At 43.8% G+C, this 60,948-nt stretch overlaps 1 protein-coding gene across 1 annotated transcript; it reads right to left on the bottom strand.

Annotated features, from left to right (window-relative positions):
• Positions 1-27,700: 27,700 nt before the first annotated feature.
• LOC132574362 (cytochrome P450 2J5-like) lies at positions 27,701-59,866 on the bottom strand. The gene is made up of 9 exons (XM_060242724.1): positions 59,699-59,866; positions 53,324-53,486; positions 51,726-51,875; positions 44,703-44,863; positions 41,284-41,460; positions 36,224-36,365; positions 34,134-34,321; positions 28,051-28,192; positions 27,701-27,885 (listed from the first exon to the last, which is right to left on the bottom strand). Exons 1-9 carry the CDS (start codon positions 59,864-59,866, stop codon positions 27,701-27,703), a joined length of 1,476 nt encoding a protein of 491 aa, XP_060098707.1.
• Between the last annotated feature and the right edge of the window lie 1,082 nt (positions 59,867-60,948).

The raw sequence follows: 60,948 nt of genomic DNA on the forward strand, positions 1-60,948 counted from the left end.
CTTGGGTTAGCCATGGCGGCGGTGGCAGGCGCTTCCGTCTCCCTTGAATGCGTACCTTCCTCATCTCCGGCCAGGTCAGCGAAGTCCTGCTTGGGGAGTTACCTGGCTAGAATCCCATCCTCATCGCCACTGTAATGTACTGAGTGATGAGACGTGTTGAAGGCAACATTCTTTATTAGCGAGTACATCACAAGGCAAGGCAAGGCAATGCAGGCCGGGTCCCGATTATATACATACCCTGGAACAACCCTCAGTCTGGCCAGGTCCAATCCTGGCCAGTTAAACTTCCCGCCACAGATCTTGATTGGCGGAGTGTATTTGCAGAGCTACATCCAGGGACCAGTGGACTTTTTAGTTTAGTTTAGTTTATTTACGATTTGTATCCCACCCTTCCCACCAGGTGGCTCAGGGCGGCTCACAACACATGAAATCCGACATAACAATATTAAGTTTCGGCATTTACACAATTAAAAACATTTAAAATATATAAAAACATTAAAACAAAGCAGAAGTCTAATAGAGCTACACTTAGTTTCCTATGCTGGTTAGTTATAGGCCAGCCAGAAGAGGGTTGTCTTACAGGCCCTGCGGAACTGAACAAGGTCCCGAAGGCCCTCACCTCTTCTGGCAGCTGGTTCCACCAGGAAGGGGCCATTACAGAGAAAGCCCTATCCCTGGTAGATTGTAGGCGGGCTTCCTTTGGCCTGGGGATAACGAGAAGATTTTGGGTTCCCGATCTCAGCACTCTCTGGGGAACATGTGGGGAGAGACGGTCCTTCAGGTAGGCAGGTCCTAGGCCATATAGGTCTTTAAAGGTGATAACCAGCACCTTGTACCGGACTCGGTATATTATTGGCAGCCAGTGCAGAACCCGGAGCCCTGGCCGAATGTGCTCCCATCTTGGGAGCCCCAATAACAACCGGGCCGTGGCATTCTGCTCTAACTGCAACTTCCAGGTTCAGCACAAGGGCAGCCCCATGTAGAGGGCATTGCAGTAGTCCAACCTCGAGGTGACCGTGGCATGGATCACTGATGCTAGATCATCATGCTCCAGGAAGGGGGCCAACTGCCTTGCCCGCCTAAGATGAAAAAAAGCGAACTTGGCAGTGGCTGCTATTTGAGCCTCCATCTTTAAGGAAGGCTCCAATAGTACCCCCAGGCTCTTGACCCTGTCTGCCGCTATCAACGGCACACCGCCAAAAACTGGCAGGGGGATTTCCCCCCCGGACCCCGATGACCCAAGCAGAGGACCTCTGTCTTCGCTGGATTTAGCCTCAGCCCGCTCAGTCTGAGCCACTCAGTCATGGCCTGTAACTCCCGGTCCAGATTTTCTGGGGCGCAGGCCGTCCATCCGTCCATAAGCAGATAGAGCTGGGAGTCATCAGCATACTGGTGACAACCCAGCCTGTACCTTCAGGCAATCTGGGCAAGGGGACGCATATAGATGTTAAATAACATCGGGGAGAGAACCGCCCCTTGGGGCACTCCGCAGTCAAGCGTGTGCCTCCGGGATAGTTCCCCCCCAATCGCGACCCTTTGTCCCTGACCTTCAAGGAAAGAGGAAAGCCATTGTAAGGCCAACCCCTGAATCCCCGCATTGGCGAGGCGGCAGGACAGCAGCCGATGGTCGACCGTATCGAACGCGGCCGATAGGTCCAACAACATCAGTACCGCCGAGCCGCTCCGATCCAGATGCCGTTGAAGGTCATCTACCAGGGCAACCAACACCGTCTCCGTCCCATGGCCCGGGCGAAAGCCGGACTGCAGGGGGTCGAGGACTTCCACTGGTCACCTCTGTAACGTCTGCTGTGTTGTAATTTCGGGACTGAAATGCAAGACACAACAGAAGTACTGCAATTGGAGATGAATTACATGCATAGTTTTTGGATACTGTTAAAAAAAAAATAAGGAAAAGCTCTCAGAATATTTACGTAGACTGAATTGCTACTGGAGGACAATAGTAGAGAAGGGAGAGAATTTGCAGGACAAGAGTGATTTGCCCTGATATAACAATTAATCCATGGATGCTGGGATGAAGTTCTTATTATACAACTCCATTTAGAGGATTATTTAAGAAAGAGAGATAAAGCCTCTATTGCTTATTCAAAGATACTGTACAAAATTCATCTTGTGAAGGAAGAAAATGAAGCTAAAACATGTAGAAAAGCAAAATAGTTGGGCAAATCAGCCTCTAAGGCATATAGTAGTTTCTGCCAATCAGTGGAGCCTAAGATAACTGAGGAAAATAGTGTGGAAGAGAAAAAAGTGATGCTTGCCTTTAGAGGGTATTTCTCAAACAAGTGTACAGTCAAATAAAGGATGCGAAAATGGAAGGAGTTTCTTTATTCCATCACTCCACTTAGGTTCCAATGAAGAAACAATTCAATGAATGGTATTTTTTCTATCGGGTGTTCTCAAGTTGAGTGCACTTCCCCATCCAATCCAGAATTAGTGCAAACAAAACTACGTTCCAGAAATAGGAGGAAAAGAGGTGTCAAACAGGCTAAGGCTCAAAAGAGGATTGTAGCCAGTATGTCAACTGTGCTGGGTGTGGACCAGATATTTAAAGAATTAAAAGATCCCTGTTATTACCCTATTTATGTAGAAGGGGTGCCGTGTGAATGTCATATTGACACAGGAACTCAAATTACCTGTATAACATAAGAATTTAATTCCCGACACCTGACACACATATTGCTGCAGCCCTTGCAAAATGTATTCCAGGTCACAGGAACAGGTAGACAGATGGTTCTTTATCAAAGATTTCAGGTTTTCACGGCTGGTAACATCATTAGGGTTTGTAGACTCTTTTGGGATCAAGTGCCATGTTCTACTGGAGAAAGTTTTCCTTCCAGACGTTTCGTTCTCAGCTGCGGAGAACATCCTCAGTGGCGTTGCAGCCGGAGCAGGCGCTCAGACTTTCTTGGCTGCTGTGCATCGCTGTCAAGTCACTTCTAGCATGAGACTACAATCACCAGCACAATTTTAACAGAAAGGAAGAAGGCATTTTGATCCACCAATCTTGGTACCCAGCTCTGCAAAACACCCTACAGACTATAAATTGCAGAAAGTCTCAGAACAACCAGCAAATTCCACAGAACAATCAGCACAGTCAACAACCATCTGCCTTATCTTCAAACCCCTTCCAACCTTCCCAGAAATTAACACAGAACAATGGTCACATTCAACACCCAGTTTCCTTATCACTACCCTTCCAGGAAGCCCCACCAAACAATGGGCACATCCACAAAACAATTGCCCTTTCATCACACCCCCTCCAGCCTACAAATAGCACCTCTCCTGCAGCCCTGGCCCCACTCAATGCATAGCAGCCAAGAAGGTCTGAGCGCCTGCTCCGGCTGCAACGCCACTGAGGATGTTCTCCGCAGCTGAGAACGAAACGTCTGGAAGGAAAACTTTCTCCAGTAGAACACAGCACTTGATCCCGAAAGAGTCTACAAACCCTAAAGATGGTTCTTAGGATATGTGTGTGTGTCTGTAAAATTTGATAAACAGCACTGTAGAAGTGACCAGACACCAAGTTCTTAGTCTGGTCAGTCCTAACCAAGAGCCTAAAGCAGCTGTACCAGTAACTGTAGGGCTCAATCTTTTAAGATGGTTAGTAGAAGACTGTCATAATGTGAGAAAGTTGTATTGTCCCTAAGAAGTTGAAAGTAGCTGCTGAGTGGGCAACAGCTTATTGAATTTAATGCCACAAACAACAGAGAGAGCTGATAAGGTAGCTGAAAACAAACAAATTATTATGAAGCCAAGAAAAACAAAAAAAGTGAAAGGGTGGATGAAAGTTACTCCCAAGGAGGAAGAAATTGAAGTAATGGTGACCAATCCAAATTATATAGCGCTCTACCTGCAGGGTTGGTGGTAAAATCAGTTTGCTTAAGTGACCTCAGCTTCCTGCAAATGTTATCAGTTTTCATCTCAGTAACAAGAGTTCTTCCTGCATAATTTTGCCTCAGAAATTTATACAAAGGAGAAGTGTCAGACCAGTGACTGATGCTTTGAAAGCGAGAGATTGTGGATTCTGGAGCAGAACCATAGGAACATTACTCATCACCAATATATATATAGGATTTAAGAAGATTAAAACATGCTTTCACGTTAGCTGCTCAAGAGGCTTCTAAGGGACAAGGAGCAAAAAAAATAAATAAAAAATAGGATGCTCAAGTGATGATGTTACAGATTTCAGAAGGGGATCGGGTCTTGGCATGGAACCTAAACTTAAGAGGCAAACACAAATTATCTGAGTGATGGAACCTCAAGTACATATTGTGGTGAAACAGATACCGAATGACTTCCCTGTATAAGTAGTAAAGCCTGAATCTGGAAATGGTCCTGAGCGGAATCTTCACAGAGACATGTTGTGTCCGCGTGCCTTCCTTTCTGCATGCTCCGATGAGAGTCTGGACTGCAGCATAATTTCTTGTGATGGGTTCCTTAATTGAAGTAACAATGCTGGCCCTGACCTGGATAGCCCAGGCAAGTCCGATCTCGTCAGATATTGGAAGCTAAGCAGGGCTGACCCTGGCAAGTATTTGGATGGAGACCTCCAGAGTATACCAACAAGACATTATTGTCCTGAGTCAGGAGGCAGAGTCAGGAGGCAGAGGTGGGCTATCAAGCCACTTATCTGAATGTCCTCTGTGCCCCAGGAGGAGTTGCTAGAGGCTGCTATGAATTCCAGGAACATGCACACACACACACACAAACACAAAAAGAAAAGAGAAGTAATTATGCTGCACTTCACAGCACAGCACACTCGTCTCCCAATCCAGAAGCTGAAGAATATTTACCTGAGTCGTTTGATTCATCAAACCCAATGCCTAGTGACTATCAAACTATAAGTGGAACAGGTGATTGGGTACAGAGCAATTTAGACTAAGATTACCCTGCAGATTTGTATGAGAGTGTTGTTGATGAAGATGATGGACAAACAGGAAGTGCAACTAAATGCCCACTAAGTTTTTCAACACCTTTGCTTAGGAGAATTAGCAGGGTGAGAAAGATTCCTAGAAGGTTCAAAGACTTTGTTACTAAATTATAAATCTGGGCGATAACATTTTAGTAGGGGAGAATGTAACCCTGTGTCCACTAGGGAGATAAAGAGTTGAAGTGTTCCTTAAAAGGGAAAAAAGTTACAATTTTCCCTGAGGGACTGACGGACCTGAAACTACAGAGAGAAGCTCTCTCACCTCAGAAGCACGTCCTTTCTATGAAACTCAGAGCTTTTTTTGAGCAGGAACACAGTTCCAGCTGGCTTGGTATCAGGGGCTGTGGCCTAATATGCAAATGAGTTCCGGTTGGGGATTTTCTACCAAAAAAAGCCCTGATGCAACTACATATTAATATTTTAGAGATGCCATGAACTTCTGTAAAGAACAGAGGACATCTCTACACAGATACAGGCACAGCTGCAAGTTGGTGCACCTTCAGAGGACTGGCTAGACACAAGTCAGAAAGACTGAAGCCCTGGTCTGCTCAGCTACAACAGGCCTGGATTGTTACATGTTAGTTGTTGTTGTGTATTCTTAATTATTGTTCCAAATATAGGGTTGTCAAATCCCTCCACCACTGTAACAGGGGACTCCTCTCTCACACACTTCACGTGCATGGCATGCAATGTTCCCTCTAATCTGCAGAAGGCTCTATTGCAGAAGTAGCAAAAATTCAACTTTGTAAGCTACTGGCATAAAGTTGTGAGTAGGGTTGCCGAGACCAATTCAAGAAATATCTGGGGACTTTGGGGGTGGAGCCAGGAGACTTTGGGGATGGAGTCAGGAACAAGGTTGTGGCAAGCATGATTGAACTCCAAAGGGAGTTCTGGCCATCACATTTAAAGGGACTACACACCTTTTGCATCCCTTCACTGGAAATAATGGATAGAGGCACCTTCTTTGAGGGCTCATAGAATTGGACCCCCGTCCTAATCCTTTTGAAACTTGGAGGGTGTTTTGAGGAGAGGCACCAGATGCTGTGCTGAAAATTTGGTATCTCTACTTCAAAAAACAGCCTCCCCAGAGCCCCACACAGATCAATTCTCCATTATACCCTATTGGAATCGGTCTCCACAGTGCTCAGCAGACATTTCACTCCCCCCACCCCGCTTTCTGATCACCATAAAGTGGGGGGAGGGCCTCCAAACCGGGAGATCCCCTGCCCCCACCTGGGGATTAGGCAAACCAAAAACCACAGTGTACTGATTGATAAGAAAACAACAAAACACTGTGTAAATTACACACTTCAAATAAATGCTTTACATTCTTTACTCATGCATCACTTATTATGGCTAGCATCAAATGCTCTTAACCCAATACTGAAACTGAAAGAGTCCACAATCTTCAAACAAAGGCTCTATTGCAAATAGGATTCAAACTGGATGCTGCAAACAATAGGTACCAATAGGCTTCCCAACCCTCCCGCCCTGGCGGGGGACCCCAGGATTTCCACCCTCTTCCTCCGCTCCCCCCAAAAATGGAAGCGGGGGGAGAGGGGGGAAACAGCGCCGAGCCGCCGGATTCTGGAGCCGGTGAGGCCGCCGCGCTGCTGCTGCCCCCTCCCCGCCCACCGCAGTTTCTCCTCCGAGATGGGCCCAGGCTGAGCCCATCTCAGAGGAGCAGCCAAGAGGCGGCAGCAGCGCAGGGGAGGGCAAAGCAGGCCAGGAGCATGGCAAGCCGCGAATCCGGGCCCTTCTAGGACTCAGACTTGCGGCTCGCCACGCTCCCGGCTCGCCTCCACCCCCCCTCCGCTTCCATCCCAGAGGCAGAGCGGGCGAGGCCGCCGCGCCGCTGCCGCCTCTACTCTGCTCGCCGTGGCTGCTCCTCCAAGATGGGCTCCTCCAAGATGGGCTCAGAGGAGCAGCCACGGCAAGCGGAGCAGAGGCAGCAGCTGCGGGGCGGCTCGCCACGCTCCCCGGCGCCGTTTCCCCCCTCCCCCCTAGCTCCACCCCAGTGTCTCCTGGCTCCACACCCAAAGTCCCCAGATATTTCTGGGGTTGGATTTGGCAACCCTAGGTACCAAATCCTGCTGTCTTTATATCCCTCTTGCTGGTGGAAGCAGATGGTACTGTATATCCTTGAATCAATCCTGAGGTAGCAGTCCTCTATTCAACAGGTGTGGCTACACGAATTCCAGGTTTAATTTATGTTTCATTTGCCACTTCCACTGGCTGCATATTCTTGAATCAGGAACTTAATATACATAGTCTGAAATTTATGAATAAAGAAGGCTTCTTTCTGTAACAAAATTTTAGAAATTTTCAAAATTAAATCAATGTCCTTTAAGAGCATAGACTACTGCGCACTGAGTATGCGTAGCCTGAGGGCACGCTTCTTGGAATATAGGTCTCAGCCCAGGTTCACCTGGGTGTCCAAGAAGCTCCGATTGTCCAGCACTGTACAGATTTAAAGCATTCTTTTGAGTGTAATCTTGTTGGGCATGTCATGCTGGGGACACTCTAGGATCCATAGGAAAGCTCTATGGTACCATAGAGTTGTATCATGAATCTTAGAGCATCCCCATCACAATGTGCCCAATATGATAACATAACTTCTGGGTGACGTCATCGCACAGGGCTTGTCTTGTAATGATGGGGCTCTTTGGGGGTGAAGATCCCCTCAGCAGCCTGCTCCATGCTGGTGGGTTGGGGTCCTCTAAACTGGGGGATCTCCTGTCCCCGGCAGCAGCTTGGCAGCCCTATCTTTTGAAGTTGGTTTATTGTAATTTTCATAAATGCAAGTGTCACAAGGTGAGATCCCACTGTCATAGACATGAACTCCCTCAGTTTTTTACTTAAAAATATTTATTTGATATTGCTCTTGGAATTAAATAGGTTATGCACTCAGTTGTAATGTATTGTTTTAATAGTTTTAAACTGATGTATGCTTTTTATGGGAACTTGCATAAACTGTTAGCCAAATGCCCTCAAATGAGGTATGGGAGAATTAGAGAGGTGGGCAAAGATGTCAGAATATACAGGGTTGATAACCTGTGTATACAGGAGTCAGTCTACCTAGGAGCCCTCTTAAAATAACAAGAAAATTGGTAAACTAAAAATGGGTTTTTATTAGAAAAAAAATTCAAGCACACAAGAAAACAAATCAACAATAATTACACAGTGCTAGGAAAAATAGGTGAGGAAATTGGATAGGGAAACATATAATAGAAAACATACAGGGTTATAATTTATCTCTCAACAATGCAGAAGGACAATTCTCTAACAATGATAAGGGGAGGGGGAGCAAGAGATGACCAGCATCACTCACAAATAGTAGGTCCAATACAGGTCAAGATACTGGGGGTGGCTCTAACAGCAGAGATACACTGAACTGGCCAAAAAATGGCCTTCTTATAGCCAGATTTGTATTCTGAGGTAGTGTCATGTGGTAACTGACATCAGCCTGTAGATGGCTCCCAGGATTTTTACAAAAGTATTAATGGGTGATTATGGTTTTGCTGAGTGCAAACAATCCTTAAAACAAATAAGATTGAGTGGAAAATCTAGATCCAAATTGTTCCCTATTGTGACTTCCGGGGGAGGAAAATGCCAAGCTGAGCTGCTTCTCAAAACAGGAGCAGGCTGGAACTTCTGTTCGGGGTAGTGGAAGGCAAATTAATGCCTATTGCCTACTTTTCTCAGTTAGAGATTAGTCCAAGATATGCACAGAAAACTGAGGAGATTTACCTTGGCTAAAAGGGAGTCCTGGGGGGGGGGGCTCCTTTGAGGCTTTGAGGGGTCTCTGGAGAAGAGTTGCATTTTCATCATCTGCAGAAGTTCACAGAGTCATTTATTTGACATAAGCTTGACAGAATCCTAACCTTCTTGGACATTGCTAAACATCTAAAGCTACACAAGACCGGTGTGGATCTGGATAATTGACAGAAAAGATACAGATTACTATCTTTCATTCCGGGACTATTTACAGTTAAACAGAATAAATTCAGAAGGTGGGAAATGGAAATCTAGAAAGCTTGGAAGAAGAAGGGAGGAAGAGGTGAAATTTGGACTTTGTAAATTTAAAGGACAGTGCTAAAAAGTGGAAAGGAATTTATTGTTTGGTCTACTTGTGGTTTTGAAAAAAGAGCACCATCATCACAGATCTGCAGCATATACAATCAACACAGGAAGTACATCAAGTATCGTGAGATCTCTTTACCAGTGAAAACAAGATTTGGTGGCAAGTAAAGCAGGAAGTAACAGATGAAAAGCCTACTCTAGGACTATAATACCATAGAGAAACATTGGCGGCCATTGCAAGGAGGTTAAAATTAAAATAATATTTTTAAAGTGTTTGGGACATTAAAAATAGTTGGAAATAATTGAGGTGATGATAAGAAGATAAATACTATTGGACATTGTTTATAATGAACTTTAGAAACATTTAAAAGAAAAAAGAACTTTTTTTAGAGAGAAGCAAAAACTTGCGACTGCCATTTTGAAGGATTTAAAAAATTTAAAAATTAATATCTCGGTCTGGGAAGCTCTGAGGATGGTGAAATTATGCTTGTTGTAAAAAGCAAGCTCTAATCTTTTGAACTCGATAGTCAAATTTGAAATTGGTGAGATAAAATTTTCGGTGTTTTTAAATGTCAGAACACAAGCAAACCCATGCAAGGGCTGCTTCATTGGAGAAAATGCAGGATCAATTAGAGGCAATGGAGGCCAGAATGATGAAAGACATGAAAGAGATGATAACTGCATCTAAAAAAGAAATTATAGAATAAATTTAAAAGATATGGAAGATTTCAGAAATGTGACAGAACAAACATCTAAGAAAGTGCAGGAGGTAGAAGGGAGAATGAAAGTACATGACTCCACCTTGTTGAAAATACAAGAAAAAGTGACAATCCATGACTGCAAATTGATGGAGACTCAGATATGTCTGAGAGGAGTACCTGAAAAGGAAGATGGCAACTTGAAAGAATATAAAATAAAAATAATTGCAGAATTTTTAGAGGAAGATCCTGAAGAGACTAAAAATATGGATGATTATATGTACAGGGTGAACTGAATTTAAGAAAGTTGCAGAGACTTTTCTGTTGGGATTACAAATGAAAAAATTTCCAAAAGAAGATAGAACTATAATTTGGTACTTGCTTTCAGCTGCTAGGACATTATATGCGCAGTTGTGGAAGCAAGAAAAAATACCAGAGAAATGGGATTGGATTGTAAAAGTTAGGACATGGAGTGAAATGGACAAATTAACGAGAATCTTAAGAGACTATGATTTAGAAATTTTTAAGATGGAGTGGAAAAAGTTCAGAAGATATGTAGAAAAAGAGTGGAAAATAAAAGGACATTGGACAATTTTTGATAATGATTAAGTTTAAAAAAAAGAATATTAATTTTTGTTTTTATTAGTTAAGGGTACCTTTAAATATTAGTATTTTACGTAACTAACACTGGTGGGGGTCAAGTAACGGGGGGAGGGGTGGGTAGAAAGTAATATATGGGATAGATAAAAGAATTTATTAATGATGCAAGAAATATAATTTGTTACCATATGTTACCAAATCAAATTGTTTTAACCACCAAATTGTTCCCTATTGTGACACCTTGACTAATACAATGGAGAAGGTCTACGTGACAGGATGAAGTAGTTGACAGGCAATCATCTTCGCCGATGTTTTATGGTGTAAGTTGCTTGTAAGAATCTTTTGTTGGGTGTGAAGACATTGCAGCAATTCTATTGTTGACCACTAGCTTCTTCATTTACATCTCCAAAGCATGCCAAGTCTCTGGAATGCAGTATGTGGTGTGCACAACTCCTCTGGATGGCGGTTTGGAGCAAGGGTTGCCTTTTTGGGACACCTCAGGAACATGGCTTCTGTCTGGACTGCTTCTGGCTCTGTCTTCTGGATGACAGGAGTGCAGTTGCTGTCTGCTGGGCTGGGCAGCTCAGTCTGGAGTCCTCTTTGCTGGGCAATCACAAACAGTCTTAGTAACAGATTAACAGGTGGTACAACCTGGCTGGAAACACTGCTGCATAGTCCATACAGGATAAATGTCCATATTGGGGTTGGAACAGAGACCAAATTGTTATAGTTCAGTAAGACTGAATGTCCATAGTGCAGTAGGCATATGAGTTCTAAATTACTAGTGTTCCTTGTAACTGAAAGTCCATGCAAGCCTGGTGACAGAACCAGAGAACTATGGTCCATGATGGTGGGAGAGGGGATCCAGGGCTAACAAAACCATCCAGAGAGCCTCAATGAAGGTTAACAGGTTGTACAGAAACTGGAAAATTAGAAATAACAAACTACATAAAAGGGTTAAATATCAAAGACCGGTGTAATCTAATCTCAGCTAATCTCATGTAATACTGAGCTAGTTCTATGGAATACATTCTGTGAAATGCCTCAAGGATACACAGTTTATCCTAAAGTTGTTTCTACATGTAAAAGGCTACAAATGGAGACACCAGAAGTTCCTGTAACCGGATAAATAATTTATTCGGCATAATTCTTTCTTTCTTTCTTTCTTTCTTTCTTTCTTTCTTTCTTTCTTTCTTTCTTTCTTTCTTTCTTTCTTTCTTTCTTTCTTTCTTTCTTTCTTTCTTTCTTTCTTTCTTTCTTTCTTTCTTTCTTTCTTTCTTTCTTTCTTTCTTTCTTTCTTTCTTTCTTTCTTTCTTTCTGTTTTGCAAAAACCTGTCTCCTATTAAACCTTATATGCCCCAAGTGCACACATGTTCCCTCACTGTGCAAATATAAACAGCTGGATGTTAGAAGAAACACTGTCTAAATCTCCCCCACATCTTTTGAATTATTTCTTACCTGGCTGTATGTGAACTTCATAAGTGCAAATGAGGTTTTATGTCACAAGAGTTTATACCCCACCAAGACAATTTCTGAGGGTAGCTGTGTTGGTCTGCAGGGGAACAGTTAGTTTTGAATCCAGTAGCACCTCAAAGACCAACATGAATATCAGGGTATAAACTATCGAGAGTCAAAGGTACTTTAATCTGACATTAGACAGAGTGGAGATATGAGGCTTTTTATCCCAGTCAGCAGGTGGGAGGGAGTGTTGTAAAGAATGCTTGCAATCGATGCAAAAGCACTATGTATACTGTAATCAGCTTGATCAGGGCAGAAGGGAAATGCTGTTTTTGTTTTTGTTTAAAGAAAATTAGCATCTGAGGTCCCTATTCAGCTGTGAGCGGTGTCAGAACTTGAAGAACTTCAAACGAAACTCATTACTTTGTTTCAAAAGTATAAGACGTTTATTGAGAACTATGTTCAGGGAAAGCACAAGTTGACTCTGATAACGGTTTCAGCTATCGATACATTCTTTATGCAGTTGTAACAGAAACAATAAAACCATTTCTCACACTCTGGGAGACAGTTGTCTGTTCCCAGGGTCCCTTATCTCCAAGGAGGAGGAAGGAGCCCTGCTGTGATGCTCTGGCAGGCTAGCTTCAAAGGACACCTGCAGATGTTTTCCAGAGGCTATCTGTCACCCTTCAGTGGTTACAGTTTGTTTGAAATGCAAAGCATTTGGTTAGTAGGCCTGACTACAAGGACATAGGATTAGTAGGCAGTTACAATATGGAGTCGGTTAGGCTAATATCACCAAGCTCAGCATACATAACAGATACAAGTTCTGACAAGCGGATCCATTCTTTTGAGCTTGTGAATGACTTCAAATTCAGCAATCTCATGTTGTAATCTCCCCTTGAAGTTTATTTATTCGTTTATTCTTCGCATTTATATCCCGCCCTCCCCGCCGAAGCAGGCTCAGGGTGGCTAACAACAATTAAACACCAAACAATAAAAACACTGAGCAAACAATTAAAATTAACAATTGCCGATTAAACATTTAAAACAATTTAAAATAATTAAAACAATTTTTGGTGCTAGAGTTGGTACAATACATTCAGCGATGTTGAGCATCTACTTATACTGTAGTTTGGCTAAAGGCCAGTTTAGGCTTGTTTGAGGACAGCCATTCTCAGGCCACAATGGAATGGCCTGGAAAATTAAAATATTCTCCCACAATTGTTTGAGTTCTGTGTTTTTTTTAATGTTGGATTTATTCTTTCGTGTAGGGACTGACCTCTTTATCTGATGTAGGGAGTGGAAGATGTTATTGACATCTGATGGCATATATAGCATTGGAAGGTGAATAAGTGAATGACACTGAGATGGTATACATGTCAGTGCAGGGTAAAGAAAAAGAGACAGGTAGGTGGGGCTGAGAGAGCTTTCCAAGGACTGCTCCTGAGAGAACAGCTCCAAGGCAGTTATTACTGGCCCAAGGTCACTCCAGCAGCTGCATGGGAAGGAGTGGGGAATCAAACCTGGTTCTCCCAGATAAGAGTCCATGCAATTAACCACTACACCAGACAACTGAAGAAGAAAGATATCATGGCTTTTGATTAATCAATTTTGACGGATTCTTTATTTCTACCTGAAGTGAAATCTTTCTACTGAAAAAAAAGGTTGTGTGGCCAGAATTAATGTTATAGTGTTGACATGACAGCATCCTCCCCAGCCTTTTTTTCTCCCACTGCTGCACTTCCTTGGCTTGCTACACCTGCTAACGTCATTCAGTTCTCATCTATTTGTAATCTCCTTTACTACTCTGTATGCTTATTAGCTGCTATTCATAGCTTTTACCAATCACTTTCATCCAGTCATAGCTATTTACTGCTCAGTGACTTATGCATCTTGACTCTAATTGCCTGTTTCTGGCAACACCTTCTCCATCCTCTGCCTATATGCAGGTCTCTTTTTCTGAAAAAAAGAGGTGCCACAACTCTCAAGAAAGAAGTGAAGGAGAAACACACAGGTGCCCCTCGTGAACTTTTAAATATTTTCTGAGAATTTTGTTTCCACAAAGAGGTTCCACAACTGCATTCCACTGCATTTCCCCGGAAAACCCCCCTTGCTTTATATGTAATGGTTGGTGACTTATTTTTCAGTGTATCTGAAGAAGTGTGCATGCTAGGCTTCCCAATCCCCAGGTCCCAGAGGGGGATCCCCTGGTTTTACAGGCTTCCCCCCTCCCCCAGCCAGCTGGCCGGCGGGGGAAGCCCCGCCCCCGGAGCCATCACGCACCTCCATGAACGATTCCCATAGGGAATGATGGGGAATTGAACCACGGGTATCGGGGGCTCTGGGGGGGCTGTTTTTTGAGATAGAGGCACCAAATTTTCAGTATAGCATCTAGTGCCTCTCCCCAAAATACCTACCAAGTTTCAAAAAGATTGGACCAGGGGGTCCAATTCTATGAGCCACAAAAGAAGGTGCCCCTATCCTTCATTATTTCCTATGGAAGGAATGCATTTAAAAAATTGTGCAGTCCCTTTAAATGTGATGGCCAGAACTCCCTTGAAGTTCAATTATGCTTGTCACATCCTTGCTCTTGGCTCTGTCCCAATGTCTCCTGGCTCCACCCCCAAAGTCCCCAGATATTTCTTAAATTGGACTTGGCAACCCTAGTGCAAGCACTTGGAAGCTTATACCCAGAATAAAACTTCAGTGGTCCTAAAAGTGTCACTATACTCAAACATTGTTCTGCTGCACTAAACTGTTAAAGATCCCCAGCAGTTTTCTGTTTAAAGCATAACAAACTTAACAAATTCCAAATCCAGTTTAAGCAGAAGCTTCTTTTTCTCCCTGCAACTGCTGCTCTTCCAGCTTTCCTGCTTCCTTAAGCTCTACTGTTATAATAATAAAGTGATAATATATGCAGCATGCGGAAAGGTTTGAAATTTTTTCTTCCTGAATTTTGTTGGTGTTCTTCCTGACAAGATACTTGTTCTTTTTTGCATTAAGACTTTGCTTACTAATCTTGTGCCTTATACATCTTGAGAATGTACATCGTGGCTTCTTGAGAATGTACATCGTGGCCTACCTGTGAGAGATTTCCTGAGGGAATTGCTATGACTGTTGTGTGGTCAGCCAGGGATAATCTTTCTCTCTCTCTCTGTTTGCACCGGACTAAGGATTTAAATTCTTGCCATAGCTGGGCTGTTCTCTGCACTTCCTCACTGAATATAGGTATTATATTGTACTCCCATTTCTGTAAGCTCCATCCCAATTTGTCACTGACGTTTACACCTTCCCTTTTTCTTTTATCCTCTCCTTTTTATACAGGGCTGCCTTTAATTTAGCCAGTGGGGGCAGCTGTCATAGTTAGTCCTTTTGTATGCTATTGATCTGCTAATTTTTCTTTTAGTGTCCCCCCTCCCTGTTTTATTTTTAATTTTCTATTATATTAATTGGGCCTGGTGGCAGGAACAGGATTCTCAGGTATGAGTGATGGTAGGATTGCCAGATCCAGGTTGCAAAACTCCTAAAGATTTGAGGGTGGAGCCTGGGGAGCACAGGGACCTCAGCAGGGTTCAGTGTCATAGAGTCCACCTGTCCTTTTCTTCCAGGGGAACTAATCTCTGTAGTCTGTAGATGAGTTGTAATTCTAGGGGAACCCCAGGTCTCACCTTGAGGCTGGATGGGTCCACTTTAGCTCATACGACATTCTCATGTTCTTTCTTCTTCCACTTTTTATCTGTGTTTCCTTTTGTTGTTTTCTGCTTCCTCTCTATCTCTCTTCTCCCCTTTCCTCCAAAGTTCAGTGGCAGCAGATAAGAACCTGGCACTCTCCTAAATGAAGTTGTTGGAATGTATTTCTGCTTCTTGATGTTTACAGGTGGATCTGTTACAGGGCTCATTTTAAACCACATCTTAGCTAACCATCATATCAAGGAATGTCAAAGGTCTTGTGAGGCTCAATAAATTCAAGCAAATACTATGTAACTTGAAAAGACAAATAGCCATGATCCATGAGACTCAAATACCTCAAGGAGAACAAGAGTGACTCACTATGAGATGGCTGGGAGAAGCCTACAATTAAAGGAATTCCACAAAGGTTAAGGGAATTGCATAATTCATAAGAATCTCCACAAGCAAGCACTTGTCTCCAGATCAAGGGAAATATCTTTTGCTTTGGGTTAAACAAGAACTGTTCAGATTTGTGCTGTGCCTAGGCAACTTCTATGGGCATACTGTAGGACTTTCCCACATCCCCCCCTCCCGCCGCGTCGGCTTTGGCTCCATACTGCTTTGGTTTATCCTTAATTTCCATACACATTTTGTGCTTTTGGTTTTTACTTCTTTTTTATTATTATTATTCCTTAATTTTTTTTCTGGTTCTTTTGAAAATGGTTTTACATCAGTTTTCTTCTGGAAGCCGATTTTGTCAGCTTTTTCCTTCTGTATAATGTTTCTGTTAGTTTTCTTTGTCCTGCCCATTCCCACCTACCTCCATCCCAGTTTTCAATGGTTCTCCTTCTCCTCCTCTTGTATCTCCAGCACCTGGCATTGTAACTCCTGTTTGCTTTTGCAATTTCTTTGGGTGTGATGTACCATCTAAAGAACATTTTGTACCAATTCTCCCTTAGTGTTTGGGAGTCAGTGAACTTGATTTCTTTTGTCCATAGATTTTCCCACTGACTCATAGTAATATTCTCTCCAAAGTTCTTCATCCATTTGATCATGCAATCCTTCACTTGTTCTGTTTCTGACCAATTCCCCACTAGGCTTGTTCCAGCATCAGAGCTGTCCCCCCCCCCCCCAATGCTTCCGTTGGATTTCGCATAAGCTGCCCCAGGGCTGTGACTTGCTCCGCCTTTTTCCTGTGGCAAGCAAGATCCTCTGAAAACTGGTTTCTGCTTGCTGTGGGAAAGAGGCGAGGCAAGTTGCAGCCCTGGGGCAGCTTGTGTGAAATCCGACAGAAGTGTTGGGGAAGAAAGAGCTCCGATGCTGGAACAAGCCTAGTGGGGAATTGGTCTCTGTGTTATATTGAAATTGGTTTTACTGTCATGCTGTTTTATTGTTATGTTGATTTTATTGTGATTTTACTATTCATGTTGTACTCCGCCCTGAGCCCCTATGGGGAACGGGAAGAATATAAATAAACAGATGATGATGATGATGATGATGATGATGATGATGATGATAATATTGTAATAGCATTTTGTCATGGATTTCTATTCCACCAAGCTCAGGAAGAACAGGAATCCATTTTTAGGGACAATACAAAACAAAGATAGTCTAAGCCCTCTCTTCAGGCTAAAACAGTAGCTGCCAATAGCTACAGAGTAAAGGCACAAACCTCTGAGCCTTTCAGGGAATTATTCCAGGAAGTCAACCCAGTGCTGACTAGGGATGTGCAAAAAAAAAAAAAAAAAAAAAAAATTTGGATTGACACGGATTCGGAAGTATACGGGGGGGAGGGGGGGAATTCGGAATCCCCGTATACTCCTGAATACCACATTCGGAATAGCCGCATATACGGTAGATGCGCGGCTATTACCGAATATACGGCCCTATTATACCCTAAGGGCCATTGAAATCAATGGCAAATAGGGTATATTTGAAGCCACATGGAGGGGAGGGGGTTTGAGATAGAGCCCCCAAATTTGCAGGGGACCTGCAGGGGACTCTCTCCTCCAACCCCCCCCCCCAAGTCCCAAAAAGATTGGGCCAGGGGATCCCATTCCAGGGGCACCCAAAGAGGGTGCCCCTATTCCATCATTATACCCTATGGGCCATTGAAATCAATGGCAACATAGGGCATAATTAGAGGCTACTGGGGGGCAGGGGGTTTGAGGGAGAGCCCCCAAATTTTCAGGGGACCTGCAGGGGACTCTCCCCTCCAACCCCCCCAAGTCCCAAAAAGATTGGGCCAGGGGGTCCCTGTCTTTGGGCTTCCCAAAAGGCCCATTGCTAACAATGATGGGGAAAGCCCAATTAGCCACTTCCTCACTGTAATTGTTGTGGGAAAAGTGGCTCTGGGGAGCAGGGGGTTTTGAGGAGAGCCCCCCAAACTGCTGTGCAGCTTCAGGGCACTGTTCCACACAAAAACCCCTGCTCGCCCAAAAAAAAATTGGACCAGGGGGTCCAATTCCTGGGGCACTCAAAGCCAAACCTAACCACATCAGAGAATCTCTATAGGACCCAAATGCACTACATCCCTCTATCTACTCTATGAACCCTGCAGGCCTGGAAGCAATATAAACCCAGTTGCCAACGTCACTGCCACACAAAACACAATCTGCTCAAGGTCTGCTCTGCAGACCTGGCTGCAGCAAACCCAGATGCCAGTTCTCCAGCCCTGCCCCAAACAACACGGGGAGAGCTGGCCAACCACAACAAACCTGCTGGTTCTGGGTCTCTCACCCAGGTGCAAGCTTCCCTGCCACAGAACACACAATCTACAGGTGCCAGCTCTCCAGCCCTGCCCCAAACAACACGGGGAGAGCTGGCCAACCACAACAAGCCTGCTGGTTCTGGGTCTCTCACCCAGGTGCCAGCTTCCCTGCCACAGAACACACAATCTACTCTATAAAAACAAGAAAGTGACCCAGCCCACACACACCCTCGCCAACCCCCACACCAACCAGAGGTAATTTTAAAAAACCAAAACAAAACCAGCAGAATCACAAAAGGCCAAGTGTTAAAAAAGTGGCCTTTTCACCAACAAGAAAGCTCAGGCCAAATAAGTCAACAACACCCCCACCCCCACCCTCAAACCAAGAAAAGGGACAACAGGAGAAAAGGCCAAGCAACTCAAGTGTTAAAAAATGGCCTTTTCAACAATAAGAAAGCTCAGGCCAAATCAGTCAACAACACCCCCCTCCAAAACCAGAACCAGGAAAAGGGGGACAAAAGTGGCCTTTTAAACACTGAAAATTAGGCCAAACAGCACCCCCCCCCCAATAACCTGAAGAGAAAAGTAACACAGCAGCAACACAACACAGCAGCAACAAATCAAACACTGAAACAGTAAAAAACTCAACTTTTAACAATACAGGAACTCCCCCCCCCCCCAAAAAAAAAAAACCCCTTCACCCTAACCCCAAGAAATCCAAGCCACCCAAATCAGGAGAAGTAAAAGGACACTGCATTTTAAAAAGTCCTCTCACTAAATTAAGATATGGGCAAATTAGCAAACCCCCCCCACCCCAGGCCCCCACCCCCAGCAGAACCTAACCCCAACCCCAAATAGGCTACCCTACCCACCCAGTACTCACCCACCCAAATCTGGACAAGTAAAGGGACTCTAGTCCTTTTACCAACAAAAACTAAAACAAGAACCCCAAAACTGTCTTACCTTGTCTTCTCTGAGTCCAGGGAAGTAAGGCTGAGTGAGAGAGCAGCAGGCAGCAGCAGCTGAAGCCAAGGGCCAGCCACCAGCAGCAGCAGCACAATCTCTCTCACACACACCAAGCCACACACCAACACAGCAATGGAGGAGTCCAGCAGGAAGACTCCTTAAAAAGGTTCTCTGGCCCTACAGAGAACAATTTCAAAAAATAGCACTGCTCTCTGATTGGCCAGACAACAGTGCTTACTTGGATACCCAAGTAAGCAAAAGATCAAAATAACAACAATGTAGCTGATGGCTGGGCCATCAGCTACACAACAGCCCTGCAAAGCATGCATTTGCAATGCATTTTGCAAATGCATGCTTTGGATTGGCTGCTGGTGCTCCTCTTCCCCCTTCCCCCCCTCCCTGATCCCAGGGAGGCTATGGGAGAGGCGGGAAGAGGCCACTAAAGGCGGGAAAGTACTAGGCAAGCAGCTCCTTTGAGGCTGCAGAAGCTACTTTCCCGCCTTTTGCTTTGACAGCTTTGACAGCCGTATACTTCCGAATAGCTGTTCGGAAGCATACGGCGAGCCGTATTCGGCTGCCGCATAATAGGCGGCAATGGGAATCGGCTACAGCCGATTCCGTATACAGCTGAATCAGTGTTGATTCGGCTGTATATTCAGTTCGGCCTAACCGAATGCGCATCCCTAGTGCTGACCCTGCCACTAGGCAAATTAGGCATTGTGGGGGGCACCAAATTGGTGGTAGGGAGGCAGAGGGCATGTGAGGAGAAACCCAAGAAGATTGGAGCATGTGTTTGCCTTGCCTTGCACAAGCCCAGGGAGATCAGATAGTCTGTTACCTTGCAAGAAGCCCAGAAGGTTGGGGGAAAAAACTTGCGTGCACCTTGACTCTGTTTGTCTGTCTTTGGGGTGGGGAGCAGAAAAGACTCTCTCTTGCCTTACAAAAACCCAGAGAGATTGGACAGTCTGCTGCCTTGCAAAAGCCAGGGGATTGAAAACACTCGCACCTTACTCTGCTCGTCTCTGTCTTTGGGATGGGGAGAAGGGGAAACTCTCTTTTGCCTTGCAAAAGCCCAAGGAGATTATCTCTAGAAGGTGTGTGTGTGCCTTTAAATCTCACTGACTAGAGCTGTGTGGGCCGGGGCGAGCAGGCAGTGTCATGGCTCTGTGAAGGATGTGTGAGAAAGGAAGAAATGCATTTGTTTGGAGTAAAATCCCCCCCTGCTGTTCTCTGTTTTCCTGTTAGTCTGGAGAAGTTGTAGAAATGCAATAGATGCTTACATTTACCAATTCTTGTGAGTAAATTGCCCCAGTGAGATCCAGAAATATATGGGCTTGCAGCCAACTGCTGAGGGAATGAAGAAATAGATATTGTATTCAGGGGAACTTCCCTGCTGTATTTTTATTTATTTTAGGGAATGGAAAAGTCTCCTGGCTCCACCCTCAAAGTCCCCAGATATTGTTGAGTAGGACCTGGCAACCTGATGCTCTGTTCTCCGCAGGGAAGGTGTTTTTATTTGAATGATTCAGACTGACTTGGATTAATCAGAAATAAGCAGCATTTACTGTATCTTGTGATCATGGGTAAATCGATAGTGTTCACTGATCAAGATCTAAGCATCATAGAGACTTCATTGGGGAAAGGAAATCTGAGCCAAGATGGCAAATTGATAAAGGTTTGTTTAAGTACATTTTTATTTAGTGGTTTTTATCCCACGCTTCCTCCAAGGTGCTCAAGATGGATTACTGGTTCTTCTCTCCTCCATTTTATCCTCAAAACAACACTGTAAATTACAGTAGTATGAGACACTGACTGATCTAAGGTCAGCCAGTAAATTTCATGGCAGAGTGAGGATTTGAGCACGGCTCAGAATGCCTTTCGTCAAGGTTGAATACAATAGATAATTGGATTAATTCCAATTCAATGAAAATAATTGGTTTAAGAATTTAGCAAGTGGAATAGTTCACTTACTTTTTCAGGTGCCAGGTGATGAAATCATGAAAACGCTTCCCAATTGTACAATTGTCAAATCTTGATTTCACCTTAAGTACAATTATGCAGGTGTTTCTAAGGTTTCGCAACAAAATCCCCCTGGCTTTTCTCATCGTTTGCCTGCCTTGGTGTTTTCAATGGAGGGCGGGCTGGTTGCACAGAATTCTACTTGAAGCTGCCTCTTCCATCATAAGAGCACCTGGAAGTAATGGTGACAATTCATCTGTTTCCAAAAACTGGTTATCAATAGGGGGGAGGGGGTACCAGAAATTAGTTTTGCCTAGGGTGCCAAATAGTCTAGGGCTGGCCCTGAGTCAACCCGGCAAGATTGGCTTGCAGTTCTGAGTTTCCAAACTATAACATTAACCTTGGGTGAGCAGCCCACAGCTTCTGGATTTAGGCTTTTGAGACCAGATTCACACCAGGTTAAAAATGTTTTATTTAATGTGCAAAAATATTTAGCAAAGACATGACAGTGAAGGAATGAAAATAATAAAACTAAATTTATCCAGCATTGCTTACACTTAAACAGCAAATAATAACCACAAGGATCCAAATGGTCCAGCATCCACTCTGCATCTCAGAGACAAAGTAAGGCCTTACCCATTGGAACAGCAACTGAGCTGGTTGGTCACTGACATGTTATTATTATTATTATTTATTATATTTGATGAATCGCCCTATCCTGGCCAGCGCCAGGCTCAGGGCGATGACTTGCCTAGTGGTCGTTCAGCTAGCGCCTATACCAAAGTCTGGTTACCTTATAGAAAAGGATTCTTATTGCCTCTGGGCCCTAGAACCAATCACAATCCAGGAGGTGATGTAATCTCTTCCCCTGGTTTCTTGGAAACCAAACCCACATGCTGCAGATTGTGGCCTTGCTTTCCAGAGTCCAAGCTCGTTTTGCTCAACTGTATGGAATTTGCCAATTAAGAAGCTCTTGTTAAGGATGGCACCAAGCCTCTTCCAGGTTCAAGCAGTTTGCTTTGAAGGTCACTTACCAATTATTTCTGTGAAAATGTTCTTCCATGGCCAAAGGCTTAACTTCTCTGCCCAAGGCTGTTTGACCAAAGTCTTGCAAAGAATCAAGAAATCTTTTACAAGAGTCTTCTTCTATCTCTGGAAATACATTTCCCCACTCCACTAAATCAGCAACTTTTCCCTCTGCGACTGTGGAAGCATTTTTGTATGTGAAGCAGGCAGACCTGTAGCTACAGTAGGGGCCCTGCCCCATGACGTTCTGTTGGGTGGCCCAACTCAGGAGCCCCCTCCCTTCCCTCTACCCCTGCTACCACAGTGGAGGTGAAAGCTGAGAGGCTGGGGGCTGCTCCCTCCCCCCATGATTTAATATGCACAAGAGGGGTACCCAGGAGCAGCTGCTGCCCCTCCCATGCCATTTAAAGGACCCTCAAGTGGTGGTGGGGGCAGGGGAAAAGTCGGACACCCTGAGTCAGGTACCAAGTCATGGTGGCAGCAGACAGCGGAGGGGAGCTGCTGAGTGCTCCCGACTAACATGCTCTCAGGGCTTTTTTGGTAGAAAAAACCTATTAGGAACTCATTTGCACATTAGGCCAAACCCCCTGACATCACCATTGTTTAACCCAGGACTTTTTTTGTACAAAAAGTCCAGCAGGGGCTCATTTGCATATTAGGCCACACCCTCGAATGCCAAGCCAGCAGGAAATGTTTTCCTGTGCATTTCTGCTCCAAAACATCCCTGCATGCCCTCATTAATTAAAACTTGCCTTCCTTTGTATATGGACTTAGAACCCATAAGCTGAGCCAAATGAACAAGAGCCTCCCTCCAGATACTGAAACAGTTATCCCTGCCCCCACCCCCAAAATGGCTAGAGATAAAATGAGCTAATGAATAGATAAAACAGGGAAAAGAAAAGAGTTGTTGAAATTGTCTCTTTGTGTTCTCAAAGTTTCTCTAACAAACTAACAAGCACCAATGGCTTTGCAAAGAGGGTGGAAAATATGTGGAGATTTTGGGGGTGGAATCTAAGGAGGGGACGAACCTAACCAAAGAATAGTGCCATAGACTTCATCTTCCAAAGTAGCCATTTTTTCCAGGTGAACTGTTCTCTGTCACCTAATAGCAGGAGATCTCCAGCCACTACTTGAGGAAGCTTCTTATAAATATAACTTTCAAACCTTGTTTCCCTAAGGACTGAATGCATCACTAGATCTGGCTGCAATTGTGTAAATGTTTATCATGTGTAAATGGTTCTGTAGCTATGCAATATACCTTTGAATGTAATGCACTTGAATAGATCCAGAGGAGTTAGCCATGTAAAGTAGTAAAGAGTCCAATAACACCTTTAAGTAAATAGTAAAGAATCCAGTAACACCTTTAAGACTAACAAATTTTACTGTAGCATAGCTTTTTGAGGAACACAGCTCTCTCCTCAAGCCCTCTCCATGTATTTCCCAACTCAGAACAGGCAAGCCTACCTCACACTGATTTAGCCTCTGATTGTCTAAAAGGGGTGCTCCCAGTCTCCCTCGCCATCCTCTAATTCAGGGGTTTCAAACTCATTTGTTATGAGGGCAGGATCTGACATAACTGAGACCTTGTTCGGCTGGGCCATGTTGGGCTAGGCCATAAGAGTACCTGTTTAAGATTAGGTAGCAGAGATATAAACTTTATAAAGGACACACAAACACAATTAAAGTTTTTTTTTAACTTAAAGTAAAACATGCTTAAAACATTAGCACTCATTGGTCTTAAAGGTGCTTTCTTTGTATTTCTCCCATGGGATCCAGGGAACTGGGCAAAGGAAGCTCTGGCTCTTTCCTTCTTTTGCCAAGGGAGAAGGAGGGGAAGGAGCCTCAGCCAATAGAAAGAAGAGAGGCTTGACTCAGTAGTTCAGTTATGTAATTGAGAGAGCCTGGCAAAGCAACCTCTGCCTCCATTCTTTCCTCCCCAAGGGAGGAGCTTCAGTCAATGGAGAAAATAGAGGTTTTGCTCCGTAGCTCCTGCGTGATTGAGCGAGCCTCACAAAGCAAGCTGTTATGCAGAAGGAAGCAAGAGAGGGAGAAGGAAGCAGATGACAGCCAGTTGCTTGGGGGTCTGATAGGAACTCTCCAGGGGCCTGATCTAGCCCCTGGGCCGCATGCTTGACACCCCTGCTCTGGTTGGAAAACTAATTAAAAGCACTGGTCTAGTTTTCTTGTTACAATGTGAGTAGTAAAAGCGTATACCATGCATAATTAATGAAAGAGAGTGGCCAGTGGCATCACAGGAAGTGACATCACCAGAAACGACATCATCAGGGTCATGACCTCCAGGAAGGCACCTGTCTAACGCCACCCCACATTTGACCTAACCAGGCCAATCCCCTTCTGTCTCACCCCCAATGATGTAGCAACCTTGCATATTTAATTAAGCACCTCCTCCAGGAATTGTCCTGTCTAATGCCATCTCTCCCCCCCGGTGACCTAACCAGGCCAATCCCCTTTTGTGTCACCCACAATGATGTAGCTACCTTGCTTTCTTGTTCCATGGATTCATTTAAAGCCTCTTCATTTTCCTGCTTCTCTGGAGTTTTCTTATCTTCTGACTCCTCAACAGGGTCCCAGTAAAAACACCACAGTGGGTTGGACATTTCCAAGTCCATCTCATCTACAGGGCAGCCGGAAAGCTCCATTCGCACATCATGATGGCTTCCCCATGCAGGCATCATTATGTTTTCCATTCTGCCATTTACCTCTGGAGTTGTGGGGTGCTCAGGCATCTCTGCATCCTCATTGGAGACATGGTAAGTACTGTGCATAGGAACCACTCCACCAAAGTACATAGTAGATGCAGTAGGGATGTTAAATTCCAGATGTTTGACAGGAGTGCCCATGTTGTTTAAGTTAGGCCTCCCCGATGGTGGTGGTGTTGTGAATACCTTGTACCTGATAGGAGTTTCCATGTTCTCAGCAGGGGCCTGTGCACGTGTCTGCATGAACAAATGGCTTCTTTCCTAAAATAACCTGGTGGGGGGCAGGCTCCAGTCCATTTGCTATTGGTCAGGGGTGACTGGGTGTGTTGCTAGAGGGGTCACATGGACATACTCAGGCCTTCTCAGTGGTGGTTCCCCATTTTCCAGGGTGGTGTGCAGCAGGCGGAAGTTTAATGACGCCACAGTGGGTGGCTCTGGAGAAGGGAGCAGGGGAAGGTGTTAGACATGTCATTTCCGGCCTGTTCAAATAATATGCAGGGTGGCTATGTCATTGTGGGGGGACGTAGAAGGGGATTGGCGGGGCTAGGTCACATGTGGAGCAGGTTTGACATGTCATTTCCTGGAGGAGGTGCTTAATGAAATATGCGAGGTAGATATGTCATTGTGGGTGACGCAGAAGGGGATTGGCCTGGTTAGGTCACGTGTGGGGTGGGGTTAGACAGGACACTTCCTAGAGGAGGTGCTTAATTAAATATGCAAGGTTGCTACATCATTGGGGGTGACACAGAAGGGGGTTGGCCTGGTTAGGTCAAATGTGGGGTGGGGTTAGACAGGTGCCTTCCAGGAGGTCATGACCCTGATGTCATTTCCTGTGATGTCACTGACCACGCCCCTTCATTAATTATGCATAGTGTACACTTTTGCTACAAATGTTAATTTCTTTCACATTAAAGAACATCCATTTCTTTTCTAAACATCAAGCTTCATGTGAAATTTATTCTAAAATCAACCTTCCCCTTTTACTGTGCAAAATTGACTCTTGCTAACCATTTTTAATTCTGTTTCTTCAGTTCACAGTCATCTAAGTGTGTTTTCATGTGTCAGTAGTAGAAAAGAGCACGAGTCCAGTAGCACCTTAAAGACTTACAAAATTTGTGGCAGGGTATGAATTTTCGTGGGTCATGTGAGGTTTACATAAGCTCTTGGTTCAGTCAGGTCTGTTGTGTGAATGGAAAACCTATAGTGATCTGAATGCTTATCCACAGTCCAAATGCCTGCCATCCACTTTCCTTCATTGAAGGGCCATGGAACTTCAGTACGGGTGAGGCTCACAGTGGATTCAATGCTCATGTCTGAAACACCCTTAGTTCTCATTCATACACCTTCTACTCTGGTGTCACTTGCATGCCGCTTTTCATTTCCCCAGTGTGGCATGACTCATAATTACAGGTAGACGATTTCCCAAAAAACTCCATGGCTGAATCCTCTCAGCAGGAGAATTTCCTTTTCATTACAGAAGATTTCCTTTTTTTTTTTGCTACCCACTTCACCACATTTAACAATATGCCACTGTAGGTTTGCCAAGTGATGTTCAGATAGACTTCCACTATGTGAATATAGGTAAAGCTGATACATCACAGGTATATGTTACTATCTCTAGCCAGAGCTTGCTAGGAATAACCCCCAGCTGAAATCAGTGTTACTAAATAGGCCCCCCAAAATGCAAAAAAACCCCCAACCTGTTAGACATCAGCATTTCTACAAAGCGATTCTAGCTAGCACAAACACATAAGAGATAGGTCAAAGGAACCTAGTATTTTATCTTGTGGGTGTTGAGACTCCTCCTGGCTCCATATGGCCAGCCAGGAGAAATGGGGTTGAAGAGCCTGGAGAAAGCTGGCAAGGAAGTTTGGGAGGTACACGAAGACTCACATTTGGGTTAAAGAAAGGGGATAGACATTGTAGTGAGAGGAGATTTTTTCCTACCCAGTCAGTTAAAAACTCAAGATGAGTAGTGGTGTTTCAAGAGAAGGAGTTTGGGTATTTGGAAACCAAAAGAGTCAGAGTATACAGTGGCGGACTGGGTCTAAAAATACTGGTTGCCAACAGATAAAGAACTTCTATTATATTGGAACTTCTATTATATTTTCAAGCTACTTAAAAGGTCATTAACATTTTAAACATATTGTCCAATGTTTAAGGGGGGGCCACTTTATCAGGGGCCCACAGGGCCCACTTGCCATTGGGCAAGCTGACACCCTGGCCAGTCCATCACTGTCTGAACGTAAAGATTTTAAGTAACTAAATAGCTTAAGAAACTCTCAATAGACTGAAACGTAAGAATTAAAGTCTGTGCATGTACTGAATTTATCTTGTCTTGCCTCTGAGGGAGAGAAGTGGATGGGGCTATCATAGAAGCCACACAGGATCAGAACAGGACCACAGGGGTAGAAAGGATACCTGCCTTCCCACTGGGCAATTTTCTCATGACAAAACCAGGCTTGGGGAGGAGTTACTTCATCATTTTTGCTTTTCCACAGATAAACTCCATGTGAAGTGGTAAAATTGGTGAAATAACTCCTGTAGCACATTTTTTTTTGCATGAAAAAACTGCTCAGGGAAAGAGGTAGGACTCTTTCCTCCCTGGGTGGTACCATTCAGAGCAAATTTGAGGTCTCCTTTAAAAACAGGAGTTCCCTGCAGCTGCTGTACGGCTGTGAGGAACATGTGAAAATGCGAAAAGAATAATAGTGTGATGCTCAGAAAAGCACTGATGGAATGCAGATATTCTGGAACAGTGAACTGAGTAAATCAGAGCATGATATCGGATGAAATTTTAATTAATGATGGTGCAATGGATAGGAAGAAGTAAACTGCTCTAATGATTGTTATGAGTCATGATTCAATGAACCCGGGGAACAGCACAGAGCTTATAATGTTGTGGAGACAACACCAGGCCATTTGTAGGCTCTGAGTTGACTTCTGTCACTCCTTCTGGCAGCTTGAAGGTGAATGCTCTCAACAGGCTGGTGAGGAAGATGAAGAGCTCCATCTTTGCCATCTCTTTCCCCAGACACACACGGGCTCCTGCATAAGCAAATAAAGCAAAGCCAGCAAATGAGTAATAGCTTTACATATTTTCCAGCATTTGTCCACTTTATTCAGCAGGTAGTGGAGGGCCTTAAATTGAGTCTCCTTGAGGATAGCCCAAATTTATAGCTTAACTTACTATGTTTGTACTTTTGCATTTACCTGCACCAAAGATCAACAATTCTTCTCTTTCCATGAATTTCCCATCTTTGTCCAAAAAATGATTTGGGTTGAACTTTCGTGGGGTCTCCCATATCTTGGAATCATAAAGAACTGAGTGTACATCTGGAACAATGATGCTACCCTGCAATGAAGTATCATTTGATTTTAGAGTGAATCCACACCATCACCTTCTGCTTTGATCCCTTGCTGTCTCAGGGCCAATCCTGTTTGAACTCAACTCACTTCTTCAAAACATATCAAAATAACATAAGAGGCCTGCTGGATCAGACCAGTGGTCCATCTAGTCCAGGATCCTGCTTCACACAGTGGCCAGGTAGTTGCCCTGGAGGGCAAACAAGACATGTTGCCTTCCGGCACTGGAATTCTGAGATTTGCTACCTCTGTATATGGAGGTTCCCTTTATTCACTATTGCTAATGGTCCTTGATGGACATCTCTTCCATTCATCTGTCTAACCCTGTTTTAAAGCCATCTGTGCTTGTGGCCATCACTACATCGATTTATACAGGGGCATTATGATACTGGCTGATTTGTTTTCAATTCCCTTCCTAATAATTCCCAGCATGGCGTTGGCCTTTTTTTATTGCAAACGCACACTGTCTTGACATTTTCAGTGAGTTATCTACCATGACCCCAAGATCTCTCTCTTGGTCAGTCTCTGCCAGTTCACACCCCATCAACTTGTATTTGTAGCTTTTGTTTCAGAACTTGCGTATTAAATTTGGTATACAATCTATGCCTGTTTGTGAAATCAGAACCTCTCAGTGCAAAGGATTGCTAGTAAGTGTTGTGTTTACCTTGTCACTGAAGTACTGATGGGGAAGAGAGTGGTTTAGGAAAAAAAACCTCATTAGGTGCTTCTGTGAACTGTTCACCCATTCCCTGAAAACCACATTACATGCCCAGGTCACCACAGATGAAGTGAAAAGTAATCCTCTACAGTGGGGTCCTCTATATTTTTGGGGAAGTCAGGATAGACATGTTATTTAGGAATTGATTCACTGAGCTAATTTAGCCAGTGCTAGATCTCCCCTCCCTCTCATGGACTGCTGCCTTGTCGTGGCGAGAGGGCTTGAGCGATTCAATGAGGCTGTGGGCTATGCCACGCAGGGCCACCCAAGATGGACAGACCACAGCTGAGGACCCAGACTAAATGTAATCCACTGGAGAAGGAAATGGCAAACCACTCCAGTATCCTTGCCAAGAAAACCCCATGAACAGAAACAAAAGGCTAAAACATATGGCGCTGAAAGATGAGCCCCTCAGGTCAAAAGGTGCCGAATATGCTACTGGGGAAGAGCGTTCAAGTAACCACAGAAAGAGTGAAGCGGTTGGGCCAAAGCCGAAAGGACGCTCAGCTGTGGATGTGTCTGATGGTGAAAGAACAGGCCAATGCTGCAAAGAACAATACTGCATCGGAACTTGGAATGTAAGATCTATGAATCAAGGTAAGCTAGATGTGGTCAAACAAGAGACGGCAAGACTGAACATTGACATCTTGGGAATCAGTGAACTAAAATGGACGGGAATGGGTGAATTTAACTCGGAAGATCACTACATCTATTATTGTGGACAAGAGTCCCGTAGAAGAAATGGTGTGGCCTTTATAGTTAACAAGAGAGTGAGGAAGGCAGTAATGGGATACAATCTAAAAATGACAGAATGATCTCGGTCCGTATCCAAGGCAAACCATTCAATATCACAGTAATCCAAGTCTATGCCCCAGCCACTGATGCAGAAGAGGCTGAAGTGGACCAGTTCTATTAAGATCTACAACACCTTCTAGAATTAACACCAAAAAAAGATGTCCTCTTCATCATAGGGGACTGGAATGCCAAAGTAGGAAGTCAAAAGGTGACCGGAACAATTGACAAGTTTGGCCTTGGAGAACAAAATGAAGCCGGGCAAAGGCTAATAGCGTTTGTCAAGAGAACAAGCTGGTCATAGCGAACACCCTCTTCCAACAACCTAAAAGGTGACTCTACACGTGGACATCACCTGATGGGCAACACAGAAATCAGATTGATTATATACTCTGCAGTCAAAGATAGAGAAGCTCCTTACAGTCAGCAAAAACAAGGCCTGGAGCTGACTGCGGCTCAGATCATGAGTTACTCATCGCAAAATTCAGGCTTAAACTGAAGAAAACTGGGGAAGCCATTAGGCCATTCAGGTTTGACCTTGATCACATCCCTTATGAATATACAGTGGAGGTGAAGAATAGGTTTAAGGAACTAGAGTTGATAGACAGAGTGCCTGAAGAACTATGGATGGAGGTTCGTGACATTGTACAGAAGGCAGCAATCAGCACCATCCCAAAGAAAAAGAAATGCAAGAAAGCATAGTGCCTGTCTGATGAAGCTTTACAAATAGCTGAAGAAAGAAGAAAAGTGAAAGGCAAAGGTGAAAAGGAAAGATTCACCCAACTGAATGCAGATTTCCAGAGAACAGCAAGGAGAGATAAGGAGGCCTTCCTGAAGGAACAATGCAAAGCAATAGAGGAAAATAATAGAATCGGAAGGACAGGAGATCTATTCAAGGAAATTGGAGAAATCAAGGAAACGTTTCGTGCAAAGATGGCCGTGATAAAGGACAAAAATGGTAGGGACCTAACAGAAGCAGAAGAGATTAGGAAGAGGTGGCAAGAATACACAGAAGAATTATACAAGAAGGATCTCAAAGTCCCGGACAACAATGACAATGAAATCGATGACCTTGAGCCAGACATCCTGGAGAGTGAAGTCAAATGGGCTTTAGAAAGCATTACTAACAACAAAGCAAGTGGAGATGATGGTATCCCAGTTGAGCTATTCAAAGTCCTAAAAGATGATGCACTCATTTCACATGCCAGCAAGGTCTTGTTAAAGATCCTACAAGCTAGACTTCAGCAGTATGTAGATCGGGAACTACCGGAAGTTCAAGCTGGGTTTCGGAGAGGTAGAGGAACTAGAGATCAAATTGCCAACATTTGATGGATTATGGAGAAAGCACAGGAGGATCAGAAAAATGTCTATTTCTGCTTCATTGACTATGCTAAAGCCTTTGATTGTGTGGATCACAACAAACTGTGGCAAGTCCTTAAAGAGATGGGGGTACCAGACCATCTCATATGTCTCCTGAGAAACCTGTATAATTGTCAAGAAGCATATGGAACAACTGATTGGTTTAGAATAGGAAAAGGAGTTCAACAACGATGTATATTGTCACCCTGCTTATTTAATTTCTATACATCATGCGGAATGCTGGCCTGGATGAAGCACAAGCCAGAATTAAGATTGCCGGGAAAAACATCAACAAGCTCAGATATGTAGATGACACCACTCTAATAGCAAAAAATGAGGAGGACCTAAAGAACCTCTTGTTGAGGGTGAAAGAGGAGAGCACAAAAGTAGGCTTGAAACTCAACATCAAAAAAACTAAGATCATGGCATCTGGCCCCATCACACCTTGGCAAATAGAAGGGGAGTACATGGAAATAGTGACAGACTTCACATTTCTGGGATCCAAGATCACTGCAGATGGTGACTGTAGCCATGAAATTAAAAGACATTTGCTCCTTGGGAGGACAGCTATGGTGAACCTGGGCAGTATAATAAAAAGTAGAGACATTACCCTGCCAACAAAAGTCCATATAGTCAAAGCGATAGTATTCCCAGTAGTAATGTATGGCTGTGAGAGCTGGACCATAAGGAAGGCGAGCGCAGAAGAACAGATGCTTTTGTGATGTGGTACTGGAGAAGACTCTTGAGAGTCCCTTGGACTGCAAGAAGGTCAAATCAGTCAGTCCTAAGGGAAATCAACCCAGACTGTTTCCTGGAAGGTCAGCTAATGAAGCTGAAGCTCAAATACTTTGGCCACCAAATGAGAAGGGAGCACTCCCTGGAGAAGATCCTGATGCTAGGAAAGACAGAAGGCAAAAGAAGGGGATGGCAAAAGATGAGATGGCTGGAAGGTGTTACTGATGTAACAAACATGAATTTGAGCAGACTTTGGAGGATGGCGGAAGACAGGAGGGCCTGGCGTGACTTTGTCCATGGGGTCGCAAAGAGTCGGACTCGACTGTGCAACTGAACAACAACAAAAGATCTCCCCTTGCAGTAGCTTCTGTTCTGTGTCCAGGCTGGATATGAGGTGTTGCCTTTGACCACTGAAGCCTTGAACAGTTAAGGCCCTGAGAACTTGCAGATTGCTTCCACTCATATCAATAGGGTTGCCACTCTCTAGGAGGCACCTGGAGATCTCCCATGATTACAATTGATCTTCAGATGATGAAGATCGGTTCCCCTGAAGAAAATGACTGCTTCGGAGAATGTACTTTATGGTATTAAACCCTACTGAGGTCCCTTCCCTCCACAAATCCCATCCTCACCAGGGCAATACCCCTAAAATCTCCAGGTACTTTCCAAACCAGAGCTGGAAACTTTACATATCAACTAACCTAAGACATGTAGTTGACCTAGGGTTGCCAACTCTATGTTAGGAAATTCCTGGCGATTTGGGGGTCGGGTCTGGGGAAGGCAAGGATTGGGGAGGGGAGGGACCTCATCAGGGTATTGTCTGGCGATAGCTCTGGACTGGGGGTTGTCTCCCCTGCTTTTGCTTCCAAAGCTTTACTTGGGCATGTCTTTCTTGGTGCCCCAGTGGAGCAGAGGTTCACCCTAGAAAGCCAGGAGCAAGGACAGGACTGGTTGAGGCAGGCCTGGTGCAGCAGGGATGGGGATGATGCCACTGAGGCAGGCTCCAGCAGGGGACAGTCCAGCCAGAAAATCTAGTGTCCTGGAGGCAATGGGAGGGAGAGCTCTTTGCAAGGTGGGAAGGGCCCCGTTGTGAGGAGGAGTCAGGAGGCACATTGGAGGGGGTGGGCTAGACAGGTCTGAGCACTGACAGGCTGACCCACTGGGCCACAGGGCAGTATTCCAACAGGACTGGGCCGCAGGGCAGTATCCTGCCTGGTTGTGAGGAGGAGGCACAGAAGGGCAGGGCAAGGACTAGTTGCAGGCAAGAGGAAGAAGTAATGAAGGTCATTGACCTCTTAGGCCAGGGATTTGCGAAGGCAATAGCTGAGGTGGAACCTAGCTCAAGATTGGGTGCCAGTTGGGGATGGGTAGAGACAGCAGAGGTTAAAAGAGGGACTCCCAATTATGCCTAGGGTGGAGAATCAGGCTCAGGTCAAGGCTGCGAGAGCTGCTGCCTGTGGAAAAGAGGAAGAAAGTGAAGCAACCCCCCTCTGCTCCCATTTCTGAGACCTAGGGAGGACAAGGGCTCATGGCAAGGTGTTGGCGGGGCGGCTGGGGGAGACCAGGGAGGAGGAGTGCCACAGGTATGCTGCCATAGACTCTACCATCCAAAGCAGCCATTTTCTCCAGAAGAACTGATCTCTTTAGCCTGGAGCTCAATTATAGATCTGGGAAATCTCCAGGTTGCGTCTGGAGACTGGCAACCCTGTGATGGCCCAGAGATGGTAAAGACTGAGTTGGTGGAAACTTAGTGGAGAGCTTTTTCTTAGCTCTTGTACCTTTACTCTGGAACTCCTTGTCACAGGAATTGCGAATGACTGCTGCCCTAGATGCCTTTCAGATGGGATTGCTGCCTTTTGTGAAAGACCTTTAAGCCAGATCATTAAGAAATGGGATAGCAGAAGAAGAGGCACAACAGGACTACTATATTTTATAGATTTCTGTGGTATTCTGGGAGTTCCTTACTGTGAGACTGATTTTGCACTAGGCTTGTTCCGAGTAGAGAGCCTTTTTGCTCTCAGCGCTTGTCTCCATTTTCGCACAAGCTGCCCTGGAGCTGAGAGTTGGTGCACCGCTTTTCCGCAGCAAGCGAGATCCTCTTTCAAGTGGTTTCTGTTTGCCACAGAAAAGCAGCACACCAACTCGCAGCTCCGGAGCAGCTTCTGCAAAAGCAGAGAGAAGTGCCGGGAGCGAAAGGGCTCTCCACCTGCAACAAACCCTAGTGTGAAATTGGTCTGAGTTTCTATGTGGATGCATTTCTTAAAATTCCCCTTGGATAATATTTGTTCTTGGAATACAGAACTGCAACTATAACAATCTTTTATACCTTAGGAATGAAAGAACCAAGAACAGTCACGTCCTGCAAGGATAGTCTTGGATTCCCGGTTAATAAGATACATTTGAAACGCTGGATCTCTTGAATGACAGCAAGAGTGTAGGACAATTTCTTCCGATCTTGATAGTTGATTACTTGGGTAGAACCAAAGGTATCCTCTATCTCCTTCTGGACTTTTTCTGGGGAATATGTTGGGAAAGGTATGATTTATTTTGGACAGTTCATTTGTCTGCGGAAAGTTGTGCAATAACTTAAAGATATGTTTTCCATGTGAAATTATTCCATGTGATTACATTAAAAGACATACCCTGAGGGGTAGCAGTAGATAGAAGATCGTGACTTTTCTCCCTTTCTCACAATATAACAACTTGTGAGCACTCAATGAAATTACTGAGCAATCAGATTAGAAAAACGGATAAAAGGAAGTACTTCTTCAACCAAAGAGTGATTAACACATGGAATTCACAGGAGGTGGTGGTGGCTACAAGCATGGATACTTTCAAGAGGGGATTGGATAAACACATGGAGAAGAGGTCCATAAGTGGCAATTAGCTACAAGGAATAGATGGAACTCTGTCTGGGACAAGTGATGCTCTGTATTCTTGGTGCTTGGGGGGGGGGGGCAGGCTGCAGTGGGAGGGCTTCTAGTGTCCTGGTCCCACTGGTGGACCTCCTAATGTCACCTGCTTTTTTGTCCACTGTGTGACAGAGTGTTGGACTGGATGGGGCGGTGGCTTGATCCAACATGGCTTCTCTTATGTTCTTATCCTTTGGAATTACAACTCATCTCCAGACTACAGAGATACGTTCCCTTGGAGATAGTGGATGCTTTGGAGGGTGGACCCTGTGGCATTGTACTCCACTAACGTCTCTGTCCCCAGTCTTTATCTCCAAATCTTCAGGAGTTTCCCAACCTGCATCTGGCAACCTTACCCCACATCCCCTGGCCACTGGTAACCCTACCCACAGCATAACTGAAATTGCCAGTCATGCTGAGCGATGCCAATTTTTGTGAAATCAATAAAATATGGGAACCACTATATCACTGGTTACGTTGTAATATACAAACTTCCAAAATAAGATAATAATGTAATTTATGATAACTATAAAATGTAAAATTATATTCTTGTCTTAGTATGAGCTTTAAAAGATATTTTTGTATTACTGAATGATAAGTTGTATTTGCAGAGAATATTACATGATGACCGATACCGATGATGATATGAAATGAACAATGTATAGGTAGAAACACTACAAAATTTTAAATTCATGTACCCTTCTGTTTTCCCTTTCCTTCTGTTCCCCCCCATTCCTTTTTACCTGAAAATCCAATAAATCTATTGAAACCCGAAAAAAAAGAAAAAAAGAAATTGCCAGTCATGAAAGAAAAGGCCACGAGCGCACAAGGTTTAGGTTTCTATGTACTCAGAAAATCCCCCAAAATGCCTTTGTAAATTAACTGAAAAGAAAACAATCCTTCCCTTAAAAAATGCACTGATGATGCCACAGCCTTCTACTACAAGAGGCACAGAATTCTGAGAGCAGTTGAGAGTCAGTAAAAATGGAGGAGGGAGCAGGCAGTGTGAAATCAGCCTGTTCAATAGATCATGGGTCTCTTCTCAGACTGAGGCCTGGGCTATTGATCTGTAAAAAACAGTAAGAGCCCAGTAGCACTGTAAAGAATTACCAAAATTGTGGTAGGGCATAAGTTTCCATGAGTCACTGATCACTTCAGATATAGCTACATTTATTGTTCAGTTATTTATGCATCTTGTCTCTAATTAGCCCTTCCTGGAAACACCCTCCCCACCCTCTGCCTATATGTAAAGGTTAGTAACTTCTGTTTCAATATACTTCAGTCCATTAAGACATTATACAATCCTGGGGCAGAGAGAAATCTATTTCTGTACAGAGAAAATTCCCAGTTATTTATCCTTCCACCCATTCTTCAAAGAATCTCAGCTTGTGCTGATATAATAATCAGCCCAAATTATGAACTCTTTAACAAAAAAACCCCCACCTCTTTAACAAGTTGCTAAGAATAGAGTGGCATTTGTCTACATTACACAGTTTCTATTCACCTTGGATATCTGGATGAGTCATCAGGATAAGCAGTCCCCATTGCAGAGTAGCTCCGGTTGTCTCTGTTCCAGCAACAATTAAGTCGAAGACAGAATAAAATAGGTTGGAATCATCAAATGTTGAAGTGGGGTCATTCTTGCTCTGTTATTGATAACAGGAAATAAAATTATAATGATTTTTGCTTTGATTCCCAAAGCACCACCCTAAAGACCCATGAATTTTTTCTAAAAAGGAAGGAGAAGGCTATAATGGGACGGGCTCTGTAGTCTAAAACTCTAAACAATGAAAGAACTTTTGGCTGTTTTTTTCATTCATAGATATATGGCAGTGTAAATAGTTCAGGAGAAGGTTCAGACCAGTACAGGCTAATGGGGAAATTAAAAGGTCCAAGAGGAAAGAGAAGAGAGATCTATGTTTTGAAAAGGGAATTGGATTGTCTGGCTTTAGCCGTTATGTGTGATTTTAAATATTAGTATGAATTCCTGTTAACTACAATATCACTGTGGTTGTGGCCATAATCAGAAGGATGGAAAAGGGGATGTTTGTTTTTTGAATTCATGTATATTAGTGGGGTAGAGTTCTGAATTCACATTTTGATTGCGGGTGTGGAACTTGAGGGTATCAAAAGTTCTACATGTTCCACTATGGGGTGTGAAAGGAAGGACTTGTGTCTGCAGTGTCCCATGTTGTACTGTGTGAAGAACTATGCAAGTTCCAGTTTCCCTCCTTCCTGTGATTTAGTCTGGCATAATGGCACTTTTTCCATGTTTGTGATGCTCAAAGTGTCTTTCATTAACAGTTCAGAGAAACAGAGTGACAGAGCAGTTCAATGACATCATGGAAACTAATCTGCTTTTAGGGATACTGTCTATTCCTGCGTTGGATGAGTGATTTCTGATCTGTATTTTTCACTGTGGGTGTGAAACCACAATGATAAGTAGTAGTTAGCAGAAGTGTAAAGGGGTAATTTGTAATGCCTGTGGAATTACAAGTTAGGAAGTGTGATATTAGTACCCATTCCATGGTCCCCTGGCCTGGATTGTATCTTCTTTCAGACTTTGTCCTTTTATTCACACAAGCAGGGTGACTAAAGAGAGCTAAGAGAGAAGCAGTGTCATCCCAAACAGAATAAAAGCACCTGTTAAGCCCATAGATTTCAATAGATTTAAAAGGGCGTTAACTCTGTTTAGGATGACACTGTAAACCATCTTCATCTCTTCTGTACATGTTTGTGTGTAGAAGGAAACTAATCCTAAGTAATTCAGGTGCAAAACTCTGCATGCAAGATCATCATCACACGTTAATTGCAACTGAACTCACCAGAAGTTTTAGGTCTTGATTATATATTTCAAAGTTTTTAAAATATGCATGTTTAGAATTAACAAGTGGGAACACACAAGTACTTGTGGGAGCTAGCTCATTTCCCTCTTCCCCACTATTTCCTCTTTCTGTGTTCTGAAAGCCCCAACACTCTCACCTTTTTCTGCTTCCTTCTAGTGTTGTTAACCTCTAGGTGGGGCCTGGAGATCTCCTACAGCTACAGAAATCAGTTCCCCCTTAGGGTTGTCTGCTCTGGGTTGGGACATTCCTGGAGATTTGGGGATGAAGCCTTGGGAGAGTGAAGTTTGGGGAGGGAAGCGAGCTCAGCAGGATATAATGCCATAGAGTCCACTCTACAAAGAAAGTGGCCATTTTCTCCAGGGTATCTAATTTTTGTAATCTGGAGAGCAGTTGCCTCCACCTGGAGTTTAATGTGAAACAAACAAATATTGTGACCACAATTGCTATGTATAATTTGTAAACAATTTTATTAGAAATTACAATAAACTTTACTACAATAAATATGACCAAAGCAGTCCATAGGAAATTCCAAGCACTCACTTCCACTGTACAAGCAAATCAGTTGGTGGATATTGTGCTACAGATATCGGAGAATTCAGTATCCTTATGGCTCCTATTTGAAACCTCCAATCCTGATGTCCAAAATCAGTCATAACAAGGATGTTCAGTCCTCATTCCTTAATCCCATGAAACAATGCTGTGACAGAGATGTTTCCTGAATCCTTCCTCAAGCAAGGGATTAATCTTGTTGGAGAAATCTTGTGTAGACCTTGGGTCCTGAGTGAACTTTTATTGTTCTTTAGATTTCTAACTAATCCCTTGCCTGAGGAAGGATTCTGGAAACAGAAGTGAGCATCCCAGTTGAGGGCTCTCATGTTATAGTTCCACCTGGAGGTTGGCAACCCTAGTTTCCTTAGAGGAAATAGTTGCTTTGGAAGATGTACTCTATTGTGTTATACCCTTCTAAGGTCGCTTCTCTTCTCAAATCCCACCCACCCCAGTCTTGAACCCTGAAAATCTCTAAGAATTTCCTAAACTAGGGTTGGCAACCCTATCTCCTTCCCACCCTACAGCCCAACCTACTTTTATCTGCCTCTCAGTCTTGAGCTCTTCCCCCAAGCACGCCCCCCCTCCCCCCCCGCAGCAGACTGAACATAGGAAAACTGTTGCCTAGTTGTGTGGTGCTGGCCACTAGACAAGGCCAACTTTCACAGCAGGGAACACTCAAGGACTTTTGTGTTGGCACCTCACTTTCCCCTCTATCCTTGTCCCCATAGTATTTCCTCTTTCTGCCTTCCTGGCAACCCCCGTATTCCCTGCCTCATTTTCTCCATTTATACTGCATTTTTCTCCGCAGTGAGGACCAAAACAGCATACATTATTCTCCTTTTTCCCCACACAGAAACCCAGTGAGGTTAGTTAGGCTGAAAGTAGATGGCTTGTCCAAAATCACTCAGTGAGCTTCCACACCAAGATGGGGATTTGAACCTGGGTCTCCCAGACCCTACTCTGAAGCCCTGACTACTATACCACATTGCTTTCATAGGGTGGCTGCTGTTGAACAGTAGCAAGCAGCCACATCTAGTTGACTTATGAAAACTGGATGGAATCAAGTAACCCAAAGGTTGCCTCCAGACCTAGGGTTGCCAGTCTCCAGGTGGGACCAGGAGATCTTCCAGAATTACAACTGAACTCCAGACCACAGAGATCTGTCCCCCTGGAGAAAGTAACTGCTTTGGAGGGTGAACTACAGCATTATATTCAGCTGAGGCCTCTCCTCTTCGCAAACCTGCCTCCTCAGACTCCACCACAAAGTCTCCAGGAAGGGTTCATTCTTGTCAAGTCTGGTCCTGAGGTGCCCTCCCTCAAAGGGCAAAATAGGCCTGGAAAGGGCTCTGCCCCCTCCACCTTGCTTTTACCTCTTTAGGTGCCTAGAAATTAGACCCCCAGTTCCAAACTTTCTGGAACTTTGGGGTTCTGTGAGAGAGAGGCCCCTGCAGCTGCCCTGCAATTTTGGGGCCTCGCTCTTAAACCCCTTCCTGCCCATAGTCACTTTTCCCACTGTTATTACTGAGAAAAGTTACTGATTGTTTTTCCCCCCACCATAGAGAGAAATGGGCCTCTTTGGGTGTCCCTAGAATTGGATCCCCTGGTCCATTTTTTTTTTGAAATTTGGGGGTTCTTTGGGGGAGGGGTCCCTGCAGCTGTCCTGCAATCTTGGGACCTCTCCTTCAAACCCCCTCCCCACCAGCCACCATTCATTATATCCTATTTTACCATTGACTTCAATGGCCCATAGCGTATAATGGAGCCATATGTTCGGGAATAGCTGAATATCTCCCAAATCAGATTCGGGTACTGAATCTGATATTTGGGGATATTCAGCCTCCCCAAATATCTTGCCTCTGAATAACTCCGAATCTGGATTTTACTGTTTTTTTTCTTTTGCACATCCCTAGTAAAGAGTACAGTAGCACCTTTAAGATTAACATATTTTACTGTAGCATAAGCTTTTGAGAAACACATCTCTCTTAATCAGATGCATGGGTGGTATCCAGAAACTGTCCAGAGATATATAGGTAGTAAGGGGAGGGGAGAGTGGATGCAGGAGGTGAGTGTCATGTAAATGCAAAGCAATTGCAAAAGTCATGAAAAGTTAGAATGCACAATCCAGGCTGGCTGTAATGACTTTGTCCTATTACGGACTTTGGATGATTATCTTGTTACCAGAAGTAACTGCCTTTCCCTTTTACGTATTCCATTCAGATTAATCAATAGAAGGAAGTGGTCACATCCAGACCAGATGGCACATTCTACCTTTTTCCTGACTTTTGTCACTGCTTTGATTTACATGGCACTCACTGGCTGCATCCACTCCCCCCTTTCCTTATCACATATATATCTCTGGCCAGTTTCTCCATACCCTCCATACATCTGATGAAGAGAGCTGTGTTTCTCGAAAGCTTAAGCTTATATATATTAGTATTAAAGGTGTTACTGGATTCTTTACTATTTTAAAGCTATAAGTACTCAATTTATCATTTTCAGTCTTTTAAACTCCCCTCCCCATTTTTTTTTTAGATTTCTGCAAACTTGGGCACCTTTTCAGGTTTGTAGAAAGTTCTGTCCTACCTGGGACTTTGCAGTAAGCTTATGAGAAGATGATACTGCACTTTCAGAGGTTAAGTTCAAAGAAAAAACTATAGATGGTGGTATCAGAAAAAGAAAATAGAGGAGCTGGCAAAGGTGGAGTTGGCAAAACATCTAGTTAGTAGAGGAAGGTGTTTCTGGCTCATTTCACCCACTACTCTATTGCACCTACAGTCAGAATATGAAAAAGAAAAACCTAGCCTTTCTCAGATATCTATCCTTTCCCTGGCAATCAGTAGGAATGTTGGGGTGAGGACATGGAGGGAGGATGCAAGATCAGGGATATTGCTACATCTCTCCAGGGGAAAATGTGGAAGTGGTGGAGAGTAGCTCTAGGAATCACTGGAAACATTATGGCAAAACCACTTATAGTTTTCCCTGGAGTGATGTAGCATAACTGTTGGCTTTTTACCTTAGCAGTGGCAGACAAAAATGGCTGCCAGCAGCAGGGGGTTTGGCAGCCCTAACAAGGAAATCCTCTTGATTGTCCTGGAAATGTTGCTCTTTAGTTATAAGAGGGAATATAACATTGGTTCAGAGGAGCTGAGTTACCTAAGTGGATACTTACTTTCTCCATCTGAAGTACATAGTAGTCAATGAAATCCCGTGGATCATGCACTGCCAGTTGTGCCCTATGCACTTCTGTTTCTTTCCTTATATGTGAAAGCACATAATCTACAGCAGCAAATGCCTCCTTGTATGGCCATTTGATATGTTTCATGAGCCACGGGACCGCTTCATATAGCTGCAGGAAAAAGTAAAGCAAATCCTGCACTCCAGGTAACACACTGAGCAGCTCCTTCAGCATTATGAACTGGATTACACTTGAGAGCAAGCACATTAATCCTCAATGACTGAAAGATTGTTCATAGGTCAAGATCTGAATGGCAGAAAGGAGATGTGTGTATGGTATCCTAACCTTTTGTTATCTTGTTACCAGAAGTAACTGCCTTTCCCTTTCACGTATTCAGTTAGATACTCAACAGAAGGAAGCAGTCAGAGCCAGACTGGATTACGCATTCTACCTTTTTCATGACTAAATGCTTTGCTTTGCATTTAGTTCTCAGTTCCCAAAACATGCCCAGATGGCATACATCCAAGAGTTCTGAAAGAACTCAAAAGTGAACTTGTGGATCTCCTGACAAAAATATGTAATCTCTCATTAAAATCTGCCTCCACTCCTGAGAACTGGAAGGTAGCTAATGTCACCCTCATCTTTAAAAAGGGTTCCAGAGGAGATCCGGGAAATTACAGGGCAGTCGGTTTGACTTCAATACTGGGAAAGTTGGTGGAAACCATTATTAAAGAGAGAATTAATAGGCACATTGATGAACAAAAGTTATTGAGAAAGACTCAGCATGGTTCTGCAAGGGAGGGCTTCTAGTGTCCTGGTCCCACTGGTGAACATCCTCATGGTACCTGGTTTTTTGGCCACTGTGTGACATAGAGTGTTGGACTGACACAGAGTACTCATTTGGAGTACTGTGTGCAGTTCTGGTCACCGCATCTCAAAAAGGATATTATAGCATTGGAGAAAGTCCAGAAAAGGGCAACTAGAATGATTAAAGGGCTGGAACACTTTCCCTATGAAGAAAGGTTGAAACGCTTGGGACTCTTTAGCTTGGAGAAACATCGACTGCGGGGTGACATGATAGAGGCTTACAAGATAATGCATGAAATGGAGAAAGTAGAGAAAGAAGTACTTTTCTCCCTTTCTCACAATACAAGAACTCATGGGCATTCGATGAAATTGCTGAGCAGACAGGTTAAAACAGATAAAAGGAAGTACTTCTTCACCCAAAGGGTGATTAACATGCGGAATTCACTGCCACAGGATGCGGTGGCGGCCACAAGCATAGCCACCTTCAAGAGGGGTTTAGATAAAAATATGGAGCAGAGTTCCATCAGTGGCTATTAGCAACAGTGTGTGTGTATATATAAAATTTTTTGCCACTGTGTGACACAGAGTGTTGGACTGGCCTGATCCAACATGGCTTCTCTTATGTTGGACTGGATGGGCCATTGGCCTGATCCAACATGGCTTCTCTTGTGTTCTTATGTTCTTATGAAATGGAAGGAGGGCCTTATAACCAAGGATGAATATAAACAAATCACCGCTGCTTGTAGAGAAAGGATAGTTTATTTTGATTTCAGTAAAGCTTTTTATAAGGTTCCACATACTATCCTTGTTGACAGATTGGTAAAATGTGGTTTGTATCCTGTTACTGTTAGGTGGATTTGTAACTGTTTGACAGATCACATCGAAAGAGTGCTTGTGAATGGTTCCTCATCCTCTTGGAGAGGAGTAACAAGTGGAGTGCCTCAGGGATCTGTCCTGGGGCTTGTTTTGTTCAACAACTTTATAAATGATTTGGATGAAGGAATAGAGAAAATGCTTATTAAATTTGCAGATTATACTGAATTGGGAATTACAAATAGAGTAGAAGTTGCAAATACAGTAGAAGACAGAAACAGGATACAGAATGATCTTGACAGGCTGGAAAACTGGGCTGAAACCAATAAAATGAATTTTAACAGGGATAAATATAAAGTTCTTTATATAGACAGGAAAAATCCAATGCATGGTTATAGGATGGGGGAGACTTGTCTGGGCTGTAGTATGTGCAAAAAGGATCTAAGGGTCTTAGTGGACCATATGCTGAACATGAGTCAACAGTGTGATGCGGTGGCTAAAAAGGCAAATGCAATTTCGGGCTGTATCAACAGAAGTATAGTGTCTAGATCACGTGAAGTGATGGTATACTCTGCTCTGGTAAGACCTCACCTGGAGGTCTCGTCATCAGTTCCAAGGAGAATTGAAGATGTCCAGGGGCCATTCATTTGGATCCAGGGTTGATTTGGACAGCCAGTCCACATCCCTGTTGATCAGGCCCTGAATGTATTCTGCCCTTAAACTGAGAAGGTGATGTTCTGGGATCACAAAGAGTTGGACTTGACCGTTGTTTAGGGGAGGCATCAGAAAATTCCCTCTGCATCTTCTATAGGCAAAGGTATAATGCCCGGGTTAGAAGAGAAGAAGGCTCTAAGCCTTAATGGAGAGGGCACTGGCCTCATGAGCTCTGTGCTGTGTCACTCCTGCAATTTGCAGTCTCCAGCAGTGCCCCTACCCCTTCTTTGGGAAGGTCCAACCCAGATGCCATATTAGTGACGGGGGCATCCACTACTGAGACACATAGTAATTTGTCTGCTGAAGCGGGAAAAGAATAGCTCTTCTTGGCTTGAGCCACTTGGAATCTGAAGTACCTGGCCTTAAAACAGGCAATTTGTGACAAGTTTCATGATTTCTTGTTAATATAAAAGCATATACTCCCTTAGAATTAATTTGTATAGACTTCTTTACTTTTGAACCAGATGCAACGGGCATAAAATATTATTTTGTTGATTACTAATCATTTCACCAACTACACAGAAGCATACCTCCAGCCAAGATCAAACTGCAAGAATGGTAGCTGCTACTATTTTGGGGAAATTTTATATTCCATTACAGGTTCCACTGGAGACTCCACAGTGATGAAGGTGTAGGGTTTGAGTCAGAACTGGTTACAGAACTGAGTAAAATTATAGGAACTAAGACACATATACAACACCATATCACCCACGAGGAAACCCAGTTGAGAGGTTCAATCTAGCTATGTTCAATCAACGCAACCTACTTGGTCATCAAATTTCTGTCTAGCATATTTTCCTTTAGTAAATAATGTATTATTCTTTTAAGTCATTGCTCAAGATAAGCTTTTCCTGGAGTTCTGAAAAGGAAAGTAAGGAAGAAAGACCTCTCTGTGACCTTGGAGAGCTGAAGCCAGGCTAAGTAAATACTGGACAGTACTGACCTTGAGAGTCCAATGGCCTGATTGAACAAAAGGTATTTTCATGTAGAAAACTGTTCTCCCAACGCTACTTTATGATCCATGAAATGATATGCCCCAATCTCTCCCCAAGACAAAAGGAAAATAAAAGACTACTCACAAGATGAAAGAAGGTACCTCCAAATTTATTGCCATAGTCAACAGCTTTCATCAGCTTGATGAATTGTTCATCATCAACAGAATACCGATGTCCAAAAACCAGAGCACAGATCACATTGCAGACTGAAGTAAGGATGGGTAACGAAGGGTCAAATGGCTGCCCTGCAAACCAAGTTATATGCAAAACATTAACAATAATTTTTAACTCTCGGTTAATATGGAGAATGAACTTTCTTAGACAGAAAACAGTTGGACATGAGATGTCCTCTCTTGATTTTTTTTCTCCTCCAGCTTTAGTATAAGTTTCAGCCCTGTTGCATGCTGATGAAGTAGTTCTGTTATCAATAAACCAAGACAGATGAGACAGATGCAGGCTAACTGTGATGCTTTCTGTAAGAGGGAGAAGTTTAGCACTAGTTACTCAGGGGGGAAAGGTAGTGGTTTTGGAAAGCTATCTAAGAAACATAAATGGACTACAGATGGATATCTTTTTGTACAGTGCAAATCTAAATATCTTGGGATGCATTTTAATGAATAACTGAGTTGGAGAATCAATTACAGTTTTACAAACTAGTCAACAAATTATGAGAGTTTTTTGAATCCTAAAGGAGGTCAGCCGGTAGATCCTGCACTTTGAATGTACGTGAGGGAAACACTTCCACAACTCCGTTATTAGATTTGAGACCACAGTGTGTGTCTATCTGTACATCCATTCAGCTAGGGAAGGCTTTTTGGAAAATAAAGCTAGGGGGTAGGGTTGCCAAATCCAATTTAAGAAATATCTGGGGACTTTGGGGGTGGAGCCAGGAGACTTTGGGGGTGGAGCCAAGATCAAGAGTGTGACAAGCATAATTGAACTACAAAGGGAGTTCTGGCCATCGCATTTAAAGGGACGGCACACCTTTTCAATGCCTTCCTTCCATAGGAAATAATGAAGGATAGGTGCACCTTCTTTTGGGGCTCATAGAATTTGACCCCATGGTCCAATTGTTTTGAACCTTGGGGGGTATTTTGGGGAGAAGCACTAGATGCTATTCTGAAAATTTGGTGCCTCTACCTCAAAAAACAGCCCCCACCCTCAGAGCCCCTGATACCCGCGGATCAATTATGCATTATTTTCTATGGGAATAAATCTCCATAGGGAATCATAGAGTTCCCAGCAGACATTCCCCTCCCCTCCCCCTGCTTTCTGATGACCCTAAAGCGGGGGGCCCCCTCCAAACTGGGGGATCCCCTGCCCCCACCTGGGGATTGGCAACCCTACTAGGGGGCTCAACGTAGGCCTCAGGCTTCAGAATAATCATGAGAGTTGGAGTACCAAAAATGAAGGATTATCTTCAGAACACACTCCCCATACTATTTATTTATTTAATTCTATTTTTAGCCCACCCTTCTCATAAAACAGGCTCAGGGTGGGTCACATCTTAAAAACAATCAACAGTAAAAAACAATAAAAGACTAAATTAAAATATATAAAATCTAAAACTACAGAGTGACAATAGAGACTAAAGTGGTAGGTTCTGCCTCACAGACATGGCCTATTGTCCAGGTTCAGCAGATCTTATAGCACTGGGATGGAATGAAGGGGGGAGGCCGGTAACAAGTGATGTCCACTGCCTCAGCTGAAAGCCTGGCGAAAGAGCTCTGTTTTAAAGGCCCTGCGGAATTTGTGATGAAAGCTCTCTCAGCCCCACCTCCCTCACAGGGTGTCTGTTGTGGGGAGAGGAAGGGAGGGAGATTGTAAACCACTCTGAGACTCTGAATGAAGTGTGGGGTATAAATCCAATCTCCTCCTCCTCTTTCTATTTCTGGCAGGCATAACTCATCAGAAAAAAAAGTTGAATTTTAGAACTGATGATTAGGGTGATGGCAGAAACTGCAGTGCCAAAAATGAAGAGAATCGGAAAATCCTGGCCCAGCTGACCTCCATAATGTCCCTCCTGGGCGAAGTGCAGTGGAATCGTCTGTTGGTATCAGCAGGGGTCATTTTGTAGAAAAATAGGTGGTGGAGCTCATTAGCATAACTCATTAGCATATGCTGCCCCCCCAGCCAAAAGCAACCCGATGCAAGAAAGGAGAGCACATGGGGCTCTCCTGAGCTTCCCCCCCAGTCAAAAGGCCAGCAAGCCACCCAGTGCCCAAAATTACATAAGAAGTGGAGAAAGGTGGCATAGGGCTTCTCCAGGGCTTCATGAGGGCTGCTGGGGGTGTGACAAAGCTCCTGGTGTCTGGCTGCCCGCTCTCCTAACCCAGGAATTGTTATGCAGCTGCACCTACTATTTAATGGAAAAGGTAGGTGGGGAGCCATCAGAAAGGTTCAGGAGCTGTGCTCCTGTGAACTCCTGCTGAATCTTAGGCCTTGGTATCAGCATCCTGGGCCAGACTCTTCTGATTCTCTTCATTTTTGCACTGCAAATTCCATGATCCCAAGGGGCATTTTACAGTATTATTTTTATTTATTAATGGTCTTTATATTCTGCCCATCCCACCAAGGCAGGCTCAGAGTGGATAACAACCAATACTCCCTCTAAACAGTGGCATCTTGTGAACAAAAATTCTACTCTGTGAGCTACTGCATACATTAATTTGCTCTGGAGCCATTTTTCCTGAACTAAGACAAAAATGCGTAAACTGGATGCTAAAAAACTGTGAGCTAGCTCACATTAACTCAGCCATTTTTCCTGAACTAAGACAAAAATGCGTAAACTGGATGCTAAAAAACTGTGAGCTAGCTCACATTAACTCAGCTTAGAGGGAACACTGGTAATGACATAAAAATGTATACATTGATCCATTAAAATCCTAAAATCATCAAACCAATAAATCATAATTCACAATATTAGTTAAGCACAAGATGGCTATTAATCTGCTCCAGGCATGCTGATGATAGTTAATATCACAGACATCCCAAACTATTAATGAGCAGTGAAAGGCAGGTCTGGCCAATATACAGCCAGTATACAGTATACAGGGGGGGGGGGTCCAAACCTCATCTCCACAGGCTTTGAAGGGTGGTGGGGGGAGAGGTTGAATGCAACTCCCCTTAAAAAGCTATCTTTGTACCCAATGGTCCTGGCCAACTATTGCCATTCTGTTCCTGGGTAAGGTAGTTGAGAGACCGGTGGTCAAACAGCTGCAGGTTTTCTTGGAGGACATCTCTATCCTAGATCCCATCCCGTCAAGTTTCCAACCTGTTTGTGAGAAACCCGACACTTAGGCAAAAATATTCTAATATTAATTATATTATGAAATAATTGAGTCCAATGCAGTGATCTTATAGCCCAGATCCAAACGAAGGTCCTAGGTATTTTTTTTACTCGGTTTCAGTTTTTTCTTCCCCAGTGGTTAGGGCTCTTCAATCAATTTATATCCAGGACGTCAATTGTATGCAATTTAAGTGGTGGCATTCTGCTATTGTGCAATGTATACTTTTCTTTGAAATAGTCTTCTCTATCTCCTATTTATTTCTGGTAGAATGCTCTGTCTGAGGAAACTCATGCCCTACAGGACTTGTCTGCATTCTTTAGCAACTCGGGTGAGAGCGTGGAAAAGGAGATAAGAGAAGACTAGGAGATAGAGAAGACTATCTCAAAGAAAAGTATATATTGCACAATCGCAGAATATCACCACTTAAGTTGCATACAATTGATGTCCTGGATATAAATTGATTGAAGAGCCCTAACCACTGTGGAAGAAAAAATTGAAACGGAGTAAAAAAATACCTAGGACCTTCGTTTGGAACTGGGCTATAAGACCACTGCGTTGGACTCAATTATTTCATAATATAATTAATATTAGAATATTTTTTGCCTAAGTGTTGGGTTTCTCACAAACTGTTTTAAACCATCACTCCAAAGTTTCCAGCCTGGTCATGGAACTGAGATGTCTTTGGCCACACTTACAGATGACCTTGGGAGACAGCTGGACTGAGGTGGGTCAGCACTGCTGTTACTTTTTGATCTTAAAGCAGCATTCAATATAGTCAATTGCAGTCTTTTGACCTGCTGCCTCACCAATGTGGGGATTCAGGAGACTGCCTTGAAATGGTTTTCCACTTTTCTCCAAGGTTGGGGACAGAGAGTTGCACTGGGGAAGAGGATCTCCCCACGACTCCCATTCATTTGTTGAGTCCCTCAGGGAGCAATCCTGTTCCTGATGCCATTTAACATCTTTACGTGCCCTCTTGCAGAGCTGATCTGGGAGTTTGGGCTAGTGTGCCATCAATATGCACAGGATACCCAGCTGTATCTGTTAATGGCCAGATGGCCAGACTTGGCTCCAGATATTTTCATCTGGGCACTGGGGCCATGGCTGGTTGGTTGAGACAGAGCTAGCTGAAATTGAATTCATCCAAGATGGAGGTCTTGTTCCTGAGCCTCAAGGACTTGGGGGTGGGGAGAGGAATTCAGCTCCTGGCCTTGGAAGGAGTATCTTTGGTGTCCGCATCCAGGGTCCAGAGCCAAGGTGTGAAACTGGATGCCACTTTGTCTGTGAAGGTCACAACGGCTGCCAAATCTGCCTTTTTCCATCTTTGGCAGGCTTGGCAGCTGGTTCCCTACTTGGCCACAGTGATCCATGCAATGGTCACTTTCAGATTAGGCTATTGTAATTCACTCTAGGTGAGCCTACCTTTGTGCCTGACTCAGAAGTTACAGCTGGTGCAGAACACACCAGCACATCTGCTGGCAATGGTGCCTTTATGGGCTCATATCCAGCCAGTTCTCTGTGGACTGCGCTCACTGCCAGTGGAGTTCTGAATCGGGTTCAAGGTCTTGGTTTTTACCTTCAAGGCCCTGAACAGCCAGGGACCAAAATACCTACAGGACTGCCTGTTCCCATATGTCCCTCAAAGGGCTCTAAGATCAATGCCAATTGTGGTCCCCAGCCTAAAATAAGCCCACCTAGTTTCTACTAAAACCAGAGCCTTTTTGGTTCTGACACCCACATGATAGAATGACCTCCCCATGAAAATCAGGGCCCTGTGGGATCTATTGCAGTTTTGCAAGGCCTGTAAGATGGAGATCTTCTGCCAAGCCTTCCAGTGAGATTTCAGACATGTGATTCCATCTACCCATCCTGCTGTATGCTGTATACTGGCTGGATATTGGCCAGACCTGCCTTTCACTGCTCATGAACAGTTTGGCAAGGATCCAGGAGGCTAGTGGTGGGCCTCACAGCTGCTAGGATCCTGTCAACCACTTCCTGAGAGAGGCGGCTGAATATGTCCATTATAGGACTAGAAGACATCCAAGGGGCTTCCAGTTCCGCTATTGTTTCAACTATGTTTCAAGTATGGCAGGGAGTTTTGGCGGAGCAACAAGACTTTGTTGGTGAAATGGCTCACAAAAGCCTCACAGCCAATGTCCAATTCAATATTTTGCTTCCCCTGTGGCAATTATGTTAGGGACCTAATTGTTCTGAATAATTGTGCCAGGCAAGAACTCACCAATGCAATGATGGCTGCATAGTAGTATTGCTTTGCGGACTTCAAAATTGCCATTTCTTGGGTTCTCATAAACGACTTGCAAGATGCTCTAATCGCTTCATCATGAGTATGCCGCCTCCTTTGCTCTAGCCGTATCAGTTTCCATTTCATCTGCCATAGCTCCAATGTATATCACGCAGCCAGTTTGGAATGCAGGTGGAGAGGGTGCCAGGGAGCAATTGCATCACTAGCTTCAGAGAGCTGGCTATTCCAGTTTCCCACCAGCTCATCAAGTGAATTGCCAGGGGGTATCTGGTCCCACAGGGTGTTCAGGAATCCATCAGGATCCATAAGTCTGGCAACCCTAGAGCTGAGGCAGTGACATCCAGAGTACACGGCATGTTTGTATTCATACCTGAGGCCGGGCTAATAGTAATTACAAGTGTAAGCTGCTAGCCCTACTGGAGGAGAAGATACAGGGACTTGAGGCATGCTTGTCCATACAAAAATTTTAAAGGGAAGGTGAAGATTTCATGGATGGAATGCATGGCATGCTCCTGAGGGGGCAACAGGAGGAGGAGGGAAAGGTATCTCAGCAGGTGGAGGAGAGTGCATGGAAGAATGTAACCCATAGGTGCAGGAAAATCAGGACACATTCTGAGTCTCTGTTGCTAAGCAATTGGTTCCAGGATCTCCACATAGATATCATTCTGGACTAGTGGAACAAGGGCTACTACCCCAGCGTCCCCAAAGCTTGAAGGAAATTTCTCAAGCCCTTGTGGATGAGACTACTTGAACTTCTGCTCCCCAATAAAGGAGAAGGCATGTGCTGGTAATTGGGGATTCCTTACTCAGAGAGGCAGAGCCTCAAGTGTCCCGACTGGACTTGTTTTGAGAGGTATGCTGTCTACCAAGGGTAGGAAGACTCATCAAGCCCACAGATTATTATCCTTTTGTTGCTGATCCATGTTGGAATAAATGACATGGCCTGGCACAGCCCAGAATGTTTTAAAAGAGACTATATGGCTCTGGGTCAGAAGGTGAAGGGCCTGGGAGTTCAGGGTTTTTGGAGGTTTTTTTTGTCATTTCTTTCTGTTGAAGGCCATGACTTAGGAAAGGAAAGAGGAAAGGAAAGGAAAGGTCCCCTGTGCAAGCACCAGTCGTTTCCAACTCTGGGGTGACGTTGCTTTCACAACGTTTTCATGACAGACTTTTTACGGGGTGGTTTGCCATTGCCTTCTCCAGTCATCTACTCTTTTCCCCCAGTGAGCTGGGTACTCATTTTACCGACCTCGGAAGGATGGAAGGCTGAGTCAACCTTGAGCCGGCTACCTGAAAACCCAGCTTCCACCAGGGATTGAACTCAGGTTGTGAGCAGAGTTTAGGACTGCAGTACTGCAGCTTTAACACTCTGTGCCACGGAAAGAAGAATACTGCAAATAAATGACCGGCTATGTAGATGGCGTTATCAGGAAAGGTTTGGGTTTTTGGACCATGGCTTATGCTTTTGAGATGAAGCTCTTCTATCAGGAGATGGCTTGCACCTTAGGAAGGCATATTTGGTAAGAGGACATGCTACCCCAGTCCCATAAAACATACCCTTTGCACATGCAAAAGTCTCCATAAGTTGATGGGCCTCATCTTGTATTTGGTTCTCCACACCCTTCTTTCCCATTCCCAGCTTCCGCATGGTAACTATCCCAAACTTCCTCTGCTGCTTCCAGGTGTGACCATTTGAGAGTACAATACCTGAAACCATAAAAAAACCCAATGAGATATTATACCTTGTAGAAATTCATGTTAACAGTAATTGAAATTGTTAGATTACAAATCATTGCTCATGTCTAAGCATTCAAGAGCTACCTACTGTGTAAGGATTCTGATTCTGATGATGAATCAGTCTCTGTCTGATACACTGGGCTGTTGCATATGTTTCAGAATCCAGAGCATGAACACTGGGAGGAGTGTACGGTGGGAAATTTCAGAATGCTGTTTGTCAGCTGTGAGGGTATAATACAGAATTGATTTGGGGGCATTTGAGGCTCTGCAGGGAGTTGGTTTTTTGAGGCAGAGACGGCAAATTGCAGCACGCTGCTGGTGCCTGTTCTCAAACTCCCCCCCCAAAGTTTGAAAAAGATTGGAGTATAGATCCCCATCCTCCATTACTTTCAATGGTGGGGGAAAGGCATTTTAAGAGACTTCAGTCTCTTTTAATGCCTTATGAGTTCAGTTGCTAAGCTGCACATGGGCTGCCTTGGAGAAAGAGGTCTCTTTAAATGCTTTCTCCAAGCAGGCCTGTACTGTAGCAGTGGCAGCACAATTCAGCGCGTGAACTCAGCAACTTCCGTATGAAGAAAAGCTGAAGAGTCTGAGACGTTTCAGTTTTGAAAAAGAGTTGACTAAGGGGGAAACATGACAGTGGTTAGCGAATTTATGCCTGGGGTGGAGGGATTTGACAGAAAATTTTCTTCCTCCCCCCAAATATAAGAACTTGAGGTCATGTAACGAAGCTGATGGGTAGTAGATTCAGGAGGGACAAAAGGAAATACTTCTTTACACAGTAGGTGAATGTGTGGAATCTGCTGCCAGAAAATGTAATGATCTCCATAGGAATAAACAGCTTTAAAATGAGATTAGATAGATTCACGGAGTGGCAGGTCTATCAATGGCTAGTAGCTGAATCCCAGAGCCAGGAGGCAACATCAGGAAAAACCCTCAGCCTCTGTAGCTGGCCCTACAGAGAAGCTGGCTGGCTGCCGTGTGAGAGAGGTTGCTGGAGTGAATGGACCACTAATCTGATCCAGAAGGGCTCTTCTTATATGAAAATGGCTCCTCCCCTCAGCAGAGCTGCACATGTGGAACAGAAAGGAGGATGGCTTTCAAATTGTTGTCCCTCCCCTCCCCCCATGTGACTATTTATCTACCCAGGTCTAATGACCTCCAATCTGATCTCACAGGGGTAAAACAAAAATAGACCACATGTTGAATGATGGGATACTATCTGCTGCAGTAATAATAATACGTTTTTATTTATACCCCGCCCTCCCCGCCAAGGCAGGCTCAGTATAGAGAAATCTCCAACCTGCTAAAACTTGCATGGTTTCCCTTCTTTTAAAAAAAATAACTTTTGTTTAATGGCCCTTTATTATTTCTCTGGAATGAAATTGAATTTTTTTATATATATATTGGGAACGTACCCTTTTCTGGTGCTACAGCTTGATAGTAAGGGGTGGTCGGTCTCCCAGAGAATTCTTCTGAGTGCATTATTAGCACTTCTTTAATGGCTTGGAATCCAGACACTATTACCACAGGTATAGTCACTCCGTGTATAGTATAAATGCTTCCACAGTCCTTTGCTACCTACAGTTTTGGGTAGGAACAGATAATTGTTGGATTTTTTCAGCTTAACATGTGAAATGTAATGTTCTACATCTCTGCTGACCTACATAACTTAGGTTATTCCACATGGAGTTTTTGCTGTGCACCTGCCCCGCTCTCCCCCGCCCCCCCCCCCCAAAAAAAAGCTGCAGTGTTTTTACTGGGACTTCTTCACAACATAGTCATGTAGTTGTCCATGTTCTGGGTTTTCCTTGGCTCATCCCCATATCTCCTCAAACCTGCTTTGGCATGATCTTTGTTCAAATATTGTTTTCAGACTTGGTTTTCTTCTATTGAGCGTGGGAAGATATCAGTTTCCACGCCCCCCCCCCCCACCTGTGATGCCATTTCCTCTCTGTTTCCCCTCATACCTTCCCATAGTAGTCACTGCTGAGATAGCACTATAGCAATTAACCAACTGCAGACACATAATGGTCAAAGTGTCAAAAACGCACACACTAAGTGTCACGAACTTAAGTTTAGTGTTTGGAATACTCAGAGTAATGAAGACAGACAGATGTGTATTAGTTTAAGAAAAACACTTTATTAAAAAAGGAAATGGTTCCATTTGGAAATAAAATAACAAACATCCTATCTAACTAGTTCTAAGGTCCATGTTGACTGTTTGGTTGCTAGAAGAACAAAGGACAATAAAGTTTCCCAACAGTTCACTACTTCCTGCGGAGGTGCCCAGACTCACATAGCCCCCAATAAAATGATCAGTCAATAGACCAGGGATATAAAATCTACACCCCTGGAACCAGCCTGCCCAAGCCTTTAATCTGGCCCTCTGAGCAGGGCTGCCTTCTCTCCCTCTCCCTTGCCTATCCTCACTGTTACAAATGATCCTAAGGGACCCTTCACATCTGGGCCATTTGCTATTTGAGATCTTACCGTCAGGTAGACGATATAGAGTGTTGAAGGCTAGGACAAACAGATTTAAGGACAGTTTCTATCCAAGTGCTGTGGTTAGGTTAAATGCAGGGTTATGAAGGATTATCTGTTTTAGATGTATTTAAATGGTTTAAATGGTTTTAATGGTTTTATGAATATTTATCTGTTTTAGATGTATTTAAATGGTTTAAATGGTTTTAATGGTTTAAATGGTTTTAGATGTATTTAAATGGTATGAATATGAATATGTGTGTTTGATGTGTTGGTATGTTTGTGGAAGAGCACCTCATTTCGTTGCTCTCTTTTTGTGGAGAACAATGACAATAAATTTATCTATCTATCTATCTATCTATCTATCTATCTATCTATCTATCTATCTATCTATCTATCTATCTATCTATCTATCATCTATCTATCTATCTATCATCTATCTATCTATCTATCTATCTATCTATCTATCTATCTATCTATCTATCTATCATCTGTTCTGAGTTTGAGCTGCCTGTAGGCTTCCCAACCCTCCCGCTCTGGCAGGAGGCCCCTGGATTCGCAGCCTCATCTCCCGCTCTTCAAAAATTGGGAAGCGGGGGGTGGGAGGTGGAGGGGGGGGGGAGAACATACCTGTAGGCTTCATGTTATTATAGAGCTCCTGAGCCGTTTGTAAAATGTATGCCCCTTTAAGGCTGGGCAGGAAGCAGGAAGGGCTTGGGAGAATGGCCCCTCCCTTTCTTTTGCTTTCGTTTTCACAGCAAGAGTTCTCCGGAAGAAGATCTGGTAAGTATTTGTGTGTGAGAGAGGGGGGGGGGCAGGGGATTCTTTGGTTTGGAGGCCGTCCCCCCCTTTAGAAAGTGTGGGGGGGAGGGAAATGTCTACTGGGCACTCTATTATTCCCTATGGAGAACGATTCCCATAGGGAATAATAGGGAATTGATATGTGGGTATTGGGGGCTCTGGGAGGGCTATTTTTTGAGGTAGAGGCACCAAATTTTTAGTATAGTATCTAGTGCCTCTCCCCAAAATACCACCCAAGGTTCAAAACGATTGGACCAGAGGGTCCAATTCTATGAGCCCCAAAAGATGGTGCCCCTATCCTTAATTATTTCCTATGGAAGAAAGGCATTTAAAAAGGTGTGCTGTCCCTTTAAATGTGATGGCCAGAACTTCCTTTGGAGTTCAATTATGCTTGTCACATCCTTGTTCTTGGCTCCACCCCCAATGTCTCCTGGCTCCACCCCCAAAGTCTCCTGGCTCCGCCCCCAAAGTCCCCAGATTTTTCTTTAATTGGACTTGGCAACCCTAGCTGCCTGAGTATAGAGAACCGAGGGTGGGGCTGCCTCTGAAACCAGGAAGCAGAGGGCGGGGCTACCAAACATCCCAGCCACCACTCCCACCCTCTGTAGTCCTCCTCACAGATTATTTTTCAGATTTATAAATACTTAGTCCATTTGGCAACACAATATATAAATAAATGAGTAAATAATTAAAGCAGTTAACAATAGCATTGCCAAGTCGAACTCAGAAAATGTTTGGGGACTTGGGAGGTGGAGCCAGGAGACTTTTCCATTCCCTAAAATAAATAAATAAAAATACAGCAGTGCAATTCCCCTGAATACAGTCTTCATTTTCTCACCCCCAACAGCTGCACTTCCATAAAACGAAAGTGAACACACACTCACAAAGCAGCCAAAATAAACCATTTTCAAGCACACACTTTTGTGGTCTCACTGGGGCAATTTACTAATGGGAATTGCTGAATGTAACCTTCTGCTGTAGTTTTACCAATTTCTTTAGATTAATAGAAAAATGAAAGCACGGCAGCCTTTCCTCCATTCCATGGACTTTCCTCCATTCCATAATCAGGTTCTAGTTAGCTCAATTTTACTATACACACAACTTCTGAAACCAATGCAAAACAAACAGAGGGACTGTACCAGCTTCTCTTCCTTTCTCACATGTTTCACACACTTACCAGGAAGAGCCAGGTGGATCTGCCTGCTCACCCTACCCATGCAGCTTTCCTTTAGCTGAGATTTAAAGGCACACACACAGTCCAAAATGCAAGCTGTTTGCAAGGTTCTTTTAAGCCTGCCAAGGCCTGACTGGTAGCGGGGAGGAACCAGCAAAATTGCGGAATCCTCCACCGGGACCTCGGGCCTGGCAAGCCTAGTCCACAGGGCCTGTAAGGCAGAGATATTCTGCCAGGTCTGTGGTTGAGGGCAGCAATGGTTTCCACCTTGCCTGACTTCTCCCTCACCCTGGCGAGGTAGTGACAAAATTGATCTACTGTAACACCATTTGGAATTGTTATTTTGTTACTGTTTTAAATATTTAACTTGATTTGAATGTGTCTATTGAAACTGTTACACACCACCCTGAGTCTCGTTTTATAAAGCATATTTAGAAATAAGTATCTGATTAATATTGGGGGAAGGCTCCTTGTATCTTCAAGTAGGCTTGAATAAGTTCTCAAAATCATTCTTCCAAGTTTTGCCTTGCAAAATCTTCTGATATGGCTTCTGGTTTCTCTTCAGATCACATAAATCTTTCAACTTTCTGAAGCACAGGTTTTTAGATCTTCATTGGGCTTCTAAATTTTGATCCTTTGTTCTTTCTTAATCTGGCAAACTTGGCTTTCTAGATATGTGTCATTTTCTTTTTGTTTCTTCTTAATACTTAAAACTTCTTTTGTTTAGTCATGTAGTTTTGCACTTAACCACTACACAAAACTCGCTCTCAATTAGCAGTGATGGTACAACCGGAGGCGTAGCATGTCTGATGTTGGCATATATTAAAAGTAGTTTTAAAATGTATGTTGGCATATATTAAAAGTAGTATTAAAATGTATGTTGGCATATATTAAAAGTAGTATTAAAATGTACTGGTTTGGAATAGCAAGGCAATTTTTCTTGACATTGCTGAACTCTTTGCATACTACCAAGTTAGTGAATTTTGAACATGATAGTACACCAGTGTTTCCTCTAAGCCAGGGTTGACCGACGGTAGCTCTCCAGATGTTTTTTACCTACAACTCCCATCAGTCCCAGGCATTGGCCATGCTGGCTGGGGCTGATGGGAGTTGTAGGCAAAAAACATCCGGAGAGCTACCGTTGGCCACTCCTGCTCTAAGCTGAGCAGCAAACACAGGAAACCTCACTCATCTGCAATCTAGAGCTGCACAGGGTCTTGCACTGCCCATTGCCCATTTTAAGATTACAATGGTTATATTCTGCTCAGGATTTGAACTGCTCCTCTCAGCAGGCTCCTCTCAGTAGGGAAAAAATTAGAGGGAACATTGCCTTCCGCACATGCTGATTCAGCAGCTCATCTCTGCATATAAGATTGAAATGAAATATGGTGAGTGAATGTATTGCTACTACTGTACATGCATTCAGATAACAAAAATTATTATTGGATCAACTTAAGCACAGTAATGGATACAAAAATACCTGAAGGTCTGGCAATTTCCTGTAGACTTTGGCCATTGCATTCCTGCTAATTTTAGCAATCTATACCTTACATTCTTGAGATTTTGAATTTCAAATGATGTCTTAATGACCGTTGTAGGTACAGTGTATCTCATTCTATGTCTATAAACACAAATACATGTTGTGCAAAATGTAACCTTGAACAAATGGGGAGGGCATGACCTCAGTAATTTTTGTTTTTTTAAAAAAGAAGTTGCTTATAAACAGGGCTTTTTTGGGTAGAAAAATCCCAGCCAGAACTCATTTGCATGTTAGGCCACACCCCCTGACATCATCATTGTTTCAAACAGGGCTTTTTGTAGAAAAAGCCCAGTGGGACCTCATTTACATATTAGGCCACACTTCCTGACACCAAGCCAGCCAGAACTGTGTTCCTGTGCGTTCCTGTTTTTAAAAAGCCTGTAAATAAATTTCAACATGGATAACACTGGCCAAAATTCAACAAAATCCATGGCTATGATCGTCTTCTTTTTCTTCCTGTTTTCATTTGATTTTGTTACCTTAATTCAGGGGTTGGCAACCTTCTACAATTAAAGGGCTAGAGGATGTCAAAATTCACAGCAAGAGATCAACAAAAAGCCAGTGTAAGAAAGCATATTTGCATAAATGAATATATAGATAGATGTAAACAAGGCTTTTGTTTGTAGCAGGAACTCCCGCAATAAGAAATCCTGCAATAAGAGTCCTGTAAGCTCTTGGAGGACTGGCTACACCAGGGGTGTGTGGCTCAATATGCTAAGGAGCTCCTGCTACAACAAAAGCCCTGGATATAAATACAGGCATATATATATATACATACATACATACATATAAGTATACATATATATGTACATATTGGCTGATAGTAGATGGGCAATTTGGGATGGCTCCAAAAGAGCTGTCCCAGAGCCTCCACATGGTCCCCAGTAAGGCAGCCTCATCCACAGCCGGGCACCTCCACATGGGAAGGTGCCTCAGAAGTCACTGTTCTGTTTTTTTTTTTTTAATGGGTTGAGCACTCATGCACACAAGTGCCCTGACTGGCCTGTAAAGGGAAAAAGAAGCCGGAAATGACTTGAGGTGGCTTGGTGCTTCCACACTACCAAGTCACCTCGTATGTGCCCTTCCCCTTCCTGACGTCGAGGAGGTGACTGGCGGCCGGTCCAAACATTTGCTACTGCTTCCAAAGTGGTAGCTTTTCGAGCCAGGTGGATTGGCCTGGAGAACAGGGGGAGTACGGGACAGGGGCAGGTGACAGATGTTGCCATATGGAGCGTTTTTGGGGGTCGATTTCAGAGGCGTCTCTGAGTTGACCCAAAGTGCTGGTCTGTTACCAGCTATATACACTCACAAGCACATATATAAACACACATGCATGCACACACAGAGCTTTAACATCACTGAAACTGAAATGTTCATTAATAATCTATAAAGCTTCTGGAACCCCAAATCCTGGTTAATGTGAGTCCTTTCATAGGATGTGGCAAATATGAGATCTCAAAATAACTAATAAATAACCCTATGATCACCCTGTGTGATTATTTTAGCATTCTAGGATAAATCTGTGCACGGTTCACGCTTGGATCGCTCTGTTGTTTCCTGCTCTGTCAAGCATCGATAAGGAGCCATTTTAGTCCCCTAAAAACCTTTCCCTGCCAGCATACCATGGAGCAGTTTTCTCCAAAATACCTTAACATAAGGGTTTCATTTTCTTTTTAAAAGTGCCAAAGTTTGTTTGTATTGAGCAACATTTGTTCCCAGAGCTATAGATTGCAGAGCATCGTTGGCTTATTATCTTTTTTTAAAAAGCCAATTTACTATTTAGAAAAAGAGTACCTCAGCGAACATGTCAGGATGAACTCTGAATCCGTCCTGTATAAACTTTGCAGCTATTACATATAGAGGAGGCCCAGGAGGGTATTTCTTCTGTATTTGAAGCCCTTTCAGAAAGTGTAGAATCAGGAGACACACCAGCACAGCTACCAGTATTGCCCGTATCCACATAATTCTCCTTCTTGGTATCCTTCTAAGGACTTTGGTGAGTTGAATGCTCTTTGACTTTTTTCCGGCAAGAGGTGTTGCTGCTTCTTTCTTTCAGACTTCTTTTTATACTCCCTGCTTATTAAAGACAAATACTATAGGTACAAAGTCCTTCAGGCACAGATTTTGTCAGCATGCCTCATTATAAATGTCATTAATGCCAGTCTGTAATGCTAAAGTAATGTATGAAATTGCCTTGATTAGTTTGTTTTTAATTAATTAACTGCCCTATCCCAGCTTGCGCCAGGTTCTGGGTGATGTACAAAAGAGGCATAATATGAACATTAAAATTCAGTATACAAGTTTATAAAAACTACTAGAAACAGAATAAAAGAAGTTTAAGATGGTGTTCTTTAGATTTTCTATCCCAAGTTTGGACTACCTGGTCACTTTCTGGGCAGGGAGAGAGGGAACTAACAGCAGAATATACAGGAGGGGGGAAAGGCTGAAGAGTGCCAGCCGATTAAAGAAAAAACATCGCTGCCCTCAAAAAAAAAGCCTGGCAGAACATCTCTGGACCTGTGAAATTGCATAAGATCCCACAGAGCCCTGGTGTCATTAAGCAGAGAGTTCCACCAGGATATCCCTAGGGCCAGGGATCATCAGGAGGTTGTTGTCTTCTGAGTGCAAAGCTCTCGCGGGGACATACCAGAGGAGACAGTACTGCAGAGACATTGGTCCAAGACTGCTCAAGATCTTGAACCTCAGTACCAGAATCTGGAACCTGACTCAGTACTCCACTGGAAGCTAATGTAACTGGTGCAGCACAGGTTGAATACGTGGTGTCCATGGCATTCCTATCAGGACTCACAGCATCACATTGTGACTGAAGTTCCTGGTCAGTCTCATGGGCAGACCAGCATAGAGTGAGTTATTACAGTTATCAAGTCTGGAGGTGACCATTGTATGAATTATTGTGGCTAAGTCAAGGCACAACAAAAAAAGAGCCAGTTGCCGAGCTTGGCGAAGATGGAAAAATGCCAGCCTGGTGACGTGCATGATTTGGGCCTCCAGCAATAAGGAGGCAGCCAAATTCATGCCCAAAC

The sequence above is a fragment of the Heteronotia binoei genome, chromosome 6 (genome assembly GCF_032191835.1).
Source record: "Heteronotia binoei isolate CCM8104 ecotype False Entrance Well chromosome 6, APGP_CSIRO_Hbin_v1, whole genome shotgun sequence".
NCBI classification, from domain to species: domain Eukaryota; kingdom Metazoa; phylum Chordata; class Lepidosauria; order Squamata; family Gekkonidae; genus Heteronotia; species Heteronotia binoei.

Excerpts from the sequence above, each read along its gene's own strand:
- LOC132574362 (XM_060242724.1), bottom strand. The coding sequence starts at position 59,866 with ATGTGGATACGGGCAATACTGGTAGCTGTGCTGGTGTGTCTCCTGATT. Across the intron at positions 53,487-59,698 it reads ATCCTGACATGTTCGCTGAG|GTAGCAAAGGACTGTGGAAG; the intron begins GTACTCTTTTTC and ends CCAAAACTGTAG. Across the intron at positions 34,322-36,223 it reads GACTCATCCAGATATCCAAG|AAAAAGTCCAGAAGGAGATA; the intron begins GTGAATAGAAAC and ends CATATTCCCCAG.